The 72089-nt window shown below is 44.2% G+C and overlaps 2 protein-coding genes and 1 long non-coding RNA gene across 5 annotated transcripts; 1 reads left to right on the top strand and 2 right to left on the bottom strand.

Moving 5' to 3' along the window:
• The first annotated feature begins 8833 nt into the window (after nucleotides 1-8833).
• Nucleotides 8834-19638, top strand: LOC140740172 (ADP-ribosylhydrolase ARH1-like). The gene is made up of 3 exons (XM_073069147.1): nucleotides 8834-9294; nucleotides 10237-10597; nucleotides 18279-19638. The coding sequence occupies exons 1-3, from the start codon at nucleotides 8952-8954 to the stop codon at nucleotides 18709-18711; spliced, it is 1137 nt and encodes a 378-aa protein (XP_072925248.1). The 5' UTR covers nucleotides 8834-8951; the 3' UTR covers nucleotides 18712-19638.
• A 20023-nt stretch (nucleotides 19639-39661) lies between these two features.
• Nucleotides 39662-41402, bottom strand: LOC140740171 (uncharacterized). The gene is made up of 2 exons (XR_012101807.1): nucleotides 41208-41402; nucleotides 39662-40330 (listed from the first exon to the last, which is right to left on the bottom strand). It is a non-coding gene; the product is annotated as an uncharacterized lncRNA (long non-coding RNA).
• A 5530-nt stretch (nucleotides 41403-46932) lies between these two features.
• Nucleotides 46933-69279, bottom strand: LOC140740170 (peroxiredoxin-like 2A). 3 transcript variants are annotated; one of them, XM_073069144.1, is made up of 6 exons: nucleotides 69142-69279; nucleotides 68151-68295; nucleotides 65106-65197; nucleotides 50046-50186; nucleotides 49214-49378; nucleotides 46933-48336 (listed from the first exon to the last, which is right to left on the bottom strand). In XM_073069144.1, the coding sequence occupies exons 2-6, from the start codon at nucleotides 68293-68295 to the stop codon at nucleotides 48223-48225; spliced, it is 657 nt and encodes a 218-aa protein (XP_072925245.1). In that variant the 5' UTR covers nucleotides 69142-69279; the 3' UTR covers nucleotides 46933-48222. The 3 variants fall into 3 exon arrangements, with proteins under 3 accessions (XP_072925245.1, XP_072925246.1, XP_072925247.1); XM_073069145.1 differs by having other exon boundaries at nucleotides 68151-68279; XM_073069146.1 differs by having other exon boundaries at nucleotides 68151-68276; nucleotides 69142-69277.
• Between the last annotated feature and the right edge of the window lie 2810 nt (nucleotides 69280-72089).

Raw genomic sequence — 72089 nt, 5'->3', positions numbered from 1 at the left:
TAGCTGAGAACTGGAGAAAATTTAAGCAATGTTTTGAAATGTATTTATCAGCGATCGATGCGGATTGAAAACTGGAAAAAACGAAAGCTGTGCTTCTACTCCATGTAATAGGTGATGATGCAATTGAAGTATATAATCAGTTTATTTTTGAAGATGGAAATAATTTAAATTTAAAACTGATAATGGACAAATTTGAAGCATTTTGTACACCAAAGCGTAATGTGACATATGAGCGGTAAAATTTTTTTTTACATGTATGCAGAGAACTGCTGAAACTAATGATCAATATGTTACTGAGTTGAGACACAGGAGTAAAACATGAGAGTTTGGAGAGCTGACAGACTCTCTCATTAAAGACAGAATTGTTTGTGGCATTCTGGATAATGATCTGAGAGAAAGACTGTTAAGAGAACAAGACTTAGACTTGGAAAAAGCTTTGATGCTCTGCAAAGCTTCGGAAACCGTGATGCCACAAGCTAAAGAACTTTTCATTGAGAGCAACGAAGACGCTGTGAGGAAGTGCGAGTATATTAGAAAAAATAATAAAACTGACAGAGAGCAAGACGTCATCTGAGAGAAAAAAAGCTGTGATTGCTGTGGGCGACAGCATTGGCCAAAACAGTGTCAAGCGTATGGGAAAATGTGCAATGACTGTGGTAAGAGTCATCATTTTTCACGCTGTTACAGAAGCAGAAAGAAAATAAAACAAGTAAATGCAGTGCTTGAAAATGAACGTGAGGAGTTATATATTGATGTGTTTTGTGAAAACAAACAAAGTAAGATTGACTGGACTATTCCACTGCAAGTGAACCAACACATTATTCTGTTTAAACTTGATACTGGAGCACAAGTAAATGTTCTTGCAGAATCTGAGTTCAATGCATTAAAGCCAAGACCAAAGTTACATAAGACAAATACAAAAGTGACTGGGTATTCAGGTGCAGACATTCCAGTTAAAGTAACATGTGTGGCAAAGTATCACACAAAAATAGTGTGCACACGCTTTCATTTGTGGTGGTGCCAAGGAACGTACACTCAATACTGGGTTTACCTGCCTGTGAGAGACCGAATTTGGTGAAAAGAGTCTTAGTCCTGGACAGTGACACAGAGTCAGAATACAGTGATTTGATGAAAGACTATGAGCACTTGTTCAAAGTTGTCTTCCAGGAGAGCATACAATTAAAATTGACAACAGTGCCACGCGTAGTATATCCATGTAGAAAAGTACCTTTTGCATTATGTCATCAACTGAAAACAGAGCTTGACAGAATGGAATGTTTAGGAGTCATAAAAAAAATTGATGAACCGACCGAATGGGTCAATTCGCTTGTCATTGTTGATAAGAAAAATGGAAAACTGAGCATTTGCTTAGATCCAAGAGACTTGAATTGAGCCATTAAAAGACAGCATTTCAAATTGCCTACTCGTGAAGAAATTATGTCCTCTGGATTTTGGAAACTTAAACTAGATGAACTGAGCTCAAAGTTGTGTACCTTTAACACTCCTTTTGCCAGATACTGTTTTCTTCAGCTTCCGTTTGGAATTGCATCAGCTCCTGAAGTGTACCATAAAACCATACACATGCTATATGAGCACATTTGAGGGTGTGGATACTTCCATGGACGATATTATCATTTGGGGATCATCTAAGCAAGAGCATGATGCCAGGCTCAGACAAGTCTTTGAGGCAACACACAAGGCAAGCCTGAAGTTGAATAAAAACAAATGTCAGCTAGGAGTGACTGAACTTACATTTGTGGGTGATATCATCAGCAAAGAGGGTATACGTCCTGATCCATTGAAGGTTTCTGCTATTGAGAACATGCCAAGACCGCAATGTAAAAAGGATGTTCAAAGGTTTATAGGAATGGTCAACTACATGGGAAAATTCATACCCAATCTTTCAGAACAGCTTGCTCCATTGAGGCAGCTAACAGAAAAGAGAAACGAATGGAGCTGGAATCATGAACAGGAGAAGGAATGGCAAAATCTCAAGAAAGTGCTCACTAAAGAACCTGCGTTGAAATTCTATGATGCTGAGAGACCCATCAAAATCTCATCTGATGCATCTCAAGCAGGCTTAGGGACAGTATTATTCCAGAAACATGATAAGGAATGGCTACTGGTGGCATATGCATCTCGTTCCTTACCTGATCCAGAAACAACGTGTGCCCAAATTGAAAAAGAATTGCTCAGTATTATGTTTGCTTGTGAGAGATTTCGTTAGTTTGTGTCAGGGCAATCTATTGATGTTGAAACGGATCATAAGCCTCTGATTGCATTGCTTCACAAACCTTTAAGTGACTGTCCTTTGCGAATTCAGCAAATGATGATCAAATTGCAAAGATATGTATTGATTGTGTCATACACACCTGGAAAATTCATGTACACGGCTGACACACTTTCCAGAGCTGTGGATCCAACAACAAAAGACAGTCATAGGGACGCTGTTGGTATTCAGGCATTTGTTGATATGATCGTAGAGACTGTACCTGTTGCTCCTAAAAAGTTGGAACTGCTGCTTTTGAAACAGAGAAGGACAAAATTCAGGTAATACAAGTGGTGATGGATGAATGGCCAGATAATAGGCATGACTGTACCTCAGAAATACAAGAATATTGGAACCACAGATCGGAACTTCCTGTTGTGGATGGGACATTGTACAAAGGTAGCAGGATTGCGATTCCTAAAAGTCTCTGAAAAGAAATGCTTGAAGGCCACCTAGGTATTGAAAAATGTAAGAGAAGGGCACGGGAAGTGATGTTTTGGCTCAGGATGAATCAAGAAATTGCAGAATTGGTGTCTTCTTGTCAAATATGCCTTAAGAACCAACCTAGCAATGCTAAGGAGCCACTACATCCACATCCTAGTCCTCAGAGACCTTATTAGAAGGTAGGGGTTCATCTTTTTGTAACTGACAACAGAGAATATCTATTAATAACAGGTTACTACTCATTGTATCCTGAAGTGTGTGGTCTGAGCAGAACAACAGCAGAGAATGTAATTACATGCATGAAATCAGTTTTTTCCAGACATGGTGTACCTGTTGAAGTTTTCATGATGGTCTACAATTCAATGGTGAATGTATGAGACATTTTGCTCATGAATGGGGCTTTGTTCATACAACATCTAGTCCATTTTTCCTCAGTCCAATGGATTAGTTGAGAAGTCAGTAGGAATGTAGTAGAAAGGGTGAGAAAATGGCGGTGCGACGGCAGGGTGCAGTGGCCACTCCAGGAATGAATATCTGTTATCTGTAAGTAGGGGTGGTGCACAATCCTGATTTGATGGGGACGGACGTGAGAAGCACGGAGGAACATCTGGTGAAATTTCTGACATGCCTGTTTCACTGCCGCTGCTACTGTGCGATCAAAAAATCTCCGGACAGGAAGGCCCCGAATCCTCGGCTTTGCCTGTTGCGTGGCGGCCAGGGCTGGGGTCGAAGTGCTCGGCAGAGATGGTGCTCGGTGTTGGAGGGCTGGCCGGAGGCACGAAGTTTTTCAGACAGACTCAGAGTTGGCTGTGGTCGGGTGCTTCCAGAGGCTGCATCGGGAAGCTTTGCGGCGCTGGAGATTCATGGCAAGAAGAGCTTTTCTTCCTTCTACCGTCTACGTGAGATGATGGGCTATCGAGGACTTTGAGACTTTTTACCGTGTCCATGGCCTGCTCTTATCAAATTATGGTATTGCTTTGTACTGTTGTAACTATATGCTATAATTATGTGGTTTTTGTCAGTTAGTCTTGGTCTGTCTTGTGTTTTTGTGATATCATACTGGAGGAACATTGTATCATTTCTTAATGCATGCATTACTAAATGACAATAAACGAGGACTGAGTGTCCTCACAATCTAAATCTAAATTATCAAGAAACTGATGCACAAAGCAAAAGATAGTGTTAGTGATTTTTGTAAAGTTTTGTTAGCCTATCGCAGTACTCCACTTGAATGTGGATTTTCACCTGCTCAGCTCTTGATGGGATGCCATTTGAGATCCAATCTGCCAATAGATGAGAGCCTTCTGAGAACAGAGGGAGGTGAACAAGTGAAAAGATGGAAAGATGAACACAAAGCAAGCAGAAACATACTTCGACAGATGTTCTGATCCATTCCCTGAACTGCACTAAGGAGATGAAGTGAGGATACAAGACAAAATGAACACGTGGACACAGAAAGCTACAGTACTTGAAGATGTACAACCCACATCATACATGGTCCAAACAGAAGAAGGAGCAGTGTGAAGAAGAAATCGCAAAGACCTCAAGAAAGAGACAACTTCAGAGTTTCAGTTAACTGATGCAGACCAGACAAAACAAGGAAATAACAACGAAACACAAGAACTGTGTGAACCATTAGAAAGTCTACTCGTGTTTGTGAACCCCCAGAGAGACTGACAGACATGTTAAATTATCCATTTGTTCTGATCAATGTTGATAATTGTTTTTCTTTTTAAGGAAAGGAAGATGTGGTGATATCACGTGATATGATGCGTCAGAACATGATTGGAGAGAGTTCTGAGCATGCGCAGGAATGATAGAAAGATCAAGAAAACATGGCGTTGTAAGACACGTGTGGTTGTTGTTAAATAAAAGTTATTTTCTTGCAGAAGATGTTTCTTTATTAGTAACCCACTGTACGTATAAGTATAAAGAACACAACAGGTACATGGTTAGGAAGGGATTAGAGGGATACAGGCACAACATGTGCAAATGGGACTAACTAAGATGGGAAACTTGCTCGGCATGGAACAGTTGGGCCAAAAAAAAAAACCGATTTCCATTCTGTGTGACCCTCTGACTCTACATCATTCTGGCAAACTGGGGCGTTTGCAGCAAGTCAGACTGTATGCAGAGAAAAGGGGAAAGCGTGGCAGGTTGAAATGGCTCTGAAGCAAACATATGGGCACGCCAGAACACTGGACGTTATATTGAAGGCAGCAATGTGCCTGGGTGGGCGATAAGTTGTTCCCTAGGCTGTACGTAACAGTACAGGTCGGCCCAGAAAGCGAGGTCAGAGTGGGCATGTAATGCTGACGTAAAGTGGGGACAAATGGCAGCTCAGGTCAACTAAGGAACAACACTCCACACTTCACCCGGGCACCTTGCAACATTCCGGACTCAATATTGTATTAACTTTAGGCAACATAATCTTGCCTCCTGCCTGTGTGGGAACCTTTGTCTTTGTCCTCTCACTTTCCGAGAATCGCAAGCCACAGCCAAGGGGTCCGACCTCACCGGCCACCAATTCCCCTTCACTGACACAGGCACTATTTTTCTCTCTCCTTTCTCAGCCTGTCAGGCTCAGCATTAGGCCCATTTCTCTCCGTGTGACATGTCGGGTGTTTCACCCGGCAGCTTTGTTTAACCATGATGACGCTTGTAAGCCCCATTTGCTATGTTACTTCTGTTTAAACGTACTGTGGGTTAACGGTGAAGAATCATATTCTGGAAGAATTAGAGAACTTTTCTTTACAGTAATAAACAAACACATCTTAACCCCTCTTTTATCCTCACTCACAGGGTCTCAGATGTCAATCAGGTTGGGATGTGCTGGAACATTCTAGCAATCCCGCGCATGCTCAGTGCTCTGTCCAATCATGTACTGGCACATCATTGCACGTGATATCACCACATCTTCCTTTCCTTAAAAAGAAAAAACAATTAACAACGTTAATCAAAGCAAATACATAATACAACAAGTCTCTATCAGTCTCTCTGTGTTTATGAATACGAGTAGACCTTCTAAGTGGTACACACAGATCTTGTCTTTCCTTGTTATTATTTACATATTTTGTCTGGTCTGCATCAGTTAACTGAATCTCTGAAGTTGGCTCTTTCTTGAGGTCTTTGCGATTTCTTCTGAACACTGCTCCCTCCTCTGTTTGGACCATGTATGATGTGGGTTGTACATCTTCAAGTACTGTAGCTTTCTGTGTCCATGTGTTCATTTGTCTTGTATCCTCACTTCATCTCCTTGGTGTAGTTCAGGTAATGGACGAGAACGTCTATCAAAGTATGTTTCTGCTTTGCTTTGTGTTCATCTTTCCATATTTTCGCTTGTTCACCTCCCTCTGCTCTCAGAAGGCTCTCATCCACTGCTTGATTAGATCTCAAACGCTGCCCTATCAAGAGCTGAGCAGGTGAAAATCCACATTCAAGTGGGGTACTGTGATAGGCTAACAAGGCTTTATAAAAATCACTTACACTATCTTTTGCTTTGTGCATCAGCTTCTTGACAATTCCTACTGATTTCTCAACTAATCCATTAGACAGAGGGAAAAATGGATGAGATGTTGTATGAACAAAGCCCCATTCACGAGCAACATGTTTCATGCATTCACTACAGAATTGCGGACCATTGTCTGTGAAAACTTCATCAGGTACACCATGTCTTGAAAACGTTGATTTCATGCATGTAACTACTTTTTTGGCAGTCGTTCTGCCCAGACAACACAATTCGGGATACAGTGAGTAGAAATCTGTTATTAATAGATGTATTTGTTGTTAGTTATAAAAAGATTAATGCCTACCTTCTGATAAGGTCTCTGAAGATTCGGATGTGGATGCAGTGGATCCTTAGGGTTTCTAGGTTAGTATTTCAGGCATATTTGATAAGAAGATACCAATTCTGCAATCTCTTGATTTATCCTGGGCCAAAACATCACTTCCCGTGCCCTTCTCTTACATTTTTCAATACCTAGGTGGCCTTCATGAATTTTATCAAGCATTTCTTTACGGAGACTTTTAGGTATGACAATTCTACTACCTTTGTACAATATCCCAACCACAACAGAAAGTGCTGACCTGTGGTTCCAATAATCTTGTACTACTGAGGTACAGTCATGCCTATTATCTGGTCATCCATCCAACACTCCTTGTATTACCTGATTGAGAATTTTGTCTCTGTCTCAAGACGCAACAGTTCCAACTTCTTGGGAGCAACAGGTACAGTTTCTATGATCATATCAATAAATAGCTGAACATTAATAACATTCCTGTGACTGTCTTTTGTTGTTGGATCCACAGCTCTGGAAAGTGTGTCAGCCATGAACATGAATTTTCCAGGTGTGTATGACACATTCAACATATATCTTTGCAATCTGATCATCATTTGCTGAACTTGCAAAGGACAGTCGCTTAAAGATTTGTGAAACAACTCAATCAAAGACTTATGATTGGTTTCAACATCAATAGATTGCTCTGACACAAACTGATGAAATCCCTCACAAGCAAACATAATACTGAGCAATTCCTTTTCCAGTTTCGGCATACCTTGTTTCTGGATCAGATAATGAATGAGATGCATATGCCACTGGTAGCCACTCCTGGTCATGTTTTTGGAGTAATACTGCCCCTATGCCTGCTTGAGACACATCACATGGGATTTTGATGGGTCTCTCAGCATCATAAAATTTCAACGCAGGTTCTTTTGTGAGTACTTTCTTGAGATTTTGCCATGCCTTCTCCTGTTCAGCTCCATTAATTTCTCTTTTCTGTTAGCTGCCTCAATGGAGCAAGCTGTTCCTAGAGATTGGGTATAAATTTTCCCATATAATTAACCATTCCCATAAACCTCTGAACATCCTTTTTACACTGCTGTCTTGTCATGTTCTCAATAGCAGAAACCTTCAATGGACCAGGACGCACACCCTCTTTGCTGATGATATCACCCACAAATGTAAGTCCCGTCACTTCTAGCTGACATTTGTCTTTATTCAATTTCTGGTTAGCCTTGCGTGTTGCCTCAAAGACTTGTCTGAGCCTGCTGTCATGCTCTTGGTTATTCGATCCCCAAATAATAATATCATTCATGGATGTATATATGCCCTCAATGTGCCCATATAACATGTGAATGGTTTTATGGTACACGTCAGGAGCTGATGCAATTCCAAACGGAAGCAGAAGAGAAGAGTATCTGCCAAAAGGAGTGCCACTCAGAAGCTTTGCAAAGCGCCAAAGCTTTTTCAAAATTTAAATCTTGCTCTCTCAACGGCCTTTCTCTCAGAGTATTATCTCGAATGCCACAAACAATTCTATTTTTAATGAGAGTCCGTGAGCAATTCAAACTCGCATGTTCTACTATGCCTTCTTAACTCTGTAACACACTGATCAATTGTTTCAGCAGCTCTCTACGCACATGTGAAGAATTTATATCGCTCATACGTTAAATAACGCTTAGGTATACAAAATACTTCAAATCTGTCCATTATTAACTTTAAATTGAAATTATCTCCATCTTCAAAGACAAAATTATATACCTCTACTGCACCATTCCTGATTACATAGAGCAGAAGCGCAGCTTTGGTATTTTCTGATTTTTCTTCATAATCAATCACCAATAAGTACAGTTCAAACTGTTGCTTGAATATCCTGCAATTCTCAGCTACATTGCCAATCAGCTGAAGTTTTGGTGGGGGTTGTAAACTTTCCATTTTACCGTTTCCAGTTCGAACATTTGTTTAAACGTACTGTGGGTTAACAGTGAAGAATCATATTCTGGAAGAATTAGAAAACTTTTATTTACAGTAATAAACAAACAGGTCTTAATCCAACACGTGCAAACAAGCTGGAGGAACTCAGCAGGTCGGGCAGCATCTGTGGAAACAAGAGTCAACGTCTTGGCCTGAAACGTTGACCGTTCGTTTCACGGATACTGCCCGACCTGCTGAGTTCCTCCAGCTTGTTTGTACATGTTGATTTGACCACAGCACCTGCAGTGTACTTTGTGTTTACTAGGTCTTAATCCAGCCACGTGCCGGAACATGCCAGCAGACTCGCGCATGCTCAGTACTCTGCCCAATCACGTACTGGTACATCATTGCACGTGATACCACCACACTAATGACCTTAAAGTGATGGCGGCCATAGTCAGTCTTGTTGACCTCACTATGATGGTGGTCATGTCTCGGTTTACGTCACCGTGATAACAGCTGGTTCCGCACTTTGAATGGGATAGATGGAGCGGTCGGGCTCGTGTGGGGTCGTGATGTCTCCGCTCTTGCAGCGCTATGTGGCGGCTATGGTGCTGAGCGGAGCGGCCGACGCGCTCGGCTACAAAGGTGGATCCTGGGAGTTCTGCCGCAGTGGCCTGAAGATCCATGACGAACTACGGGAGGCAGGCGGCTGTCGGGGCATCAACGTGACGGGATGGGTGGTCAGCGACGATACGGTGATGCACCTGGCGACGGCCGAGGCCTTGGTGGCCGCTTCGCATCCTAAGGAAGCGCTGGAGAAGCTGTACCCGCGGCTGGCTCGGGGTTATAAGGAGAGCATGAATGACATGAACGGGAGAGGGCCGGGTACGGGCAGGCAACCGGTGTGGGGTGCTGGGGAGGGGTGGGGGTGGAAAGGGGAACAACATGGTGAGGGTGGGGGCAACGGAGCGAGCTGTGGGTGAACCATTCTGAGGGGAGAGCCAGATACTGAGTATGAGGGGAGTGGGGCGGTTGATAGATACTTTATTGATTCCAAAGGAAATTACAGTGTCACAGTAGCATTACAAGTGAATCTTAGAAGAAAAGTAGAAAGAATTAAAAAAGTTACCTCAAATAGTCTAACGCGGGGTCGGGTGGGGAAGGGAGTTCTCATTTCCTCAACTGTGTTGACTCAATATAGAACCTAATGGCGGAGAATAAGGAGAAACAGCTCTCTTTGGAGCAGCGCGGTTGTCTTAGTCTCCTACTAAAAGTGCTTCTCTGTTTCAGCCAAGTTGGCATGCAGGGGGTGAGAAACATTGTCCAGATTAGCCAGGATTTTCCACAGGGTCCCTTGTTCTACCACAGCCTCCAGTGTGTCCAATTTGACTCCTTTAACAGACAGAGCCAGCCTTTTTAATCAGTTTATTGAGCCTGTTGGCATCACCAGCACAGACCGCATAGTGGATTGCACTGGCGACCACAGACGGGTGGAACATGTGAACAGTTGGTAAGGAACCAGGTGTGGAGAGGCGCGTGGGGACCAGGTACAGTGATGGTTGACAAGGGAAGGGACCCCCCCCCCCAATGTGGGTGGTAGTAAACCTCTGGGACCATGAACCTTCAGCGCTCAGGAGAAATGCACAAGCTCTGTAAGTTCCCATCAGTTGGTCACCGAGACTCAACTGTAAACTCCCCCCGACTCAGACACTTGGGTTCAGAGAAACCACTTATTTCAGGCAGAGCTTTTGTTGAGCAACTGATTTTGTTTGGCTGGTGAATCTGGTCATTGAATCACTTTAGTCATAGACTGTTTCCTTTTGTCAGGATTAACGTGTATAAGTGCCACCTCGTTGCTGAAACCAAATGCTCCCGACGGATGGAAGATCCCGTTTAACCCAAAAGGCGGTGGCTGCGGTGCTGCCATGCGGGCAATGTGCATTGGGCTGCGGTATCCCCAACCCCACCAGTTAGAAACGCTGATTGCAGTGTCTGTTGAAAGCGGTCGAATGACCCACCACCACCCTACGGGTTACCTGGGGGCAGTGACGGCCGCGTTGTTCACCGCATATGCTGTCAATGGGAAGCCTGTAGAGAGCTGGGGTAAAGGCCTGATGGAAGTGTTGGAGAAAGCCAAGACGTATGTGCAGAACTCTCAGCAGTATGCTGAAGAAAACCTGGCTGCGTGGTGAGTGTGAAATCATGCACTCTTATTTTCTATTCTGAAGACCATGGTGTGAATGGTTAATTTGTAATTACTAAATCTATGCATCTGATTATAGCACTACCACATAACCTCTAGGGTGACTGAAATTGCCTATCAGATGGAGGGACCTTCAACTGGCCAGTTGTCAGGTTCTCTGTTGGGACAATGAAAGAGGATGTGGGTGAGGTCCTTAATGAGTTCTTTGCATCAGTTTTTACCAAGGGCGCAGAAGATAGGGAGATCATTGCTGAGCATATTGATATGCTAGTGTATTTTGAGGTAAAGAAGATAGTATTGGCTATCTTAAAGAAAATTAAGTTGGATAAGTCTCCAGGCATAATGAGATATAGCCCAGGTTATTGAGAGATTGCTGGGGTCTTGACCAATATCGTCTCCAGCCACAGGTGTGGTCCCAGAGGACTGGCAAGCAGCTAATGTTCTTCCATTAATTCTAGAAGGGAAGCAGGGATAATCTTAGAAACTCTGGACTGGTGAGTCTCATGCCAGTAATAGGGAAATTACTGGAGATAATTCTTGGGGATAGGATTAATGAGCATTTGGAAAGCCATGGCCTAATTAGAGAGAGCAAGCATGGCTTTGTGTGGGGAAGTCATTTCTTACTAATTTGATTGAGTTTTTTGACGAGGTGTTGAGGGTGATTGAAGGTAGAGCTGTGGATGTGGTCTACAGCATGGATTTTAGTAAGGAGTTTGACAATATTCCTCATGGGATGCTCATGATTCTCAGATGATTCAGATTCACGGGATCAGTGGTGAATTGGCCATTTGAATTCAGAACTGGCTTGCCCATAGAAGACAGGGTAGTGGTTGAAGGTACTTGTTCTAGCTGGAGGTCTGTGATTAGTGGTGTTCCGCAGGAATCTGTACTGGGACCTCAGCAGTTTGTGATGTGTATAAATGACCTGGATGAAAGTACAGATGGGTGGGTTAGTAAGTTTGCAGATGATACAAACAGTGGTGGTGGTGTGGATATATTGTGGAAGTCTGGCAAAAAATACATTGGGACAATCACAAACGAGATTGTGGCTGGCCCACTGTATTGTGATGGAGAGCGGCCAGTGAAGGAGTGGAACTTTGAGGTTTTGGCAGTTGGATTGTGCAGTCAAGTCAATCAAGATTTGAATAGCTCAGACTCAGCAGAAAGCAGCTGATTGGGCATTTGAGGTCAGGTGACCAAGCAGTTTGATTGGACAATCGAAAATTGAAAAGCTCAAACAAATAAAAAGAGGGGTAGCTCAAGCAGAGCGGCCAGTGAGTGTGTGGGCCAGTGAAGGACGAGCTTGCTCCCAGTGAGGTAAGGCCAGGTAAGTTTCTTTAATTTAATTAACTTAGGAGTTGGTAATGGAGGCAGTAGATAGGGCAGTCCAGTGCTCCAATTGTAGGATGTGGGAAGTCAGGGACAGCACAGTTGTCTCTGATGAGTACACCTGGAAAAGGTGCATCCAGCTGCAGCTCCTGACAAACTGAGTTAAGGAACTGGAGCTGGATGAACTTCGGATCATTTGGGAGGCAGTAATAGATCGGAGTTTCAGGGAGACAGTCACCCCTAAAAGTCAGGAGACAGTTAACTGGGTGACTGTCAGGAGAGGGAAGGGGAATAGGCAAGAAGAGCAGAGCACCCCTGTGGCTGTTCCCATCAACAATAAGCATACTGTTTTGGATACTGTTGGTGGGGACGACCTACCAGGGACAAGTTGCAGTGGTTGCGTCTCTGGCACCAAGACTGAACCCTCAGACCAGAAAGGAAGGAGGGAAAAGAGGAGAGCAGTAGTGATAGGGGATTCGATAGGGGGACAGATAAGAGGTTCTGTGGGAGAGATCGAGAATCCTGGATGGTCTGTTGCCTCCCTGGTGCCAGGGTCTGCGATATCTTGGATCGAGTTCTCAGTATTCTCAGGAGAGAGGGTGAGCAGCTGGATTTCGTGGTCCACGTGGGGACCAATGACATAGATAGGAGTAGGGATGAGGTCCTGAAGAAGGAATAGAGGCAATTAGGAAAATTTAAATAACAGGACCTCAAGGGTGGTAATCTCGGGATTGTTGCCTGTGCCACAAGACAGAGAGGGTAGGAACAGGAAGTTATGGCAGATGAATGCGTGGCTGAGGAGTTGGTGCAGGGAGCAGGGGTTCAGATTTCTGGATCTTTGGGATCTCTTCTGGGGAAGGTCTGACCTGTACAAAAAGGACGGGCTGCACCTGAACTGGAAAGGGACCAATATCCTAGTGGGCAGGTTTGCTAGAGTTGTTGGGGAGGGTTTAAACTAGTTTGGCAGGGGGGTGGGAATCAGAATGTGAGTGCAGAGATTAGGGTAGAAGGACAAGGGTATGGTGGTATGTGTTCTGAGTTGGTGAAGGACAGGCAGGGGACAAAAGATAAATGTAGCCAGTTAGAAGGGTTGAAATGTGTCTATTTCAACGCTAGGTGTATTAGGAATAAAGGGGGTGAACTTAAGAGCATGGATCAGTATGTGGAACTACGATGTTGTAGCTGTTACTGAAACTTGGCTGGAGGAAGGGCAGGATTGGCTGATGCAGGTACCGGAGTTTAGGTGTTTTAAAAGGAATAGGATGGGAGGTAGAAAAGGTGGGGGAGTAGCATTACTGGTCAGGGATAGTATCACGGCTATAGAAAGGGAGGACGCTGCAAAGGGAGTGTCCACTGAGACGGTGTGGGTGGAAGTCAGAAATAGGAAGGGATCAATCACTGTGCTGTGAGTAGTCTATAGGCTGCCAAATAGCCCTCGAGATACCGAGGAGCAGATAAGCAGGCAGATTTTAGAATGGTGCAGGAAATACAGGGTTGTAGTTATGGGTGACTTCAACTTCCCTCATATTGACTGGCACCTCTTGACTGCAAGGGGGATAGATGGGGTTGAATTTGTCAGGTGTGTTAAGAAGATTCCTGACACAGTATGTGGACCGGCCAATGAGAGGAGAGGCCATTCTGGATCTAGTTCTGGGTAATGAACCTGGTCAGGTGGCAGACCTCTTGGTGGGGGAGCATTTTGGTGAGAGTGACCACAACTCCCTTAGCTTCAGCATAGCTATGGAAAAGGATAAAAACAGACAAAATGGGAAAGTGCTTAACTGGGGAAGGGCTAACTATGAAGGGATGAGGCAGAAACTAGCGAGAGTAAATTGGAAACAAATGTTCAAGGGTGAAAGCACAGAAGTAATGTGGAGGAAGTTTAGGGACCACTTGTGCTGGGTTCAGGATAGATTTGTCCCACTGAGACAAGGAAACAATGGTAGGAAAAGAACCGTGGCTGACGAAGTATGTGAGGCAACTTGTCAAGAAGAAGAAGGAAACACATGTTAGATATAAGAAGTAGGAGGGGCTCATGAGAAATATAGGGTAACCAGGAAGGAGCTTAAGAAAGGACTTAGGAGAGCTCGAAGGAGGTTTGAGAAGGCCTTGGCATGTAGGATTAAGGAGAACCCCAAGGCGTTCTATGTGTATGTGAAGAACAGAGGGATGACAAGAATGAAGGTGGGACCGCTGAGGGATAAAGAAGGCAGCATGTGCCTGGAGGCGGAGGAGGTTGGGGAGGTTCTAAATGAATACTTTGCTTCAGTATTCACAAGTGAAAAGGAACTTGATCAGGGTGAGGTCAAAATAGAACAGGTCTGTGTGCTGAACAATGTGGAAATTAAGGAAGAAGTCAACACAGGGCCAGATGTGATATACCACAGGTTGCCTTGGGAAGTGAGAGAAGAGATCACTGGAGTAGTAGCTATGATCTTTCAATCCTCTTTGGCTGCAGGGAGGTGCTGGAGGATTGGAGAATGGCAAATGTAGTTCCCTTGTTTAGAAAAGGTAATAGGGAGAATCCTGGGAACTATAGACCAGTGAGTCTTACGTCGGTGGTTTGCAAACTATTGGAAAAGATTCTTAAGAATAGGATCTATGAGTATTTGGAGAAGTACAGTCTACTCAAGGATAGTCAACATGGCTTTGTGAAGGGAAGGTCATACCTCACGAGCCTAATTGAGTTTTTTGAAGAGGTAACAAAATAAATTGATGAGGGTAGGACGGTAGATGTGGTCTACATGGAATTTTAGCAAGGCATTTGACAAAGTCCCCCACGAGAGACTCATCCAGAAAATCATGAGGCATGGCATCAGTGGAATCTTGGCTGTTTGGATAAAAAATTGGCTTACAGGAAAAAAGCAGAGGGTAGTAGTAGAAGGAAAGTATTCTGCCTGGAGGTTGGTGACTAGTGGAGTGCTACAAGGATCTGTCCTGGGACCCCTGCTCTTTGTGATTTTTATAAATGACCTGGATGAAGAGGCAGAAGGATGGGTGAGTAAGTTTGCAGATGACATGAAGATTGGAGGAGTTGTGGATGGAGCTGTAGGTTGAAGGCTACAAGAGGATATAGACAGGATGCAGAGTTGGGCAGAAAAGTGACAGATGGAGTTCAATCCGGGTAAATGTGAGGTGGTGCATTTTGGAAGGACAAACCAGAAGGCTGAGTACAGGGTTAATGGTTGGTTACTTAAGAGTGCAGATGAACAGAGGGACCTTGGGGTTCAAACCCATACATCCCTCAAGGTCGCTGCACAGGTTGATAGGGTAGTTAAGAAGGCCTATGGGATGCCAGGCTTCATTAGTAGGGGGTTGAGTTCAAGAATAGAGAGGTCATGTTGCAACTCTACAAATCTCTGGTGAGACCACACTTAGAGTATTGTGTTCAATTCTGGTCACTTCATTATAGGAAGGATGTGGAAGCGATGGTGAGGGTGCAGAGGAGATTTACCAGGATGTTGCCTGGTTTGGAAAACAAGTCTTATGAGGCAAGGTTAGCAGAGCTGGGACTTTTCTCTTTGAAGCGTAGAAGGATGAGAGGGGACTTGATAGAGGTCTACAAGATTATAAGAGGTTTAGATAGGGTGGATAGCCAGTACCTGTTTCCCAGGGCACCAATAGCAAACACCGGAGGGCATATGTACAAAGTTAAGGGAGGGAAGTTTAGGGGTGGGGATATCAGGGGTAAGTTTTTTTACACAGAGGATTGTGGGTGCCTGGAATGACTTGCCAGGGATGGTGGTGGAGGCCAAAACATTAGGGGTATTTAAGAGCCTCTTGAATAGACACATAGATGAAAGAAAAATAGAGGGTTATAGGGTAGTGTGGGCTTAGTACTGTGCTGTAGTATTCTAGTGTCTAGAGAAAATCTGCAGATTCTGGAAATACAAGCAACACACGCAAAGTGCTAGAGGAACTCAGCAGGCCAGGCAGCATCTATGGGAAAGAGTAAGTAGTTGATGTTTCAGGCTGAGACGCTTCATCAGGTCTAGAGAAAAAAGATGAGAAGTAAGAGTAAGAAGGTGGGGGAGATGAGGGGATGATCAAGGTAGTAGATGATAGGTGACGAACACACACACAATGCTGGAGGAACTCAGCAGGCCAGGCAGCATCTATGGGATGAAAGGTAGAGTTGATGTTTCGGGCCAAAACTCTTTGGCGACACTGGAGAAAAAAAGCCGAGGAGTAGATTTAAAAGGTGGGGAGGGGAGAGAGAACCACCAGGTGATAGGTGAAACCTGGAGGGGAAAGATGAAGTAAAGATCTGGGTTCTCTATTCCTCAGCTTTTTTCCCCTCCAGTTCTGCCATAGGCTTTCGGTCCAAAACGTCGACTGTACTTTTTTCCATGGATGCTGCCTGGCCTGCTGAGTTCCAGGATTTTGTGTGTTTTACTCAGATTTCCAGCATCTGCAGATTTTCTCTTGTAGGTGATAGGTGAAACTGGGAGAGGGGGAGGAGTGAAGTAAAGAGGTGGGAAGTAGATTGGTGAAAGAGATAAAGGGCTGGAGAAGGGGGCAGTCTGATAGGAGAATACAACAGGATATAGATCAGTTGCAGATAAGGGTGGAGAAATGGAAGATAGAGTTAACCCCACCAAATGTGAAGTATTGCAGCTTGGTAGGTCAAAGGTAAAGGGACAGTACACTGTTAAGGACAAGATCTTTTTTAACACAGAGTGGTGGTGCCTGGAATTCCTGGGGTGTAGGTAGAGGCAGTAACATTAGAGGCTTTGAAGAGAGGTTTAGATAGGCACATGATTGTGAGGAAAATAGAAGGATCCGGACATTGTGTAGGCAGAGGGTATTCGTTAGGTTGGTCAATTGATTATTCATTTTACTGGTTCAGCACAACAGAATGGGTTGGAAGGCCTGTTCCTGTGCTGTACTGTTCTGAACCTTTGGCTCCACACACATATTGTCCCTCTTGTGTCTAATGGAGCCTATTCTTTCCCTAGTTGTTCTTTCGTCCTTAATGTGCTGCTGGGAAGTCTGTGGATTGACCTCCATATCAAACGGTGATACAACCAATTAGAATGCTCTCTGCGGTACATCTGTAGAAATTGCTGGAGTCTTTGGTGACATACCAAGTCTCCCCAAAGCCTTAGTAAAATATAGACACTGTTGTTTCTTTGTAATAGTATTAATATGTTGGGCCTCGGATAGATCTTCAGAGATGTTGACACGCAGGAAATTGAAACTGCTCACCCTTTCTACTGCTGATCCCTTGATGAGGACTGGTGTGTGTGCCATTGTTGATTGTTAGTGAGGAGGAGAGTTTATCTCTGATCCACACTGACTCTGGTCTCCTGATGAGGAAGTCAAGGATCCCGTTCTAGAAGGAGGTGCAGAGCCCCAGGTTTTTGTTGTTTTTTTAAAATTAGTACTGAGGGTGTTGAATCATCAATAAACTAATTGATAAACAGCAGCCTGATGTAGGTATTGCTATTGTCCAGGTGATCCAAGGCTGAGTGGAGAGGCAGTGGAATGCATTTGCCGGAGATAGGCAGATTGCAGTGTGTACAGGTCTTTGCTGAGGCAGGAGTTGATTCTGGCCATGACTAACCTCTAAGATCACTTCCTCACAGTACACGTGAGTGCAACCGTTCATCCTTCAGCTATGAATCAGAATCAGGTTTACTATCACTGACATGTCATGAAATTTGATGTTTTCTGGCAGCAGTATAGAGCAAGGCATTAAAAATACTGTAAGTTAGATATTTAAAAATAAATAGTGCATAAGAGAGGTAGTAAGGTAGTGTTCATGGACCGTCCAGAAATTTGATGGCGAAAGGAAAGAAGCTGGGTTGTTGAGTGTGGGCTTTCAGGCTCCTGTACTTTCTCTGTTATGGTAGTAATGAGAAGAGGGCATGTCCTGGGTGATGAATGCTGTCTTGAGGCACCACCTCTTGAAGATGTCCTCAATGATGGACAAGATTTTTTTAATGTCATAATCAGACTGTGAGTGTCATGTGCTTCCCATTCTGATTGTGAACTGGGTGAGAATGGTGAATACGCTCTCAATATTTACTAAGTATCTTGCCAATACCTGAATGGGCAAGACAAGGGCTGCAAACTGTGCTGGTGGATGGGCGTGGTTTGAGTTGAAGGTACTGTTTCTGTGCCCTATGACTGAGTGGCTACTCCCTGAGTGAACATAGTTGAACTTCACACAATAACATTGTGAATGTTGAGAAAAGAGACTGAAGTTGCTGAATCAGTAAAATGAGTCAAATTATTTTCGCTGTATTTGGCTAAACAAAGAAAAACACTTGACACGTTCTAGACTGAAGGGCCCTTCTGTAAAATAAATAACTTTGATCTTTTCTTATTTTAGGTCCTATTTTGAAAATCAATGGAATAAGTACCTTCAGGACCGAGGCATTATGGATGGGGTTTCAAAGCCGGTTTTCCCAGAGCCTTATGGTGTGGCTGAGCGTGATAAATTCTATGCCTCTGTCAGCTATAGTGGCTGGGGTGGAGCTAGTGGGCATGATGCCCCCATGATAGCCTACGATGCTATCCTGGGCTCAGGCGATTCATGGGAGGAACTCTGTAACAGAGCAGTTTTCCATGGTGGCGATAGTGATTCTACTGGTGCAATAGCGGCGGCCTGGTGGGGAGCCATGTATGGCTTTCATGGTGTTCCTGCATCCAACTATGAAGGCTTAGAGTATCGTAGCAGACTGGAGTCTGTGGCAGCAAAGTTGTTCCATTTAACTAACTCAACTAAGTCAGAAGACTCACAGAAAACTTGTTCAAGCTCTTAACCTCTGATCTACTAATCACTAGTTAATCAGAAATTGTTAATCCAAAATATAAAAGCCTGTTTGCCTGGGAAATGGTTTATTTTTGTACCTGCCGCCTTTCTCGTTTCTAACCAGCAAAATGTGCCATATGTTACCAAGCGGGTTATGGTGAATAAAGGTCTGAATGAAAGGCCACCTTGGAATGTCTAAATTCCGAATAGTAGAAGGAATACACAATGCACTATTTTCACAGGAGAGATCAAGACTTAGTTCCAGAGAACATAATTTCACTTGCAAAGAATCAAAGTTGAGAATTTATAAATAGAATGGTATAATTTTGATATGGCCAGAGGAACTGGAAATAATAAAATTTAGAAGTCTATTTTTTAAAAATAAAGTTCAAGGCTTTATGCACCTTAATTGTACAACTAAGAAATCTTTGTTGTGTAGTTCTGAGCATTATCATACCTGCTAAATTCACAACTATGTTAATGTGCATGTAATGAGGTGCACGGTTTCACTACTAATGTAATGGTTTTTCTGTAATGTTTACTGCTGAAGTGACAGTTTCTCTGTAGCAACAATGTTTGGGTTATGGCTGGAGATAACGACTGTGGATGCATGTTGGCCAATCAGGATTTTGTTGCCCTGTCTTGTGAATTTGGAAGCAGTTGATTTCACAGGCTTTTGCCAGAAAGAGAGAGAGAGAGAAGAAGAGAGAAGATGCGAATGGACAAACTTGGTAGACCACCGGACGGGGTGGACTCGGAGCGAAGGTCCGAAGGACAGCGATGATCAGAGGAGGTCGGTGGGGACCAATTGGCCTATGAGTGAGCTCCAACTTTGTGCACAGACTGTTTAATAAGATTTGGGCCTTTTTTTAATATTTCATTTCTCTACTAACCATATTGTCAAAGTAAGAGTTATAAAGCTTAATCGTTTAATTGCTTATCGTGTACTGTTAGTTATTTCGGGTTACTGATTTGTAACAGGACACATCGCACAGCATCCACACAAACGAGATTTCTTAAGTTTGGTCGGGCAGGGGGTTATCACTCCCTATATCAAGCCGCGAGGCGAAGCGAGTGTTACATACACAATAAGGATCCCTGTGAAACACTGCTAGGTTGTGGGCTTTTAACCACACTGACAACTCTCTACAACCATCCTGTCTTCTTTACAAAACTAATTTTGGATTTAATTTACCAGCTAATCTCGGATCCCAGTTGCAATGTGCAAGTGCCAGTTCATGCCTCATGTCTTCATGGTTTCCTTTATTTGGATTAAGCATCTCGGTCATGTTCATGCATTTATGGACAATGCCTGCTAGTGTTCCCTGGCCCTTGGAGTTCCTTGACTCTCCCCTTGGGGTACTCAAAAGTTAATGTCCTTCCCTAGTTTTGGATTGGTTTCCTTTTTTTCATTAATAACATCAGTCCACCTTCTTCCCTGGTCATTCCTGAAGATTATGTTCACATCTCTGATCATCCTATACCATGTCTCTAAATGCAGCTGTATCATGTTCACTTGCATCAATTGGGGTAGTTAATTTATTCAGCTCATCGTGAATCGTCATTGCACTGGGACACAATGCATTCACGTATGTTAAACATTCTGAGCTGCTTTGTTCTGTGGTGTATTTTTTTTTCTCTCAGCTCTGATTTCAGGGCCTTCCTCTTTGGAATTTTTGTTTCCTCCTTCATTTTTGTGTTTGTTTCTCCTGCTTGGTTTTCTTGCTCCACTTGTTTAAATCCTTAGCAATGCCACCAGACACAATCTCATCCTCAAGGGCAACACGAGGATCAGCTCCTGATGAAGGGTTTCGACCCAAAACGTTGTCACTACCTCCTCCCATAGATGCTGTCTGGCCTGCTGAGTTCTGCCAGCATTTTGTGTTTTTACAATCTCATCCTCTCCGTTCTCCTCCGTTTCCACCTCTTCTCCCCCCCCCCCAGTGTTTTCTCCCATCACCCCCTGATCCCATGCGTCATCATAGCTCCAATCAATTCCATGTCTTTACCATGCTACCCCTCCCCCCACAACATTGAGTTATCTGCCTACACCAGAGGCTTTGCCTTCGTACTCTGCGCCTACACCTCAGTCAGTTCCAGGCCCAATATGGTGTTGAGCCTGTCTTCCAAAACCTCTAGCTCCAGGCCTATTTCTTTGGCATGGAGTCCTGCCCTTGCTCCCTTCCACTGATGAGCAGTTTTCCCCATCATCAAAGCTCTTCTATCCTCTCCACCTTTTTCATTTCCAATCCAATTGTCAACACATCAATCGCCCACCTTCCTGTGATCAGCTTCATCCACTGGCAGGATAAGTCAAGTCACAGACTCCTCTGGGAGTCTGGTATTTCCTCTGGTTCTGCGGCAAATCGATAGTATGATGCAGACACGAGAACAGAAACTGTCGGAGTGCAGGAACAGTCACCTTTCTCATGGCCCATTCTTGGTGATTCTGCTGCCTTCTCACTCATAATTCTACGTCTTCACCTTAGACCTGAATCACCCCAGAGCATGCCACCATTTGCACCATTGCTGTCTAGTGCTTGTTCACTGTATTCATTGTTGCATTTATTACTCTACACTGATTAACACGAGCAAGGAATTTCATTCCTTCATGATGTATGTGGCAGTAACTTAATATGAATCATTCAGTGCCTTTCTTCCCTTGATCTTATCCACTGCCATAGAGGCCCAACACCTCAATCCACATAGCATCATGCAACATAGAAACAGGCCAGCTCATCCATAGAAACATTTGTCTATTGCTTGGCCCACAGACCTTTAACCATGTACCTGACCAGCTATCTTTTAAATACGAACCTGCCTCTGCCACTTCCTCTAGCAGCTTGTGCCATTTACCAACTCCCTTCTGTGGAAAATGTTGCCCTTCAAATGTCTAAATATTACACCTTTCACCTTAAATATGTGCCCTCCAGTTTTGGATTCCTATGAGAAAAAAGACAGTGATAATCTATCTTACCTACACCCCTCATGATCTTACAAACCTCAGGGAAGTTACTTACATTCCAGGGAAAAATGTCCCAGCCTCTCCATATAACTCAAGCTTTCCCCATAATATCCTTGTAAGTCTTTTCTGCACCTTTTCGTGCTTGATATTATTCTTCGTACAGCTGGACAAGCAGAACTGAACAGAAATGTGGTCTCTGCAACACCCTGTAACATAACATTCCAACTTCTATACTCAGTGTATTCACCACCCTATGTAGCTGAGACGCTGCTTTTATGGCACCATGCACTTGTACTCATAAACCTCTATGTTCTACAACAGCCCTCACTGCCTTTCATACACTGTATTCCTGTTATGGTTTAACTTACTAAAATGCAACACTGAGTTAAATTCCATCTACCGTCCGTGGTCCACTTTTACTGCTGTAATCTTGGATAACATCTCTGCACTAAATTTGGTGTCATTGCAAACTTAGCAATCGTGCAACTACATTCCAATAAAAGTTGTTAATATAGATGGTTAACAATAGAAGGCCCAGTAATAATCACTGCAGCACACCATTGGTCACAGGCCTCCATTTTGAAAAACAACGCTCCCCAATCACCCTCTGCGTACAAAAACCAGGCCTACCTTTCTATCCCTTCTACCATCTGCTCATCATTACTACTTCACCTGGTTCAACCCATCACCTCCCAGCCCCTGCCTCACCACTCCCTCTCCTTCCTATCTGTACCAGTTACCTTTTCATCTGCTCTCAGTCCTGATACAAGGCTGTGAACCTGAAATGTTGACTATCCCTCCTTGTAAACAATTGCTCCCCAACCACTCATTTCCTCCAACAGATTGTTTTTCACTTCAGGTTCCTGCAGCTGCAGTCTCTTGTGTCTCCTGGTACAACCAGTCCTGCTGGTATGTCTCACCCTCCCAAGGACCCAGAAATTTAATTCCATGCCTGTTTTCTTGTCCTGGTACAGGAAAGAATCCTGAGAATGCTAACTTGGTGTTCCTAACCCTTAAATGTCATCACTGTCCCTGCCTTCACCACCTCCTCTCATTCAGAGTCAGACAGCGTAGAAACAGGACCTTCAGCCCAACTATATTCCCCAGGGAGTTAATCCCAGCCACCCACCTCGTATATCCATGTACTTATCTAGATGTCTTTGAAAGGATGCATATGTGCCTGCCTCAACCACTATTTCTGGCAGCGCATTCCATATATGCTCCTCTCCTCCCCTTTGCATGAAGAAGCTGTCATCAGGTCTCTTTTCAATCTTTTGCCTTTGATCTTAAACCTAATCCTCTTTTTAGCAATCACTCCTGGGAAAAATACTATGTCCCTGATGACCTTATATACCTCGGTCAGCTTCCCTTTCAACCTCCTACATTACCAGAAATTAAATCCTAGTATATACAACCTCTCCTTCTTCAGGCTCCTTAGTCCAGACGGTATCCTGCTGGTCTTTTTGGCACTCTTAATAATTAATGTCCCTCATAAAACAGGGTGAAAAAAACTTTGTTGTATATAACCACAACATAACTTACCAACACCTGTACTCATTGCCCAGGCTGATTAATATCAGTGTGGCAAATGCTGCCTTCACCACTCAATCTACCTGAGATGCTGCTTTCAGTGAACTCTGCTCTTGCTCCCTCTGTTTCTTAACAGACCCTGAGCTCCACTATTCACAGTACAGGTAGTACCCTGGTTTAATTTCATAAAATGCAGTACCTGACATTGACCAGGATTGCAAGCCATTCGTCACTAGCCAGCCTATATATCTAGCTGATCAAGATCACCTGTAACTTTTCCATAACGTGGAACACTATCTACACCACCACATATTTCAGTATCATCTGCAGGCTTACTAGCTAAGTCTTGTATATTCACATCCAAATTGTTAATATAAATTACAAATAATGAAGATCCCAGCACCACCACTAGACACAGACCTACAGTCTGAGAAACAACTCTTGACCATCACCCTTTGCTTCCTAGAACTGAGCCAATTATGAATCCAATCTGCTATTTCTGCTGGATCCCATATGATCTAACCTTCCAGACTAGTCTACCATAAGGAACCTTATCAAAGGCCTTGCTAAAATCCATATCTATAACATCCACTCCCCTCCTGAAGCTTAGCCTCTGTTTCCTCCTCAAAGAACAACATGAGATTTGCCAGATATGACTTCCCACACACAAAGCCATGCAACTGTCCTGAATCAGACTCTACCTCTCCAAATGTTAGTAGAGACTGTCCCTCTGAATCCCCTCCAGCAGTTTTCCAACCACTGATGTCAGATTCACCACCCTTGTTTCTCTTGTACCACATCAGCCACTCTCTAAAATCTCACCTGGGGACCGAGATGAAGCAAAACTCTCTCCAAGGGCCTGCACAATTTCTTCTCTGCTTCCTGTGAGGTCTGAGAATGCAGCAGGTCAGGCCCTGGTGATTTATTCACAATGCGCTTCAGGGCATCTGATACCTACACCTTGTTAATTTGTATGTTGTCCAAGACGTCACCGCTCATATTCCCCATACTGCCATCACTTACTCCACAGTAAAAAACTGGAGAAATATTCATTAAAAATACTCAGAATCGGGTTTATTATCACTAACAGATGTCTTAAAACTTGTGGGAGCAGTACAGTGCAGTACATAAAATATAAATCAAATCTTTAAAAAATAAAATCAAAAAGAAAAAGAGAACAAAAATACTGTAAAAACACAGAATGCTGGCAGAACTCAGCAGGCCAGACAGCATCTATGGGAGGAGGTAGTGACGATGTTTCGGGCCGAAACCCTTCATCAGGCCCGAAACATCGTCACTACCTCCTCCCATAGATGCAGTCTGGCCCGCTGAGTTCTGTCCCAGCATTTTGTGTTTTTATTTATTTTCAGCATCTGCAGATTCACTCGTGTTGCCAACAAAAATATTGTAGTGTTCTTGCATTCATTGTCTGTTCAGAAATCTGAACACAGAGGGGAAGAAGCTGTACCTAAGATGCTTATTCAAGGTTGTTTAAAGTAATTTCAAGTACACAAGTGTAAAAAAACAAAATAATTGTTACTCCAGATCCAATTCAGCACAAGAGAACACAATAAATACATATGTTAATTTATATACATTCTATGTATACTAGGCCCAGGGTATCTGTACATAAGGTGAGTCTGACAGGGAATGATAATGTAGTGGTAGTGGGGTTGTGTGGTGTGGGTTAGTGGGTGGAGGTATTGATCAGCCAATGCTTGGAGAAAGCCACTTCTTTTGAGTCTGGTGGTTCTGCTGTGAATGCTATGTCACCTCGTTCCTGATGGGAGTGGAATGAACATGAGCTGGGTGGGTGCGATCCTTTCTGATGCTATTGGCCCTTTTTCGACACCTTTCTGTATATCTATTTTGGTAAAAGAAACAATAGTGTGGACTATTATCTAAATGGGAAGAAGGTTCAAACATCAGAGGTACAGAGGGAATTAGGAGTCCTTGTGCAAGACTCCCAGAAGGTTAATTTGCAGGTTGTCTGTGGTAAAGAAAGCAAATGCAATGTTGGCATTTATTTCAAGCAGAGTAGAATATTAAAGCAAGGAGATAACACCGAGCCTTTTTAAGATACTAGTCTGACCACACTTCGAGTATTGTCTACAGTTTTGGGGCCCGTATCTCAGAAAGGATGTGTGTTGTCATTAGAGAGAGTCCAGAGGAGGTTCACATGGAGGGGTTAATATATGAGGAGTGTTTGGCAGCTTTGGGCCTGTACTCAGTGGAATTTGGCAGAATATGGGGCGGGGGGTCTCATTGAAAGTTACCAAATGTTGAAAGGACTACATAGAATTGACGTGGAGAGGATGTTTCCTGTGGTGGGGGTATCCAGAACTAGAGGGCACAACCTCAAAATTGAGTACAACCCTTTAGTTGGAGAGTAGTAAATCTGGAGAATTCTCTGCCACAGGCTGCATTGGAGGCCAAGTCCTTATGTATATTTAAGGTGGAAATTGATTGTTTCCTGATCAGTCAGGACATCAAAGGATATGGCGAGAAAGTGGGTGTACGAGGTCGAGTGGGATCCAGGATGAGCCATGATGGAATGGCAGAACAGACTAGAAGGGCTGAATGGCCTAATTCTGCTCCTGTGTCTTATGGTTTTATATGTCATTGATGGCAGGTAGGCTAGTGCTGGTGATGCACTGGGCAGTTTTGAATACTAGGCAGTTTCTGGAGTAGGTTACATGGTTGGCGCAACATTATGGACTGAAGAGCCTGTAATGTGCTGTAAATTTCTATGTTCTATGAATACCCATTGGAGAACCTTCATGCTGGCTGCAGCACAGTTTCCATACCATGCAGTGCTGCAGCATGTTAAGATGCTCCCTACTGTGCAACAGTAGAAAATTGTGAGTATTGATGTGCATGATCCAGCTTCCTTCAGTCTCCTCAGGAAGTAGAAGCATTGGTGAACTTTCCTGATTGTGTAGGGTGTATAGTGTGTGTCATCAGGTTCCTGATTTCTCTGGTAGTATTAAGAAGAGGGAATACCCTGAGGAGCAGGGGTCTTTAAAAATGGATGCTACCTTTTTGAGGCATTGCTAATCGACTATGCTCTCAATGGTGGAGAGGCTAATGCCCTTGATGCAGCTGGCTGAGTTTACAACCCTTTGCAGCTTTTTCTGACCCTGTACAGTGGCCCTTCCATACCAAACAGTGATGTAACAAGTTAGAATGCTCTCCATGGTACATCTGTAAAAATTTGCTAGAGTTTTTGATGACATACCAAATCTCTTCACTCCTGATCAAATATAGCCACTGACCTCGTCATAATTGCATCGATATTTTATGGCCAGGATAGATCTTCAAAGATGTTAACTCCCAGGACCTTGAAACTGCTCACCCTTTCCTTCACTCTCCCTTCCAGAAGCCCAGAATCAATTTCTTGGTCTTGCAGATGTTAGGAGCAAGATTGTTGTGATATCACTCAACCAGCCGATCTTTGTTATTCCTGTATGCCTTCTCGTCACCATCTGAGATTCAATGGTTGTTCCATTAGCAAATTTATAACACTATTTGCGCTGTCCCTAGCTACACAGTCATGGGTGTAGAAAGAGTTGAGCAGTGGGCTAAACATACACCCTTGAGGTATGCAGGTGTTGATTGTCAGTAAGGAGAAGATGTTACTTCCAATCTGCACTGACTGTGTTCTCCCGATGAGAAAGCCAAAGATCCAGTTGCAGAGGGAGGTACAGAGGCCCTAGTTTTGAAGCTTATTGGTTAGTACTGAGGTGCTGACGCTGATGATGAGTCAGAGAAAGTTACTACCACCAGTTAGACTTAAACAAAGACATGGTATTCAGTTTAATTACTTTATTATGTGATCATGGAAAGCCGGTTATGACTCTGCTTAAGCATGTTCTCTTATACATTAGGATGCATGCAATGCAGTGGTTTCCAGAGGTCACAAGTTCCTGCTTATCTCTTCTCAGCAAGGTTACAAATACTTCCATACCTTAAACAAAATTAGACAGGCCCTATATACACAATCAATTTCCCCATTAATCAAGAAAACAAGCCATTAGTCATGTAGCCTTGAAGGCCAATGGTTCCTCCTTGAACACAACATCCATTATCAGTTCTTCATTTCTTAATTTTCTTCCACATGGTGTAATCAAACAACAGCATCTTGACATAGGTATGCACTGTTGCCCAAGGTCAAATGGAAAGCCAGTGAGATGGCATCTGCTGTAGACCTATTGTGGCAATAGGCAAATTGTAGTGGGGCCATTTTCTTGGCTAGGCAGGAGTTAATTCTAGCCACAATCACCCCCTCAAAGGACTTCATCACAATAGATGTGAGTGCAACTAGGTGATAGTCGTTGAGGTCGCTGACCCAGCCCTTCTTGGGCACCAGCATAATTGATGTCCTTTTGAAGCAGGTGAGAACCCCTAACTGCAGCAGTGAGAAGTTGAAGATGTCCTTAAGCATGCCAGCTAGTTGTTTGGCACTGATATTCAGTGCCCTGCCAGGTATACCATCGGGCTTGACGCCTTGCAGGGGTTCATACTCTTGAAAGATGTTCTGATGTTGACCTTCTGAGACAGATATCAGAGGGTCACAAGGTTTTATTCTCCCTTTAAAAACACGTATATAAGGTGTTGAGCTCATTGGGACTGAAGTATCACAGCCAATCATGATGTTAGGTTTCACCTTGTATGATGGCCTGCAAACCCTACCAGAGCTGATGTACATCCAGCTCTGCTCCAACTTCACTCGGAATGGCTTTTTTTTGCTCTTAAGATGGCCTTCTATAGATCAAACCTGGACTTCTCGTAGAGTTCTGGATCACCGGTGCCTAACACCACAGATCTAGCCATCAGCAGACTGTGAACCTCACAGTTCATCCATAGCTTCTGGTTAGGGTATGTCTGGTATATCCTTGAAGGCTCTCACTAATCCACGTAGGTCTTGATGAAGTCAGTGACAACTGTGGGATATTCATTCAGATCCAAAGGTGAATTGCTGAATATTGTCCAACCTACTGATTCAAAGCATTACTGTAAGCGCACCTCTACGTCTCTTGACCATACCTTCCGAGTCTTCAGTCTCTGCTTGAACACTGGGAATAGTACAATCAAATGAATGATTTGTCAATATGTGAGCATGAGATAGCATGGTAAGTGTTTTCCCATTTCCTTTGGTTCCACACATAGATAGCCATACTGATCTTTGAGGGGGGCCTATTTACTCTCTAGCTACTGTTAATATACCTATAGAATGTTTTGGGATTTTGCCTCACCTTGCCTGTCAGATCGCTCTCATCACCTTTTGTTTAACTCTTAATTTCTCTCAAGTGCACTCCTACACTTTTTGTAGTCACCAAGAGATTTACTAGTTCCCACTGGCTTATATGCAGTGTATGTCTCCCTACTTTTCATAACCAGAGCCTTAGTATATCTCAGTACAGTATCAACTGCACTTTGTGATCCCCTTTTAACCTTCTTTCTCTCACCTCAAACCAATGCCCTCTGATTTCACACACTGGAAACAGGCTACCCTACTTCCCCAATCTAAGGTTCTCTATGCACTGCCAAAACTAGGGGAAGCAAGTACAATAGTGGCATTTAAGAGGCTTTTACATAGACCCATGGATATGTGGGAAATGAGGAATGTGGGTCATGTGCAGGCAGATGGGAATAGTTTAATTTGGCACCATACTTAGCATAGATATTGTGCAGTGCTGTGCCATTCCAAATTTTGTAATGCTTTCTTGTGGCACTTCAGCTGCAGGGAGAACAGCCCCAGCCTATCCAATCTCTCCTTATAACTCATGCCCTCTGATCCAGGCAACAAACTCGTGAGGCAAAACACAGAAAATGTTGGAAAAACTCAGCAGGTCGGGCAGCATCTATGGAAATTAATGAACAGTCAACGTTTTGGGCCAAGACTCTTCCTCAGGACTGGAAAAAAGACAAGAAGTCAGCACGAGAAGATGGGGGGCAGGGGGGAAGAAGCAAAAGGTGGCAGGTAATGGATGAAACAGAGAGAGGGGAGGGGTGAAGTAAAGAGCTGGGAGGTTGATGGTGAAAGAGATAAAGGGCTGGAGGAGGGGGAATCTGAAAGGAGAGGGTAGAAGATCATGGAAGAAAGGGAAGAGGGAGGAGAACCAGAGGGAAGTCATGGGCAAGTAAGGAGATTGGAGAGAGAGGGAAACAGGAAGGGGAATGGTGAAGGGGCAGTGTGGCAATTAGCAGAAGTTTGAGAAATTGATTTTCATACCATCAGGTTGTAGGCTACCCAGGCAGAATATAAGGTGTAGTTCCTCCAACTTGAGCGTGGCCTTAACATGGCAGTAGAAGAGGCCATGGTCTGAAAATTTGGACTGAAATGGGAAGTGGAACTGAAATATTCTCGTGATCCTTCTCTGCACCCTTTCTTGCTGAATCACATCCTGCAGCTGAGGTAATTTCCCCTACCACGTCCCTTTGTGTTATTTTGTATTTTCAGTCACTAATTTACTTTTGATACCTAGTAATTAAGTACTTCTGCACTAATGGTGTGGTGCCTGTTTCATTCATCTCCTATTTGGGCCTATTGTCCTGGCTGTAACCATGGTATTGGGTCTGGAGTCAAGTGGTTGCCCAGAGAACTATTAGTAAGCAGGTTATTCATGTCAGATTGCCACGCCAACTACTTCAATATCATTCATACTGTCATACTGAAACTAACAGTGGTAATGCTGAAATAGACAGGACAACCAGGCAACAGTCCATGTTGAACACACAGTCACAGTTCTTGCTCATCATGTGACTTTCACAAATAACATCAGGTTGACCAGTAAGGATGTTCTAGAACATGGGATGTAGTGCAGCAAAGATGCCATTTTGCCTACAATGTGCTGGCTAACTAACCCAATCCTTTCTGCCTGCACAATAACAATATACCTTCATTCTATGCACATTAATGTGCTTATCTGTTACGTACCCCGTAACTGGGTGTCTTACCAGCAAAGATAGAAGTATCCGTTGGAGTCTGGTACTATTTCCAAAACAGTGTTTATTAGTAAAATATACAAATCAATATCAACAATGCAAATATACAGATAATACACGTTAGCAATACTAAACCTATAAGTGTGAGTATAATAATAATCAATAATAAACAAGCTCTATCATTGTCTAGGGGATAATGAATTATCATGGGAAAGTATAAAGTTCAGTTCAGTTCATGTAGGCTGAGGTAGTTGTTGATTCTTTTGTTGTAACCATTGGAGGGAGGGAGAGAGAGAGAGAGAGAGAGAAAGCGATCAAACAGTGGCAGCTATTGTCTTACAAACCTTCCTTTACGATCTTGATCCGTTGATGTGTTGTTGTGGCCATTCAGGTATGACCCCTTTGTCCTTTAGCTAGACCGTTCTTCTATGGTGGACTCATCACCCAGGCAAGGGTGGACACACACACAAGCCCCCAATGGCCTCACTACAAACACTGTGAGTTCAAATTGACCGATCCTTCGTTTGGTCTCCGATGCCCCCCACTTTTCTCGTGGGTTCCAGCACTTAAACAGTGCTCACTAGTGTGTCTCTTGGTGCGTCTCCTGGTTTGTCTGAGGGATGTCTCCCCAGACCTCACTTTTATCCCTACTCACGGGGTCTCAGGTGTCAATCAGTTTTGAATGGCTTAGCCCATCAAACCAGCCCACTCCGGCTGTCCACTGAGGAATTTTAATGAACAGAATAGTACCAAGTAAACAGCCCTCTCTGGAGCTGTGAGTCTTACAGGAGTCATAATATGGTCTCTCTCCCTCGGTGTTATCAGCAGCAGATGTTCCAGTCCCAGTATGTTTTTGTGCCATCTCTTTCTCTCTCATTAGCATCGTGGTAACAGTAACGGTTTGTAATTCTCCCAGGGGAGGGGGACATGGGCAACTCTGTACCCTTCTGCCCATCAGAGTTGTTCATCCTTCGTAACATATCCAAGAGTGCTGATCGCATCAGCCTCCACCATAGTCCCAGTGGTGAATTGCAGGCACCCAGCCCTCACTGTGTAAAATAAACTGCACAGTACAGTTCCTTTCGACTTGCCCTCTTTCTCATTAAATTTGTACCCTCTGGTATTACACATTTCACCCTGGGGAAAGAAAGATGCTGACTCTATGTCCTTCAACATCTATCAGGTCTCCTGTCAACCTCTACTGCTCCAGAGAAAACAATCTAATTTTGCCCAACCTCTCCTTATAGTTTATACCCTCTAATCTGACAGCATCTTGGTAAGTCTGCTCTAAACCCTCTCCAAAGCCTCCGCATCCTTCCTATAGTGAAGCAACCAGCACTTCAAATCCAGCCTAACTAGACTTTTAAAAAGCTACAAGATAATTTTCTGATCTTGGAACCCAGTGGTTCAACTAATAAAGGCAAGCATGCCATATGCCTTCTTAAGTGCATCTCCTCACTCTTGTCCAGATTAAATTCCTTCTGCAATTTCTCCACCCTTATCTGCGACTGATCTATATCCTGTTGTATTTCTCGTGGCAACCTTCTACACTACCTTTGTGACATCTTGCCTGGTGGGAGCCACTTGAAAACAGCAAGTCTCATGGGGACTGAGCCAATGAAAAGGTGTGCACTGTAAGTGGAGCAGCCATTGTTGGAGTGGGCCACTGTTAGAGTGCTCAACCTCAACAGCCTTCAGCAAGAACAGGCGAGGTGTGTGGAACTCAAAGCTTTCACAAAGAAGGCACTGGTAAGATTTTTTAAATTGTCTGTAAATCGTTAGTTGCTCTTACAGTGTAGGCAGGATGGTTAAGGCAGTGGAATGTTCTTCCTACGACACGTGGGATTTCTGGTTACATGACCATCTCCCTGATGACTACAGCTGTGGGAAGTGTCCCCAGTTTCAGCTTCTGACTGACAAGATCAATGAACTGGAGCTGGAGCTGGGTGTACTCATGTCCAGCTGGGAGGCTGAAAGCCTGATAGATGGAACTTTTACTGAGGTGGTCACACCCAGCGTGCAGGCTTCAGATAAAACCAGAAGAAGTAAGGGGAATAAACATTTAGTGCAGATTTTCCCTCTGACCATCTCCTCAGCAACATGTATACCCCTTTGGATACTGCTGGGGGTTGACCTATCAGGGCACAGCTGCAGCAGCCAGGCTAATGGCACTGTGGCTGGCTCTGAGCCTCAGCAGAACACGGTACAATCAGGAAGAGCGATAGTGACTCTATAGCAGGGGTTTCCAACTTATTTATGCCATTAACCATTAACCCCTGCTCTTTAGATAGGGGAAAGGACAGGAGATTTTGTGGCCTCAAAAGAGATGCCAGGATGGTGTATTGCCTTCCAGTTGCTAGGATCCAAGATATCTCAGAGCGTCTGCAGAATATTCTCAAGGGGAAAGATGAACAGCCAGAGGTCATGGTGCACATTGGCACCAATGACATAAATAGAAAGGGGGAAGAGGTCCTTTAGGGAGTATAGGTACAGGGAGTTAAGAAAGACGGGACCTCCAAAGTAGTACTCTCTGGATTACTCCCGGTGCCATGTGCTAGTCCTGGCAAGTCCATATTTGACATGCGGAGGGTGTTTAAAAACCAACTGCACAGAGTACAGGACGGGTATCACGAACATGAGAAATTCTGCCGATGCTGGAAATCCAAAGCGACACACACAAACTGCTGGAGAAACTCAGCAGGTCAGGAAGTATCCATGGAAATGAATAAGCAGTCAACGTTTCAAGCCGTGACCCTTCTTCAGGACTGGAATGGAAGGGGAAACTGCCAGATTAAAAAGTGGGGGGAAGGGGACTGTGAATTCATCACAGCACAAGAGAAGGCCACGAACCACCATGTCACAATGGGAATGGGAATCACAATTAAAATATTTGACCACTGGAAGTTCTGCTTTTGGTGGGTGGAGCGGAGGTGTTCAAAGAAGCGGTACCCCCCATTTCTCACCAATGTAGAGGGAGCCACATCAGGAGCACAGGACTCAATAGGCGACCCCAACAGATTCACCAGTGAAGCGTTGCCTCACCTGGAAGGATTGTTTGGGGCTCTGAATGGAGATGAATGAGGTGGTGAATGGGCAGGTGTAGGACTTTGGCTTCTTGCAGGGATAAGTGCTGGGTGGGATAAATGGAAGAGGGAATCACAGAAGGAGCTATCCCTGCAGAAATAAGAGAAAGGTGAGGGATGGGGAAAGGTATAGATATACTTGCTGGTAGGATCCCTTTGGAAGTGAAACTTGTTGCAGAGAATAATGTGTTGGATGCAAAGGCTTCCACAGTAGATAAGAGCAAAAAGAACGTTATCACTGTTAAGTGAGAATATGGGTGTGCACAGATGTCTGGGTGATCTGGGTGAGGGCTTCATCAATGGCGGAGGAAGGGAAACCCTTCACTCTTAAGAAGGAGGACATTTCTGATGTATTGGAAAGGAGAACTATCCTGGGAACAGATGTGGCAGAGGCAAAGGAACTGAGAAAAGGGAATAGCATTTTCACAGGAGATGGGGTGGGAAGAGGTATAGTCAAGATAACCGTGAGAATTGGTAGGTTTATAAAAGATGTTGGTTGATAGTTTGTCTCCAGAGATGGAGAAAGAGACATCAAGAAAGGAAAGGGAGGTATCAGAAATGGACCAAATGAATTTAAGGGCAGGGTGGAAGTTGGAGGCAAAGTTGATGAAATTGATGAGCTCAGCATGGGTGCATGGAGCAGCACCGATGTAGTCATCAATGTATCGGAGGAAGAGTTGGGGAGCTTTACTGAGGAAGGCTTGGAACATGGACTGTTCCATGCAGCCAATGAAAAGGCCGGCATAACTGGGGTCATGGTCAGGGAATTGAAAGTTAGTGAAGAGATCGAGAGCATGAGAATTGTCACAGATGTAGGTACAAGGGACTGAACGAAGGAGGATAGAACGGAGTCGAGATATGAGGACACGATTTCAGTGGGTCAGGAGCAGGCAGAGACAATGGGCCTACCTGGACAGGTATGTTCCATTTGGAAGGAAGGACAAGGATGGAAAAGTAAGAGAACGTTGGCTTTTGGTAGAGCTGATGAATTTAATTAAGAAGTAAAAGGGAAAGTATGTAAAGCTTAGGAAGCTAGAATCAAAGTCAGTCCTTGAGGATTGTAAAGAAGCCGACAAATAATCACAAGAAAGAATTAGAAAGGCCAGAAGGGGCCATGAGAAGTTCTTGGTAAGTAGGATTAAAGAGAATCTCAAGGCATTCCATACATACATCAGGAGCAAAGGGATAACTAGGGAGAAGGTAGGACCACTCAACAGTACAGGGGGGAACATTTGCTTGGATGCAAAGGATGCGGGTGAGGTATTTAATGAGTACTTCACACCAGTGTTGGAGAAGGACATGGAGGATAGGAAGATCAATGCCAAAAGTACTTGTATGCGAGGGCACTTGGACGAAAAGGCCTAACCTGCTGAGTTTCTTCAACATTTTGTGTGTGTTGCTTTGGATTCCCAGCATGAGAAGAATTTCTCATGTCTAGGAGAAGATAGTGTTGGGTGTCTTGAAGAGCATTGAAGTGGATAAATCCCCAGGGTCTGATGGGATATCCCACAGGTTATTGAGAAAGGCAAGCGAAGAAATTACTGGGGCTTTGACCAATATCTTTGTGTCCTCTCTCACCACAGGCAAGGTCCCAAAGGACTGGTGATTAGCTGATATTGTTCTATTATTCAAGAAGGGAGCCAGGAATAATCCAGGAAACTACTGATGGTTGAAACTAAAGTCAGTAGAAGGGAAGTTACTGGAGAGAATTCTCAGGGATAGGATTTATGAGTAGTGTCACGAAATGTAACATCTTAGGAAACAAAACAGCAGCAATAGACTACGCATGGAGTCTGGTTTTGATGTTAAAACCATTATCTTTATTACTAACTACTTATAATATAGTAACTTAAACCAAGATAAACAAAAGTTAACAGTGATATGTGTAAATATAACTCCCAAACTAGATTGAGCTTGGGGGGAGGAACAAGACTTAAAGTCTTGAGATGGTAAAGTGGGAAAGTTCAGGAATCCATGCGATATTGTTTATTATTTATTGTCATGCCCGCACTGTTTGTGCACTTTATGCAGTCCTGGGTAGGTCTGTAGTCTAGTGTAGTTTTTTTTCTGTGCTGTTTTCACATAGTTCAGTGTAGTTTTTGTACTGTTTCATGTAGCAACGTGGTCCTGAAAAATGTTGTCTCATTTTTACTATGCACTGTACCAGCAGTTATGGTCGAAATGACAATAAAAGTGACTTGACTTGACTTGAAATAAATGATGAGAGGGAGACATTTGTAATCCAGGTTGTAACTAAGAGAAAAGATAAGTACGAGATATTCCACAGGTTTCACCCTGGAAACGAGATCACAATTGCTGTAGATCTTGTCAGTTGTCGTTCCAAATCCACATACGAATTATCACCGAAAGTGGCCTGTCACAGGGATATCGTCTTCAAGGGATTACCACACAAAAGACCCAGGCAGAGGTTAACACATAAGTGGTCTCCATAGGATATCCCAAAATAAATCCACTCCTATGGATTATATGAGATGACAGCCACACATTTAAAAAGGGAAATGTGCACTGGATTGACAATCATTCTCCCACCCTTTGGGCATAGGAGAGTTCCAGACCCCAGCTGCGACAAGCTGAAGCTCCCGACTTTTCAGTTTCACTCTGTCTCTCTCTTCCTGCTACTACTAAAGGTCACTCTCTCTCCCTCTGTATAAAAAAATGAAGCAAACCATTTCAGTGCGTGGCTGACATCGTAGTCCCGCCTCACTTAGCCACTGTCTTAAAGTGACAGTCCACAGCAAATGAAACCTATGGGCTCGTAACAGTAGAATATTGATCTGTTGCAGGTATGGGCAGAGAAATGGCAGATGGAGTTTAGCCCTGCCAACTGCAAAGTGTTGCACCATGGGAGGTCAAATTTAAGGAGATAGTACAGTACACTGTTAAGGGCAGGAGCATAGGTAGACTAGACAGACAGTATCTTTATCTCAGGGTTGACATGTCTAATATCAGAGGGCATGCATTTAAGACAGACAGACAGACAGACTTTATTGATCCCGAGGGAAATTGGGTTTTGTTTCAGTTGCACCAACGAAGAATAGTGTAGAAATATAGCAATATAAAACTATAAATAATTAAATAATAATAGGTAAATTATGCCAAGTGGAAGTAAGTCCAGGACCAGCCTATTGGCTCAGGGTGTCTGACACTCCGAGGGAGCAGTTGTAAAGTTTGATGGCCGCAGGCAGGAATGATTTCCTACGACACTCAGTGTTGCATCTCAGTGGAATGAGTCTCTGGCTGAATGTATTCATGTGCCTAACCAGTACATTATGGAGTGGATGGGAGACATTGTCCAAGATGGCATGCAACTTGGACAGCATCCTCTTTTCAGACACCACCGTCATAGAGTCCAGTTCCACCCCCACATCATCACTGGCCTTACGAATCAGTTTGCTGATGCTGTTGGTGTCTGCTACCCTCAGCCTGCTGTCCCAGCACACAACAGCAAACATGATAGCACTGGCCAGCACAGACTCGTAGAACATCCTCAGCATCATCTGGCAGATGTTAAAGGACCTTAGTCTCCTCAGGAAATAGAGACAGCTCTGACCCTTCTTGTAGACAGCCTCAGTGTTCTTTGACCAGTCCAGTTTATTGTCAATTCGTATCCCCAGGTGCCTGAGGTGGTGGTAGAGGCGGATACATTAGAGATGTTTGGATAGGTACATAAATGTGAGAAAAATGGAAGAGTACGCCCATTGTGTAGGCAGTTTATTTCCTCATTTGATTACTAATTTATTTGGTTTGGCTCAACACTGTGGTTTGAATAGCATATTCCTGTGCTCTATTGTTCCCTGTTCTATACACAACAGCACCAACCTTTGTATTATCTGCAAATTTCATAACCCACCCATCTCAATTTTCAATCGTCATATATATCACAAACAGCAGAGGTTCCAGTATAGTGTGGAACACTCTTACTCAAGGGCCTCCAGCCAGAATAATTCCCATTGACCACTAACCACTGTCTTCTCTGGGGAAGCCAATTCTGAATCCAAAGGGCCAAGTCACCGGAAACCTCCTGCATCTTAACCTTCTGGTTGAGCCTAACATGAGGCAGATTGTGAAATGCCTTACTAAAATCCATGTAGACAACATCCACCACTCTACTTTCATCAAGTACTATTGATTCAGTAGCACTTACGTCCATAGAGATAACGTGCTTTGAGATGCTGATGATGAAATATATCAACTCCCGAATGAGAAGTAATTTGGATCTGCTCCAAGTAGCCTACTGGTACACAGCATTTCACTGGCTCTTCACTCAACCCTGGAACAGTGAAGGCACATGCATCAGGATGCTCTCCATTGACTACAGCTCTGCATTCATCCCCTCAGAACTAATCAATACACTGCAAGACCTAGGCTTGTGCAACTGGGTCCTCGGTATCCTCATGCATAAACTCAGTTTGGATTTCAAACATCTCCTCCTCAATCGCAGGTGCATTGCAAGGTTGTGTGCTTCGTCTCCACCCCACTCCCCATTCATCCCTGCTCTACTCACTTTATACTTATGACTGTAATGGTTAAATACAACTCCAATGCCATACTTATGTTTGCTGACAACACCACTGTTGTTTTGAGAATCAAAGGTGATGACGGGTCAGCATATAGGAGGGAGATTGTTGTTGTAGCACCATCAGCCAATTCTCAATCTCTCAGCAAAACCAAAGAGCTGATTATTGTCTTCAGGAAGAGGAAAACCAGAGGTCCATGAGCTAGTCCTCGTCAGGGGATCAGAGATGGAGAGCGTCAGCAACTTTAAATTCCCCTACATTAAAATTTCGGAGGACCCTTCCAGCACGTAACTATCATTACAAAGAAGGCACTGCAGCACCTCTACTTTCTGAGAAGTTTGCGAAGATTCGGCATGTTATCTAAAACTTCTACAGATGCGCAGTGAAGAGTATATTGACTGGTTGCATCACAGCCTGGTGTGAAAACACCAATGCCCTTGAATGGGAAAGCTTACAAAAAAAATCGTGGCTACAGCCCAGTCCATCACACATAAAGCCCTTCCCAGCATGGAATCATCATGTCTGTGCACCATGATGAGTTAATGATGAAAGCGGCTTTGCTCTTACTTAACACCACAGTCTGATCCAAGCGATGGAAGGTAAAGCCCTTGTCCAGGGTGCTGGGATTGAATCAGAGTATCCCCCAGTACTGTAGTCTTGTTCTGAGGCCTTCAATTTTATTTTTTGGGCAGCGTACGTTAGCGAGGAGGACGGGTGGGAGGTAGAGGAATGAGTCCAGGGTAGTTGTCTTTATGGTGTGATGAATGTGCAGCAGCCCTGAAATGTCAGCGTGGGGATTTCAGGATGCTCTGCTTGAATGTGGGAGTGAATCTCTTCTTATGTTGTCATCTGCAGAACCCTGTCATAGTTCTGGAAAGTGTAGAGCCACCCCACTTTTGTCCATTGACAATATCCCCATTTGCCCAGAATAGGGCCACGACCTTCTATGCCTTTGCTATCTACACGTCAGTTGAAGGCCTCTAAAACAGCCATTTTATCTGACACCACCATCTCCTCCGCTGCACGTTCCAGATATCAACTGCCTTACATAAAAAAAACTCAAGATCCTCTTTAAAGCTCCTTCCTCTCACCTTAAACCTATGGCCTTTTGTTTTTTCATAGTCCTTGATGCACCATCAATAACTCACTCTGAGACGTAAGAAGCAAGATATCGGCTTTTATTGACTGGAAGAATGAACAACACTACATCCTGGAGCATGAGGCCGGGCTCAGGCCTCAATCGCCTTTATACAGGGGTCTGTGGGAGGAGCAGTCCAGACAGGTATATGTAGTTCACCACAGTCCTGCTGTGGAAAAAATAGTTTAGCTATTTCATCTGTGACTCCCATAATCACAGAAGCATAGTGATTAGCGTAACACCTTACAGTGCTAGTGATCGTAGTTGAATTCCTGCCAGTGTTTGTAAGGAGCTTGTATCTTCTCCCCGTGGTTGTCTGGGTTTCCTCCCGTACTAGGGTTAGGGTTAGTAATTTGTGGGAATGCTACGTTGGCGCAGAAAGCAAGGCGACACTTGCAGGCTGCCTCAGGCACATCTCGAACTGCGCTGATCATTGACGTAAACACCGTATTTCACTGTATGTTTTGATGTAGAGGTAAGAAATGAAGCTAGCTTCTTTGCCTTTAATCTTATGTAATTCTTTCAGGTCAGCCCTTCAGCCTCCATAGCCCCAGGGAAAACAAACCCAACCTATCCAAGCTCTCTGCCCAACTAAAAACCTACAATCCTGGCCCATCTCCTGCAGAGAGCAACACAGAGTTTACAGTAGAACTGGTGCTGGACTGAAGAGCGAGGACTTCATCCAGCTTTATGAAAACACACCGAGATTATGTTAATGATCGAGCTTGAAAATTGGAAAATGAGACTTCAATTACAAATTTTCACTTGACAATGTTTCCTTTATTGTTCCGGTTGATTTACCAACAACATTTAGCATCAGACTCTCCTGACTGGCTTGGTCGGCATCAGATCTGATAGAAACTTTTACCATCAGATCGTCATGAATACAGCACAAGCCAGGAGTTCTTGCAAATCAGAGGGGCAAACGATGTTTGGGGGTAGATAACTGATCAAGGGTCTGTCAGCTCACCAGTGGAAATGATAGCTTCTAGATTGCTGGGCACCAGATAGTTCAGAACAGTGTTGCACTTACATCATTGGGTACTGAGTGAATTGTTTAGTGTTTGTTTAGTTTGTTGAGGGTTGTGTTTCAATTTTTGGTTACTGTGTGATGGGTTTCAATTGCTGGGTACTTTGTGCTGAATTTAGATTGTTGATATCGTGATAATATTGCTGGGTGATATGCACTTTAGATTGTTAGGTACTCAGTTTAGACCGCAGGGCACTGTGTTTACTCTGTTAGGTACTGTCAGTTCAGATTTGAACACCGTTTAGTGCTGACCATTCCCTCATCAGTCGACCTTTCCCATCGTCTAGGACTCTGACTTCGTTTCATTCTGAGGTTTAATCTTTCCAACAGCGTCAAGCAGAGACTGAATGTCAACACGATCACCAAACTCCTTCTCTCGGTGCTCCAACAGGACCCCCTGCGTGGACAAAATACCAACACTTCAGCACCAGCACAGGGCAGCATTTTGTCAAAATAATTTCCTGCTTCCTCTGTCCTACACACCCTCAAAGTTTTAGATGTCCGGCTGAATCTACACAAACTCCTGTGGAAGTAGAGGTGCTGCTGCACTTTCTTCATAATTGCACTGGCGTGCCAGGCCTGGCAAAGATGGATACATCATGATGCTCTTCATCAGCTACTGCTCGGCACTTGATACCATCATCCTCTCAAAACAAATCAATAAGCTTCAAGACCATGGCCTCAATACCTCCTTGTGCAATTGGATCCTCGATTTCCTCAGCTGCGCTCCCCAGTCAGTTTGGATTTCCAACTTCTTCTCCACGATCTGCATCAGCGTAGATGCACCACAAGGCTGTGAGCTTAGACCCCTGGTCTACTCACTTTAGACTTATAACTGTGAGGCTAAGCACAGCTCCATATCCATATTCAGGTTTGCCGATGACACCACCGTCATACACCAAATTCAAGGTGGTGACGAATCAGCATATAGGGGGACAATGAATGAAAATCTGGCTGAGTGGTGCCATAACAACACCATCCAGTCAAAGTCAGCAAGACCAAAGAATTGATTATTGAGTTCAGGAGAGAGACACCAGGGGTCCATGAGCCAGTCCTCGTCCGAGAATCAGAGGTGGAGACGGTCAGCAACTTTAAATTCAGAGGACCTGTCCTGGGCACAGCACAGAAGTGCAATCATGAAGAAAGCACCTCTACATCCTGAGGAGTTTGTGTAGATTCAGCCTAACATCGAAAACTTTGACCAACTTCAATAGATGTGTACGGCTCTGTCCCACTCCTCTGCCTGCTCCTCCCTCTCTGTGCCACTCCCCTACCTGCTCCCCAGGTCCGATGACGAACACTCCTCCCAGGATGAATCCTTCTCCGTTGGTGTTCCCGGTGAATCCCTTTCACCAGGCTCAGAAAAGGCTCCTCCAGACGCTCAGGTGTACGAGTCCCATCAGTCCCAGCACCCTCTGCCTCGGACCATAGAAGTGTTTCTGCAAATGGAGCATTGTCTATAGTGAGGGTACAGGGTGTGGGGGGTGGGTAGGGGGGAGTGTGAAGGTGGGAGCCCCAGCAGTGTGGTAGCACTTATCACTGTTAAGTGGGAATATGGGTGTGCACAGATGTCTGGGTGATCTGGGTGAGGGCTTCATCAATGGCGGAGGAAGGGAAACCCTTTACTTTTAAGAAGGAGGACATTTCTGATGTATTGGAAAGGAGAACTGTATCCTGGGAACAGATGTGGCAGAGGCAAAGGAACTGAGAAAAAGGAATAGCATTTTCACAGGAGATGGGGTAGGAAGAGGTATAGTCAAGATTATCGTGAGAATTGGTAGGTTTATAAAAGATGTCGGTCGATAATTTGTCTCCAGAGATGGAGAAAGAGACATCAAGAAAGGGAAGGGAGGTGTCAGAAATGGACCAAATGAATTTAAGGGCAGGGTGGAAGTTGGAGGCAAAGTTGATGAAATTGATGAGCTCAGCATGGGTGCATGGAGCAGCACCGATGTAGTCATCAATGTATCGGAGGAAGAGTTGGGGAGCTTTACTGAGGAAGGCTTGGAACATGGACTGTTCCATGCAGCCAATGAAAAGGCCGGCATAACTGGGGTCATGGTCAGGGAATTGAAAGTTAGTGAAGAGATCGAGAGCATGAGAATTGTCACAGATGTAGGTACAAGGGACTGAACGAAGGAGGATAGAATGGAGTCGAGATATGAGGACACGATTTCAGTGGGTCAGGAGCAGGCAGAGATAATGGGCCTACCTGGACAGGTACGTTCCATTTGGAAGGAAGGACAAGGATGGAAAAGTAAGAGAACGTTGGCTTTTGGTAGAGCTGATGAATTTAATTAAGAAGTAAAAGTAAAGCTTAGGAAGCTAGAATCAAAGTCAGTCCTTGAGGATTGTAAAGAAGCCGACAAATAATCACAAGAATTAGAAAGGCCAGAAGGGGCCATGAGAAGTTCTTGGTAAGTAGAATTAAAGAGAATCTCAAGGCATTCCATACATACATCAGGAGCAAAGGGATAACTAGGGAGAAGGTAGGACCACTCAACAGTACAGGGGGGAACATTTGCTTGGATGCAAAGGATGCGGGTGAGGTATTTAATGAGTACTTCACACCAGTGTTGGAGAAGGACATGGAGGATAGGAAGATCAATGCCAAAAGTACTTGTATGCGAGGGCACTTGGGAGAAAAGGCCTAACATGCTGAGTTTCTCCAACATTTTGTGTGTGTTGCTTTGGATTCCCAGAATGAGAAGAATTTCTCATTACTAGGAGAAGATAGTGTTGGGTGTCTTGAAGAGCATTAAAGTGGATAAATCCCCAGGGTCTGATGGGATATCCCGCAGGTTATTGAGAAAGGCAAGTGAAGAAAATACTGGGGCTTTGACCAATATCTTTGTGTCCTCTCACCACAGGCAAGGTCCCAAAGGACTGGTGAGTAGCTGATATTGTTCTATTATTCAAGAAGGGAGCCAGGGATAATCCAGGAAACTATTGATGGTTGAATCTAAAGTCAGTAGTAGGGAAGTTACTGGAGGGAATTCTCAGGGATAGGATTTATGAGTAGTGTTACGAAATGTAACATTTTAGGAAATGAACCAGCAGCAGTAGACTACACATGGAGTCTGGTTTTGATGTTAAAACCATTATCTTTATTACTAACTACTTATAATATAGTAACTTAAACCAAGATAAACAAAAGTTAACAGTGATATGTGTAAATATAACTCCCAAACTAGATTGAGCTTGGGGGGAGGAACAAGACTTAAAGTCTTGAGATGGTAAAGTGGGAAAGTTCAGTAATCCATGAGATATTGTTTATTATTTATTGTCATGCCCGCACTGTTTGTGCACTTTATGCAGTCCTGGGTAGGTCTGTAGTCTAGTGTAGTTTTTTTTCTGTGCTGTTTTCACGTAGTTCAGTGTAGTTTTTGTACTGTTTCATGTAGCACCATGGTCCTGAAAAATGTTGTCTCATTTTTACTATGCACTGTACCAGCAGTTATGGTCGAAATGACAATAAAAGTGACTTGACTTGACTTGAAATAAATGATGAGAGGGAGACATTTGTAATCCAGGTTGTAACTAAGAGAAAAGGTAAGTACAAGATTTTCCGCAGGTTTCACCCTGGAAATGAGATCACAATCGCCGTAGATCTTGTCAGTTGTCGTTCCGAATCCACATACGAATTATCACCGAAAGTGGCCTGTCACAGGGATATCGTCTTCAAGGGATTACCACACAACAGACCCGGGCAGGGGTAAACACATAAGTGGTCTCCATAGGATATCCCAAAATAAATCCACTCCTATGGATTATATGAGATGACAGCCACACATTTAAAAAGGGAAATGTGCACTGGATTGACAATCATTCTCCCACCCTTTGGGCATAGGAGAGTTCCAGACCCCAGCTGCGGCAAGCTGAAGCTCCCGACTTTTCAGTTTCGCTCTGTCTCTCTCTTTCTGTTACTACTAAAGGTCACTCTCTCTCCCTCTGTATAAAAACCTGAAGCAAACCATTTCAGTGTGTGGCTGACATCGTAGTCCTGCCTCACTTAGCCACTGTCTTAAAGTGACAGTCCACAGCAAATGAAACCTATGGGCTCTTAACAGTAGAATATTGATCTGTTGCAGGTATGGGCAGAGAAATGGCAGATGGAGTTTAGCCCTGCCAACTGCAAAGCGTTGCACCTTGGGAGGTCAAATTTAAGGAGATAGTACAGTGCACAGTTAAGGGCAGGAGCAGAGGTAGACTAGACAGGCAGTATCTTTATCTCAGGGTTGACATGTCTAATATCAGAGGGCATGCATTTAAGACAGACAGACAGACAGACAGACTTTATTGATCCCGAGGGAAATTGGGTTTTGTTTCAGTTACACCAACGAAGAATAGTGTAGAAATATAGCAATATAAAACCATAACTAATTAAATAATAATAGGTAAATTATGCCAAGTGGAAGTAAGTCCAGGACCAGCCTATTGGCTCAGGGTGTCTGACACTCCGAGGGAGCAGTTGTAAAGTTTGATGGCCACAGGCAGGAATGATTTCCTATGACACTCAGTGTTGCATCTCAGTGGAATGAGTCTCTGGCTGAATGTATTCATGTGCCTAACCAGTACATTATAGAGTGGATGGTAGACGTTGTCCAAGATGGCATGCAAATTGGACAGCAAACTCTTTTCAGACACCACCGTCATAGAGTCCAGTTCCACCCCCACATCATCACTGGCCTTACGAATGAGTTTGCTGATGCTGTTGGTGTCTGCTACCCTCAGCCTGCTGTCCCAGGACACAACAGCAAACATGATAGCACTGGCCAGCACAGACTCGTAGAACATCCTCAGCATCATCTGGCAGATGTTAAAGGACCTTAGTCTCCTCAGGAAATAGAGACAGCTCTGACCCTTCTTGTAGACAGCCTCAGTGTTCTTTGACCAGTCCAGTTTATTGTCAATTCGTATCCCTCGGTGCTTGAGGTGGTGGTAGAGGCGGATACATTAGAGATGTTTGGATAGGTACATAAATGCCAGAAAAATGGAAGAGTACGCCCATTGTGTAGGCAGTTTATTTCCTCATTTGATTACTAATTTATTTGGTTTGGCTCAACACTGTGGTTTGAATAGCATATTCCTGTGCTCTATTGTTCCCTGTTCTATACACAACAGCACCAACCTTTGTATTATCTGCAAATTTCATAACCCACCCATCTCAATTTTCAATCGTCATATATATCACAAACAGCAGAGGTTCCAGTATAGTGTGGAACACTCTTATTCAAGGGCCTCCAGCTAGAATAATTCCCATTGACCACTAACCACTGTCTTCTCTGGGGAAGCCAATTCTGAATCCAAAGGGCCAAGTCACCGGAAATCTCCTGCATCTTAACCTTCTGGTTGAGCCTAACATGAGGCAGATTGTGAAATGCCTTACTAAAATCCATGTAGACAACATCCACCACTCTACTTTCATCAAGTACTATCGATTCAGTAGCACTTACGTCCATGGTGATAACGTGCTTTGAGATGCTGGTGATGAAATATATCAACTCCCGTCTGAGAAGTAATTTGGATCTGCTCCAAATAGCCTAATGGTACACAGCGTTTCACTGGCTCTTCACTCAACCCTGGAACAGTGAAGGCACATGCATCAGGATGCTCTCCATTGACTACAGCTCTGCATTCATCCCCTCAGAACTAATCAATACACTGCAAGACCTAGGCTTGTGCAACTGGGTCCTCGGTATCCTCATGCATAAACTCAGTTTGGATTTCAAACATCTCCTCCTCAATCGCAGGTGCATTGCAAGGTTGTGTTCTTCGTCTCCACCCCACTCCCCATTCGTCCCTGTCCGACTCACTTTATACTTATGACTGTAATGGTTAAATACAACTCCAATGCCATACTTATGTTTGCTGACAACACCACTGTTGTTTTGAGAATCAAAGGTGATGACGGGTCAGCATATAGGAGGGAGATTGTTGTTGTAGCACCATCAGCCAATTCTCAATCTCTCAGCAAAACCAAAGAGCTGATTATTGTCTTCAGGAAGAGGAAAACCAGAGGTCCACGAGCTAGTCCTCGTCAGGGGATCAGAGATGGAGAGCGTCAGCAACTTTAAATTCCCCTACATTAAAATTTCAGAGGACCCTTCCAGCACGTAACTATCATTACAAAGAAGGCACTGCAGCACCTCTACTTTCTGAGAAGTTTGCGAAGATTCGGCATGTTATCTAAAACTTCTACAGATGCGCAGTGAAGAGTATATTGACTGGTTGCATCACAGCCTGGTGTGAAAACACCAATGCCCTTGAATGGGAAAGCTTACAAAAAAAATCGTGGCTACAGCCCAGTCCATCACACATAAAGCCCTTCCCAGCATGGAATCATCAGGTCTGTGCACCATGATGAGTTAATGATGAAAGCGGCTTTGCTCTTACTTAACACCACAGTCTGATCCAAGCGATGGAAGGTAAAGCCCTTGTCCAGGGTGCTGGGATTGAATCAGAGTATCCCCCAGTACTGTAGTCTTGCTCTGAGGCCTTCAATTTTATTTTATGGGCAGTGTATGTTAGCGAGGAGGACGGGTGGGGGGTGTGGGGTGGAGGAATGAGTCCAGGGTAGTTGTCTTTATGGCTGTGATGAATGTGCAGCAGCCCTGATATGTCAGCGTGGGGATTTCAGGATGCTCTGCTTGAATGTGGGAGTGAATCTCTTCTTATGTAGTCATCTGCAGAACCCTGTCATAGTTCTGGAAAGTGTAGAGCCACCCCACTTTTGTCCATTGACAATATCCCCATTTGCCCAGAATAGGGCCACGACCTTCTATGCCTTTGCTATCTACACGTCAGTTGAAGGCCTCTTAAACAGCCATTTGATCTGACACCACCATCTCCTCTGGTGCACGTTCCAGATATCAACTGCCTTACATAAAAAAAACCTCAAGATCCTCTTTAAAGCTCCTTCCTCTCACCTTAAACCTATGGCCTTTTGTTATTTCATAGTCCTTGATGCACCATCAATAACTCACTCTGAGACGTAAGAAGCGAGATATCAGCTTTTATTGACTGGAAGAATGAACAACACTACATCCTGGATAATGAGGCCGGGCTCAGGCCTCAATCGCCTTTATACAGGGGTCTGTGGGAGGAGCAGTCCAGACAGGTATATGTAGTTCACCACAGTCCTGCTGTGGAAAAAATAGTTTAGTTATTTCATCTGTGACTCCCATAATCACAGAAGCATAGTGATTAGCGTAACGCCTTACAGTGCTAGTGATCGTAGTTGAATTCCTGCCAGTGTTTGTAAGGAGCTTGTATCTTCTCCCCGTGGTTGTGTGGGTTTCCTCCCATACTAGGGTTAGGGTTAGTAATTTGTGGGAATGCTACGTTGGCGCAGAAAGCAAGGCGACACTTGCAGGCTGCCTCAGGCACATCTCGAACTGTGCTGATCATTGACGTAAACACCGTATTTCACTGTATGTTTTGATGTAGAGGTAAAAAATGAAGCTAGCTTCTTTGCCTTTAATCTTATGTAATTCTTTCAGGTCAGCCCTTCAGCCTCCATAGCCCCAGGGAAAACAAACCCAACCTATCCAAGCTCTCTGCCCAACTAAAAACCTACAATCCTGGCCCATCTCCTGCAGAGAGCAACACAGAGTTTACAGTAGAACTGGTGCTGGACTGAAGAGCGAGGACTTCATCCAGCTTTATGAAAACACACCGAGATTATGTTAATGATCGAGCTTGAAAATTGGAAAATGAGACTTCAATTACAAATTTCCACTTGACAATGTTTCCTTTATTGTTCCGGTTGATTTACCAACAACATTTAGCATCAGACTCTCCTGACTTGGCTTGGTGAGCATCAGATCTGATAGAAACTTTTACCATCAGACCGTCATGAATACAGCAAAAGCCAGGAGTCCTTGCAAATCAGAGGGGCAAACGATGTTTGGGGGTAGATAACTGATCAAGGGTCTGTCAGCTCACCAGTGGAAATGATAGCTTCTAGATTGCTGGGCACCAGATAGTTCAGAACAGTGTTGCACTTACATCATTGGGTACTGAGTGAATTGTTTAGCGTTTGTTTAGTTTGTTGAGGGTTGTATTTCAATTTTTGGTTACTGTGTGATGGGTTTCAATTGCTGGGTACTTTGTGCTGAATTTAGATTGTTGATATCATGATAATATTGCTGGGTGATATGCACTTTAGATTGTTAGATACTCGTTTAGACCGCAGGGCACTGTGTTTACTCTGTTGGGTACTGTCAGTTCAGATTTGAACACCGTTTAGTGCTGACCATTCCCTCATCAGTCGACCTTTCCCATCGTCTAGGACTCTGACTTCGTTTCATTCTGAGGTTTAATCTTTCCAACAGCGTCAAGCAGAGACTGAATGTCAACACGATCACCAAACTCCTTCTCTCGGTGCTCCAACAGGACCCCCTGCGTGGGCAAAATACCAACACTTCAGCACCAGCACAGGGCAGCATTTTGTCAAAATAATTTCCTGCTTCCTCTGTCCTACACACCCTCAAAGTTTTAGATGTCCGGCTGAATCTACACAAACTCCTGTGGAAGTAGAGGTGCTGCTGCACTTTCTTCATAATTGCACTGGCGTGCCAGGCCTGGCAAAGATGGAGACATCATGATGCTCTTCATCAGCTACTGCTCGGCACTTGATACCATCATCCTCTCAAAACAAATCAATAAGCTTCAAGAGCATGGCCTCAATACCTCCTCGTGCAATTGGATCCTCGATTTCTTCAGCTGCGCTCCCCAGTCAGTTTGGATTTCCAACTTCTCCTCCACGATCTGCATCAGCGTAGATGCACCACAAGGCTGTGAGCTTAGACCCCTGCTCTACTCACTTTAGACTTATAACTGTGAGGCTAAGCACAGCTCCATATCCATATTCAGGTTTGCCGATGACACCACCGCCATACACCAAATCAAAGGTGGTGACGTATCAGCATATAGGGGGACAATGAATGAAAATCTGGCTGAGTGGTGCCATAACAACACCATCCAGTCAAAGTCAGCAAGACCAAAGAATTGATTATTGACTTCAGGAGAGGGAAAACAGAGGTCCATGGGCCAGTCCTCGTCCGAGAATCAGAGGTGGAGACGGTCAGCAACTTTAAATTCAGAGGACCTGTCCTGGGCACAGCACAGAAGGGCAATTATGAAGAAAGCACCTCTACATCCTGAGGAGTTTGTGTAGATTCAGCCTAACATCGAAAACTTTGACCAACTTCAATAGATGTGTACGGCTCTGTCCCACTCCTCTGCCTGCTCCTCCCTCTCTGTGCCACTCCCCTACCTGCTCCCCAGGTCCGATGACGAACACTCCTCCCAGGATGAATCCTTCTCCATCGGTGTTCCCGGTGAATCCCTTTCGCCAGGCTCGGAAAAGGCTCCTCCAGACGCTCAGGCGTACGAGTCCCATCAGTCCCAGCACCCTCTGCCTCGGACCATAGAAGTGTTTCTGCAAATGGAGCATTGTCTATAGTGAGGGTACAGGGTGTGGGGGGTGGGTAGGGGGGAGTGTGAGGGTGGGAGCCCCAGCAGTGTGGTAGATGGGAACACGTGGGAATGGGAGGATAGGGATGGGGGCAGTGCGACATTCAGGACAGATAAATGTGAAAGTGGGGAGGAAGGATATGGTGGTTGGTTCACTGCCATGTAGTTATGGTCATGTGGGTGGGGGTGCCATTGGAAACACATTCACCTCACCAGCTCTCTGCTGGCCTGGTAGTCCATGTTCTCAATCAAGAGTAGGGAAGAAACTTTGGGAAGAACCAATGCCTTCTCTGCCCTGCTGCATCTGAGCAGCCAGTGGTCACCCCACTGACTCAGGCTAGGACTTCCTTGCAGCCCACTATCACTGACTCCAGCTGCATGCAGTCTGCATCTGTGAAGCCAGGCTTCGCCAAGGCCCAAACTCAGGGACACGAAGCAATTCTGAGCTCAGTTAATGAGGGAGCTGAGCTGCGTCCCAGGGAAATGCAAGAAAGACCACTAACACTCAACATGAAACTCCAATTTGTGCTCCCATTGTCCAACTCTCCACTCCCCATTCCTCTCGTGGGGAGTGACTGTTAACCTGATAACTGTTCCCCTTACTCCCCGACAATCGGACACCCAGTACATACATTGACATCCAGAAAGATCTCTCCTTTGAAATAGGGTTGGAAGTCCTCCAATTCAGTTTTGAGGTTTTCTTTGACGACGGCATAAAGAGTGACACCCAACTCATCGAGCTGGGGCCTCAGGGAGGAGATCTCAGCAGCCTCCTGCAGGAAGATACAACAAAAGTCAAACCAGCACGAGGTATCAAGGAAACTGAAAGGAGACTGGGAACGTGCATCCCAGAGGGCATTGTACCAGTTATCTACTGAGAAATAGAGACAAAATAAAACTAGAAAATGCTGGAAATACTGAGCAGCTCAGGTTGCATCTGTGGGAAAAGAAAAAAAAACATTAACTCTTGCCACAGATATTAGCATCGGTTCATTGGTATTTAGTTTATTATTGTCTCATGTATCAAGACACAGTGAAGAGCTTTCCTTGCCAGCAGATTAATCATTATACATGACATTAAGGTAGAACAAGGGAAGAGTAATAATGCAGAATAAAGTGTAAAAGCTGCAGATAAAGTTCACTCCAGATAATCAATAGAATGCAAGATAACGTGGTAGATTGTGAGGTCAAAGTCCATATTCTAACAAAGAGGTCCACTCAACAGTCTGACAACAGTGGGGTAGAAGCTGTCCTTGAGCCCGGTGCTACGAGCTTTCAGGGTTTTGTAACATCTATACAAGAGATTCTGCCAATGCTGGAAATCCAATACACACACACACACACACAAAATGTGGAGGAGCTCAGCGGGCTTGGCAGCACCTATGGAAATGAGTACATCAGTCGACATTTCAGGCTGAGACCCTTCTTCAGGACAACAGTAGACGTTTCAGGCCGAGACACATCTTCAATCCTTTATTTGTATCATCGACCTGACAGGAGAGGGAAGGAGAGAGAATGTTTGGGGTGGGTAAGTGGGGTTGCTGATTATGGAGGTTGCTTTAGTGAGCAGAGAGAAGTATAGAAGTATAGTCCATAGAGGGGAGCTTGGTTCCTGTGATGTGTCCACAGCTCTGCAGTTTCTTGTAGTCACGGGCAGAGTAGTTGCCACACCAAGCTGGTATGCATCCAGATACGGTGTCTTCTATCGTGCATAGATAAAAATTGGTAAGGGTCGATGGAGACTTGCCACATGCAGCCTCACCTACTGGGTATTACCAGCACTTTGTCTCTGTGTGGAAAACAGCCAGAATTAGCAGACTCCATCAGCTGCTGCCACCTCCCTAAAGAAAGGGAGTTCACTGATTCAGGTCTGGAACGTGGGAGGGGAGTCTGAATGGAATGCTCTGGGGTGGAAAGGGAGGAGCCAGAATACATTGCTGAGATTTGAAATTACAGCCCAGAAGTCGGCCTTTCAGCCCATCTCGCCCACGCAGAACCACTTGAAGTGTCTACTGTTGACTTGCACCCCGACCATAGCCCTCCATGCCCCTACCACCTGCGTGCCTATCCAAGCATCTCTGAAAGATTGAAATCAAGCTTGTATGCACCACTTGTGCTGCAAGCTCGCCCCACACTCTTACGGCCCTCTGAGTGAAGAGGTTTTCCCTCGTGTTTCCTTCAAACTTTTCACTTTTCACCCTTAATCCATGACATCTTGTTGCAGCCCAACCCAACCCCAGTGGAAAAAGCCTGCTTATATATACCCTATCTATATCCCTCATAATTCTGTATACCTCTATCAAGTCTCCCATCAATCCTCTACATTCCAAGGAATAAAGTCCCAACCCACTCCCTCTTTCCTCATTATTCAGGTCCTCCAGATCCGGCAATATGCTTATAACATTTCTCTGTACTCTTTCAGCCTTATTTATATCTTCAACATAACGTTCCATCTCCAGTAATCAATACATGGACTAGAAGTGACAGAATCTTTCTTTACGACTCTATCTACACTTTCAATCAATTATGGATCTGTATTCCCACGTCCCTTTGTTCTACCACTAGCTTTCACTGGTAGGACCAAGAAGGGTAGGCCATACACAAAGTGAAACACCTCGCATCTGTCTATATTAAATTCCATCTGCCATTTTGTAGTCCATTTTTCCAGTTGGTCCAGATCCTGCTGTGAGCTTTGATAGTCTTCCTCATTGTCCACTGCACCCCCAGTCTTGGTATCATCCACAAATTCGCAGATCCAGTTCACCACATTGTCATCCATGATAAATGATCCGGATGATAAACACAAATGAACTCAGCCCCGATCCCTGCTGCACTCCATTAGTCACGTCACAGGCCTCCAGTCAGAGAGGCAACCAACTACTACCACTCTCTGGCTTCTCTCACAAAGCCAATGTCCAATGTAATTTATAAAAGTTACTACCTTTTTTGAATGTCAAGTGACTGACCTTCATAACGATTCTCCCATGCAGGACCTTGCCAAACACCTGGCTAAAGTCCATATAGATAACATCCACTACCTTGCCTTCAACTTTCCTGGTATTGTCCTCAAAACACATTATAAGACTTAGATACAACCTACCATGCACAGAGCCATGCTGACAATCCCTAATCAGTCCATGTCTATACAAATACTTGCATGTCAGTCCCTTAGAATACCTTCCAATAACTTTCCCACTACTGACGGCAGGCTCACCAGTTATAACTCCTGGTTTATTTTTAGAACGCTCCTTAAACAGCGGAACAAAATTAGATATCCTCCAGTACCTCACCTGTCGCTAAGGATGGTTTAAATATCTCAGCTAGAACCCCTGCAATCTCTGCACTTGCCTCCCACAGGGCAAGAGGGAACACCTTGTCAGACCTTGCGGATTTCTCCATCCAAAATTGCCTGAAGACAGCACACACCTCCACCTCTGTAATCTGTATAGGGTCCATAACCTCACTGTTGCTTTGCCTCACTTCTATGGACTGTGTTCGTCTCCTGAATAATACAGATGCAAAAAAAAATCCTTTTAAGATCCTCCCCTACTCTTTTGGCTCCAGGCATAGATTGCCATTCTGATCTTCCAGGATACCAACTTTGTACCTTGCAATCCCTTTGGACTTAACATATCTGTAGAATCCCTTGGGATTCTCCTTCACCCGGTCTGCTGGAGCAACCTCACCTTCCTTTAGCGCTCCTGATTTCCTTCTTAAGTGTTCTTTTGCATTTCTTGTAGTCCATAAGCACCTCATTTGTTCCCACTTGTCAACACGTCTCTCTTTCCTCTTACTTTGGGCCTCAGTATGTCTTGAAAGCAAATGTTCCATAACTTGTTATCTTTATATTTTGTTCTGACATGCACATACAAGCTTTGTACTCTAAATTTAACTTGTGAAGGCCTCCCACTTAGCAAGTGATGCTTTGCCAGAAAACAGCCTGCCCAAATCCACACTTGCCAGATGCTCTTTGATACAATAAATATTGGCCTTTCTCCAATTTAGAATATCAACCTGCAGACCAAGCTTTTCTTTTTGTGTACTTACTTTGAAGCTAATGGCCCAGACAGAATTCTGCAACTTGCCCTGTTCGTTGGAGTGGTGGGGGGGGGGGGGGGGAACAGACACCCTCTAAGGGGGCATTAGAGGCAATGTGAGATGAACAGTGGGGGAAAGGGGGTGGTGTGTGAGCGGATGGCACAGGCAATGGATGTGGAGTTGTAGGGAGAAGACAGGTGGAGTAGAAAAGATAATGAGGGAGAGGGAGAGAGAAAGTGAGAGACGGGTTGGTGAGGTGATTATAATTTTATTGCATTTATTATACTTTCCTGTTGTTATGTCTTCAAACGTCACGTTGATTTAAAGATGGCTGTTTAAATGCCGGTAGGCATTGGTGCCCTGGGAGCTGCAGTTGATGGTATATTGCTGACTAACACTAACATCCTGATGCCCAAGCCAAAGTCTGCATCACTGTCCTATTTGTCAGCGGCTGACCTGAGGATACTGGATCAAGGCATTGTAGTCCTTCTCAATTCCATTCCCATTGTGGTTCAGCCTCACATGGTCTCCCAGCGATTGCATTGTACCTCACCTTTGAATCATTGTTGGCTTTCAGCTAAATATTAAGATTCTAGAGAGGAATGGCTTCAGTGATGAGAAGATTTCAGCTAGAGAAGCTGGTGTTGTTCCCTTAGGGGCAAAGAAAACAAATTGCCCCCATTTCTGATCGGTTCGGGGGGGGGGGGGCCTAGGAGACAGCTATAAATTTTGAAAACAGGAGGATGTGAGGAAGTATTCTTTTGGTATTACCTGGTAGAATAACTTTGAGGTAAAGTACTTACAGGTTGGAAGTGCTCCATTTTTATTATAAAGTCACTTTATTGCAAATTGTGCTAAGCATAGATTAATAAGTACTTTTTTGATCCTGAGTGGGATCACTGTACAATATTGTACAGGTCTTACAGCCCACAATATCATATCAAACGAAGCCTGACTCCTAATTAACTGAATCTCATTTGCCCACTCACTGGACACATCCCTCCCTTCTCCTCACATTCATATTCTATCTGAAGGTCTCCTTCGCTCTCTTTCACTCTCAATGTAAACAAAAGCTTGCCTGACACAGCTCCTTTGTGCAAACCCCATTTCCAGAAAAGTTGGGATATTTTCCAAAATGCAATAAAAACAAAAATCTGTGATATGTTAATTCATGTGAACCTTTATTTAACTGACAAAAGTACAAAGAAAAGATTTTCAATAGTTTGACTGACCAACTTAATTGTATTTTGTAAATATACACAAATTTAGAATTTGATGGCTGCAACACACTCAAAAATTGGGACAGAGGCATGTTTACTATTGTGTTACATCGCCTTTCCTTTTAATAACACTTTTTAATCGTTTTGGAACTGAGGATACTAATTGTAGTAGATTTGCAATTGGAAATTTTGTCCATTCTTGCTTGATACAAGACTTCAGCTGCTCAACAGTCCGTGGTCTCCGTTGTCTGATTCTCCTCTTCATGATGTGCCATACATTTTCAATAGGAGATAGATCTGGACTGGCAGCAGGCCAGTCAAGCACACGCACTGTGTGTCTACAAAGCCACGCTATTGTAGCCCGTACAGAATGTGGTCTGGCATTGTCCTGCTGAAATAAGCATTGACGTCCCGGGAAGAGATGTCGCCTTGATGGCAACATATGTCTCTCTAAGATCCTAATATACGCCTCAGAGTCAATGGTACCGTCACATACATGCAACTCACCCATGCCGTGGGCACTGATGCACCCCCATACCATCACAGATGCTGGCTTTTGCACCTTTCGCTGATAACAATCAGAATGATCATTTTCATCTTTGGCACGGAGAACTCGACGCCCGTTTTTTTCTGAAAACTAGCTGAAAGGTGGACTCATCTGACCACAGCACAAGGTTCCACAGTCTATCGGTCCATCTGAGATGAGCTCGGGCCCAGAGAACTCGCCGGCGTTTCTGCATAGAGTTGATGTATGGCTTCCTCCTTGCGTAATACAGTTTCAAGTTGCATTTCTGGATGCAGCGATGGACTGTGTTAAGTGGCAATGGTTTTCCGAAGTACTCCCGAGCCCAGCTGGCTATAATTGTCACAGCAGCATGACGGTTTCTTAGGCAGTGCCGCCTGAGGGCTCGAAGATCACGCGCATTCAACAGTGGTTTCTGACCTTGCCCTTTACGCACTGAGATGTCTCTGAATTCTCCGAATCTTTTCACAATATTATGTACTGTAGATGTTGAAAGACCTAAATTCTCTGCAATCTTGTGTTGGGAAATGTTCCTTTTGAACTGACTAACAATTCTCTCACAAATTTTGGCACAAAGGGGTGAGGCACGACCCATCCTTGCTTGCAAAGACTGAGCCTTTGATGGATGCTACTTTTATACCCAGTCATGATACCTCACCTGCTACCAATTAGCCTGCTTAATGTGGAGTCTTCCAAGCCAGTGTTACTTGAATATTCTGTGCACTTTTCAATCTTATTTTAACTCTGTCCCAACTTTTGTTGAGTGTGTTGCAGCCATCAAATTCTAAATTTGTGTATATTTACAAAATACAATTAAGTTGGTCAGTAAAACTATTGAAAATCTTTTCTTTGTACTTTTGTCAGTTAAATAAAGGTTCACATGAATTAACATATCACAGATTTTTGTTTTTATTGCATTTTGGAAAATATCCCAACTTTTCTGGAAATGGGGTTTGTACTTCCCCCGCCCTTCAGCTTACACACATGCCTACTAATATTCAACATTTCAATCCTGGGACAAGGATGCTAAACATCTACTCTATTCCTCACACAATTTTACAAACTTCTATCAGATTTCCCCCTCCATCTTCAACGCTCAAGAAAAAACCACTCAAGTTTGTCCAACCTCTCCTCATAAGCGTATGCCCCTCTAATCTAGACAGCATCTTGTTAAAACTCCTCTCCACCCTCTCCAAGATCTTCACACTGTATGACATCACCAGAATTCAGTGCAATATTGTACAGTATATGTGGCCTTACCAGAGTTTTATGAAAGTCTTTCCTGACTCTTGAACTCTGCCTCCGCTAATATAGGCAAACATGCCATACACCCTCTTTACCACCCTATCAAGGCGCAGCCACTATCAGGGAACTGTGAACTTGGACCCCAAGATCATTCCGCTCATCAACACTGTTAAGGGTTTAGCCATTAACACTGTACTCTTGCAAATTTCAATGCCTCTCATTTGGCTGGATTAAATTCGTATCTCCAACTGATCTATATTCCGCTCTATTCTTTAGCAATCATCTATGCTCTTTGCAACACCACCAACCACTGTATTGGTTGCAAACTTATTTAACCCACCCATCTCCCACTTCACCCAAGTTGCTTTTTATATCTCAAAAGGCAGAGGTCCCAGTACGGATTGCTGCCAAATGCCCCATCAAACCCTGTACGTTCCAGAGGCACAAGAACTCTGAATCTAAGCGGCCAAGTGACTGTGGATCCCATTCATCTTAGTATTCTGGATTTGCCTCTTATTTGGGAACTTGTCAAATGCTTTACTAAAATCTGTGGACATCATCCACAAATCTCCCTTCATCAATTACTAATCATGATGCAGATGTACCAATCTTTGGTTGTAACGTAGGGTACTGTACACAGTTCTGATTGCCAGACCACAGAGATGATGAGGTAGCAAGAGAAAGTACAGAAGTAATTCACCAGAACATCACATGGAAAGGAAGATTATAGTTATAAGGAGAGAGTTCATTTTCAGTGGAACCCAGCAGGCTGATGGGGTAACCATATAGAAGTTTATAAAATTATCAGAGGCATGGGTCGTCAGAATCTTCTTCCAAGGCCAGGTTTCTGAGAGTGGAGAAATTTAATAGGAGATGCACAGGGTAAATGTTTTCACACAGAGGGCGGTGAACATCCTGCTCACAAGCTGCCAAAGCAGGTTACGACATTTGGATGAGTACTTAGAGGAAAGATGTACGGGGATATTGGCTCTAATGTGGGGAAATGGAGGAAGTGTAGATGAGTGGACTGCCAGCAAGGCCTGAAGTTATTGTGCTTCATGTTTCAGTGACTTTAGAGCATAAGATCAAGACAAAGGAGCAGAATCAGGCCATTCAGCCCCTCCCCCCCATGCCTGCTCTGTCAGTCCATCTTGGCAATTTATTATCCCTCTCAATCCCATTTTCCTGCCTTTTCCCTGTAACCTTTGATGCCTGACTATTCAATAAGCAGGAACCACTGCTTTAAATGCACATCCCTCAATTCTGAGGCTGTGGCAACGGACCTAGACTCCACCACTATAGGAAACACGCTCTCCACATCCACTCTATCTGGCCCTATCAATATTTCAATGAGATCCCCTCCCTGATTCTTTTCAGCTCCAGTGAGTACAGCCCCAGAGTTATCAAATGCTTCACGTACGTCAACAATTTCAGTCCTGTAAACATTCTCATATCTCCTTTGGACCCTCACCAATACCAGCATTTTTTTTCTTAGATAAGGGGCCCAAACGCACTCAAGTGCACTTTAACCAATGCTTTATAAAGCCTCAGCACTACATCCTTGCTTTTGTATTCTAGTCCTCTTGAAATGAGTACTAACATTGCATTTACCTTCCTTACCACTAATTGAAACTGCAAATTATCCTTTAGAGAATTCTGCACGAGGACTCTCAGGTCCCTTTGCACCTCAGTTTTATACTTTCTCATTTAGAAAATAGTCCTTGCCTTTATTCCTTTTGCCAAAGTGCATGACCATGCATTTCCTTACATGATATTCCATTCCCTACTTCTTTACCCATTCCCCCAATCTGTCCAAGAACTTTTACAGACACCCTGCTTCAACACTATCTGCCTTTCCACCCAAATTCGTAAAATCCACAAACTTGTGCACAAAGCCATGAATTCCTTCATCCAAATCATTGACAGGAAAAGAAGCAGTCCCAACACTGACCCGTGCAGCACACCACTAGTCAACAGTCGCCAACCAGAAAAGACCCCCTTTATTCCCACTTTCTGCCTCCTGCCAGTCAGGCAATCTTCTATCTGTGCTAGTACCTTTCCTGTAATATCATGGGCTCTTATGTTAAGCAGCCTCATGTGCAACACAATGTCAAAGGCCTTCTGAAAATCCAAATAAACGGCATCTGTTGATTCTCCTTTGTCTGTCTTGCCCATTTCCTAGAATTCCAACAGATTTGTCAGGCAATATTATCTCTTAAGGAAGATATGCTGACTACAGCCTATTTTTTTCATGTGCCTCCAGGTCCTCTAAAATCACATTCTTAATAATGAACTTCAAAATCTTGCCCACCTCTGAAGTTAGGCTAATTGGTCTATAATTTCCTGTCTTCTGCCTCACTCCCTTAAACAGTGGAGTGACATTTGCAATTTTCCAGTTCTCCAGAACCATTCCAAAATGTACTGATTCTTGAAAGATCATTACTAATGCCTCCACAACCACTTCAGCCACCTTTTTCAGAAGCCCGGGGTGTAGTCCAGGTGACGTACCTATTTTTTCAGCTGCCCAGGCACCTTCACTTAGTAAAGGCAACGACACTCACTTTTGACCCCTGACACAGTTACATTTCTGGCATTCTGCTCATGTCTTCACAGTGAAGACTGATGAAAAATACTTAAGCTCATCTGCCATTTCTCTGCCCCCCATTACAATCTCTCCAGCACCATTTTCTAGTAGTCTGATAGCTACACATCTTGTTTTTACTCTTTAAATATCTGAAAAACTTTTTAACAAATTCTATATTATTGGCTAGCTTACCTTCATATTTCATCTATTCTCTCTAAGGTTTTTTTATTTGCCTTCTGTTGGTTTTTGAAGGTTTCGTGATACTCTAGCTTCCCATTACTTTTGGTAATATTATACACCCTAGCTTTTGCTTTCATGCTGTCCTTGTCTTCCCTTGTCAGCCACAGTTGTCTCATCCTCCCTTTAGAATATTCTTCATTTTTGTGATGCATCTTTTCTGCATTTGAATTTCCCCTCTAATCACCAGCCATTGCTATTCTGTCATTTCTGCTCGCATCCCCTTCCAATCAACCACGGCCAACTCTCGTCTCATGCCTCTATAATTCTTACAATGAAGTAAAAGGATCAATACATCTGCTTTTTGCTTCTCCTCAAGCTGCAGGGTGAATTCTATGACAAATCTCCTAGGGGTTCCTTTACCGCAAGCTCCGTAATCAAATCTGTATCATTACATAACAGTCAATCGAGAATTGCCAACCCACTAGGTGGACCCAGCACCAAGCTGATTTTCCCAATCTACCTGCATATTGAAATCCCCAGTGATTATTGCAACATTGCCCTTTTGACATGCATTTTCTATCTCCCTTTGTAATTTGTAACCCACATCTGGTTACTTTTCAGATGGTGGTGTGCAACTCCCATCAGGGTCTTTTTACCTTTGCAGTTTCTTAACTCTACCACAAGTATTTACATTTTCCAGCACTCTTTTTAAGGATTTGATTACATTTTTTTTTATGAACAATGCCACCCCACCTCCCCTGCCTACCTGCTTGTCCTTTCCATACAGTGTGTATCCTTGAATTTTAAGCTCCCAACTATGATCTTCTTTCAGCCATGACACCGAAATTCCCATATCATACCTGCCAATCTTGAACTGCACTACAAGATCATCTACTTTATTCTGTATACTGTGTGCACTCGAATACAACACCTTCTGTCCCGTATTCATCAACCTTTTTAATTTTGGAACCTTGTCACTCTTTAACTCATCACACCGACTATAATTTTGCCCTATCATCTGCCTTCCCCACAGTATCACAACACACTCCCCCATCCTCAGCTCTATCACTCCAGATCCCATCCCCCTGCCAAATTAGTTTAAACCCTTTCCACAGCTCTAGCAAACCTGTCCACAAGCATATTGGTCCCCCTTAGGTTCAGGTGTAACCCGCCCTTTTTGTACTTCTTCCCAGAAGAAATTCCACATATCCAGAAATCTGAAACCCTGCCCCCCTGCACCAATTCTTCAGCCACGTACGCATTTGCCAAATCATACTATTCTTATCCTCACCGTCATGTGCCACAGGCAGCAATCCAAAAATGACTACCTTGGAGGTCCTGCTTTTCTGTTTTCTGCCCAACTCCCCTTTGGACCTTCTGCCTTTTCCTACCCATGTTGCTGGTACTGGTCTTCCTGTTGTTCACCCTCCTCCTTTAGAAGACCATGGATCCGATCCAAAACATCTCTGACCCTGGCACCTGGAAGGCAACATACCATCCAGGTGTCTCTTATGTCCACAGAATCTGCTTTCTGCTCCTCTAATTTTGGAATCCCCTATCTCTACTATGCTCCTCTTCTCCTCCCTAAGAATTCTCTCTGAAAGCTTCCTTACCACTGATGTAAGGCTCTCTATATTATCCCCATTTCCTTTCTTGAAAAAAGGAGCAAAATTGACCACCTTCCAGTCCTCTAGGGCCCAAAGCGAGGATAATTCTGATATTTGGTCTGAGCCTAACAAAGTGGCCACTGTGAGATGCTTCATTTGCAATAATAACCAATACACCTGAGGATGATGCCACATATTCTGGTGCCAAAATAGCATACCCATGATACTCAGAATACAAAAACAACGAAACAAGCCATACCTCCCACCCACCCACAAACACACTCATGCACGTACAAGTCCTTCAACCAGGTTTCGGCCTCTTTGGCCTCCAGTAGACTCAAACTCCCAGACGTTGGGTTTTGATTTCACCAGAGAACTCACAGACTCGGGACTCTGAGTCACAATGGGTTTCAACTTTTGAACTTCTGATTGACCCATAGACTTTGATTTTCAGTGCTGACCCCAGGATTCACCTATCGCAAAACACTAGACCCGACCCTCTGATCTCACCGATGACAGGTCCCGAACTTTACATCTTGAACTCCATTCTCACCGATTTGCCGATTTGTTCCATCTGCCCACACATGAAACACGATCGTAGAAAAGCAGCATCTATCAAAGGTCCTTACCACCCAGGGCGTACGTTTTTCCTTGATGCTGCCTTCAGGCAGAAGGTACAAGAGCCTCAGGACGCATACCACCAGGTTCAAGAACAGTTACTAACCCTCAACCATCAAGTTCTTGATCAAAAGAGGATAACTACACTCATCTATTGAGATGCTCCCACAAGCAAACCCACTTTAAGGATTCTTTATCTTGTTATTTCATGCTTTTGTTATTTATTGCTATTTATTTATATTTGTATTTTAGATTAGACTCAACTTTATTGTCATTGTGCCAAGTACAGATACAAAGCCAATGAAATGCAAAGAACAATGTTATTTACAAAATAACTGCGAATAAAAAGTAAGTGCTACAGCAGACAAATATAAAAGTACTGAGACAGTACAATATGGGTGCAATACTGCTTAGCGCTGTGATGTGAGGTTTAGCAGGGTCACAGCCTCAGGGAAGAAGCTCTTCCTGTGCCTACTGGTGCAGGAGCGGAGGCTCCTGTAGCGCCGATCGGATGGGAGGAGAGTAGAAAGTCCATGGTTAGGGTGAGATGCATCCTTAATCATGCTTTTGCCCTGCCCAGGCAGCATTTATGGTAGATGTTCTCAATGGTGGGCAATTGGGTGCTGATAGTTCACTGGGCACTTTTCACCACCCGCTGGAGTGCTTTGCAGTCCGATATGGGACAATTGCCATACCACACTGAGATGCAGTTGGTGAGTATGCTCAGTTTGTTGTCTTATGTATTCTTTCATTGATCCTGTCTATAGTTACTAATCTATAGGTTTACTGAGTATTCCCGCAGGAAAATGAATCTTAGGGTTGCACATGGAGACATGCACGGACTCTGATCATAAACTTTACTTTGAACTTCGAAATGAGTTCAGTCCCTCCCTTCTGCATACAGAAATTTGTCAAGGTGATTGGTGAAGTGCTGAGCCCACAGACTTCTCAGGAAGTAAAGCATTTCTATACGTAATTAGTCATAATAGGTTTGTCGGGCTATTTGTAAACAGGACATATTTTGGAATTTTGCACAATGTTGGACATATCTCAAGGTTGTTGCTCTACCAGAACTGTTTCCTGAGGGGCATAGATAATTGTGGAACACAGACCTTCAGCACTACTGCTGGGAAGTGGTGTTTATTGTATCCAGCATGCTCAGTCATTTTTTAGAATCATGTGAACTGAATTAAGTCGGCTGAACACTGGCTTCTTTGATGGAGGGGAAGTTCTCAAGACAGTTTGTTTGTTGATCTGGCTGCTAGCGCACATAATAAAAGGAAATCTCTTATTACCCTTTTTCTACAACAGATGAAAGCTAAACCCATTCTGTGCTACCTTTCCTGAAGAATTAACTCCTCTAGACCCGTGGGTGCCGCAGCAGTGTAGAGGTTAGCGCAATGCTGTCACAGCTCGAAGTGATCTGGAGTTCGAAGTTCAATTCTGGCACCATTCTGGAAGGAATCTCTGTATGTCCTCCCGTGGAATGCCTGGGTCCTTGGGCAGTATGGCTCAAAGGGCTGGAAGGGCCTACTCCTTGCTGTACTGCCAAAATTAAAAAATAAAATCATTTCCAAAGCTGGTTTATATCTCTACTTGGTGTACACGGGTGGAAGTTCAAAGTTCAAACTTAACTTATTATCAAAGTACAATGTCACCATAGACAAGCCAGAGATCCATTTTCTTGCAGGCATTCTCAATAAATACAAAGAAACCAATACATCACTTTAGTCCTGAAGAAGGATCTCAGCCTGAAACGACGACTGTTCACTCTTTTCCACGCTGCCTGACCTGCTGAGTCACTCCAGCATTTTGTGTGTGTTACAATGGAATCAGCGTGGGTAAACAACCAATGTGCTAAAGACAATAAACTACAAATACAAAAAGAAAAAAAGCAACATAATAATGAATAAAAAAAAGCATAAATATCATGAACAAGAGATGACGACTACTTGAAAATGAGACAATAGAGTGTGGGAACGTTTCTCATTGGGGCAAGTGAAGTTTTCCCCTCTGGAAATCCTCTTGCATTTGTACAGAGCCCTGGTGAGACCACACCTGGAGTATTGTGTACAGTTTTGGTCTCCAGGGTTAAGGATGGACATCCTGGCTATAGAGGAAGTGCAGCGTAGATTCACGAGGTTAATTCTTGGGATGTCTGGACTGTCTTATGCAGAGAGGTTAGAGAGACTGGGCTTGAACACGCTGGAATTAAGGAGATTGAGAGGGGATCTGATTGAAACATATAAGATTATTAAGGGATTGGACAAGATAGAGGCAGGAAATATGTTCCAGATGCTGGGAGAGTCCAGTACCAGAGGGCATGGTTTGAGAATAAGGGGTAGGTCATTTAGGACAGAGTTAAGGAAAAACTTCTTCTCCCAGAGAGTTGTGGGGGTCTGGAATGCACTGCCTCGGAAGGCAGTGGAGGCCAATTCTCTGGATGCTTTCAAGAAGGAGCTAGATAGGTAACTTATGGATAGGGGAATCAAGGGATATGGGGACAAGGCAGGAACCAGGTATTGATAGTAGATGATCAGCCATGATCTCAAAATGATGGTGCAGGATCAAAGGGCCGAATGGTCTACTTCTGCACCTATTGTCTATTGGTTCAAGAGCCTGATGGTGGAGGGATAATAACTGTTCTTGGAGCTAGTGCTGTAGTTTCATTTAAACAGAGCTCAACAAAGGGAAAGAGAGGCGTCATCTTAATGAACTCGCTGCCAGGAAGTTGGTGTTGTGATGGGCCTTGGGCCACCCACACCAATTAGAGGTTGTCCAACCACACCTCCAGCAAAAGCAAAGTGGTTCAGCTCTTTAGAAATGAATTAGTTAATAGCTGCTTGCCCCATTTTCATGTGAAATCTGAGCTGAGAGACCACTGTTGAACAGCAATTGTTGCATAGAGGCAAGGTTTATAAAAGCAGTAGGTAGAAATAACCGGGTCAGAACTTGTATAGAGCCTGAAAAAAAAATATTGCAGTGGTAGAGGCTGGAAAAGCCCAGGAGGTAGGCAGAAGAGTGACTTCCAATATCTACCACATTCCTACTGAGCATAAACTGCAAAATCCACAAGACCCTTTCCAGCGCCAGATCCACCATTGTTCTGTGAGACTGCAAACTGCAGGAGTTCAGGTGCAGAAGGGTGGCTCTGGAAAAGGCAGTTTGTAGAGTGTGTAGTCCTCACAACGGTTTTTCCAGCCTCCCTCTTTGTCCTGGAGGCAGAAACATTAGAGACTTTTAAGAAATGTTTAGATAGGCACAGAAATATCAGGGAAATGGAAGGATATGGACACTGTAGAGGGGATTAGTTTAGTTGGACAGTTGATTACTAATTGAACCGGTTTCATTGCACAACATTGTGGGCTGAAGGGCCTGTTCCTGTACTGTATTGCTCTATGTTCTATACCACTGCATAGCTTAAAATAGTGATTGAACAAGTCTGTGAAGATTGGTGACAACAGTTTAGTTCAGTGCTTAAGGATGGCAGGACAGACAGTCAGGGCCAATTGGCCGTGAAGGAGGGTCTTGTCCCGAAACATCCACTCCTCATTCATATCCACAGATGCTCTGACCCGCTGAGTACCTCCAGCATTTCGACATAAATCTTGATCAGCAAGGACCAGTTGGGTCCTTAATTAAACAGAGTTCACTTATAAAAAGAAATCGCTTCATACCTCCCGGCACAAAGATCATCCTGGTCTTCGAACTGCCATGATTACTGCTCCATTGTGCTGCCACAGATCACTTGCTTTAAATGTACGCCCCTCTGTAAACAATATAAACGGCGATTAAATTATTGAATGAGAGGCAGAGATCTTTAAAGGAAGTTGATGAATAACACAATGCAGGGAATTCCTGGGTTGGGACAAGTTTCATCCCCGAGGGCTGCTCGTGACCTGAATAGAAAACAGCCTACTCAACAAACAACCTGCTGGAGGAACTCAGCAGGTCGAGCAGCATCTGCGGGAGGAAAGAAATAGATGATGGTTGGGGTCAAAAACCTACTCCCGTTCTGTAGGGTTTTGACAAGAAATGACAATGTCTTTCCTCTCACCGATGTGACTCCACCCACTGAATTCTCCCATCACATTCTTTGTTGCTCCAGATTCTAGCATCTGCAGTATCTTGTGCCTTCAGTGTATCCAATCTCCCTCCTTATAACTCAAGCCCACTAATCCAGGCAACCTCTTTTCTGAATCTTTTCTGTGTCCTCTTTAGCTTCATCACATTTTTCTTGTAGTGTTGACCAGACCTCTAGCTGCAGCCTGACCAAGGTTTCGCCCATTTGTAACAAGTTGTCCCAATCCTTCTATGCAGTGCCTCAGTTGTTGAAGACAAGCATGCCACGTGCCTCCCACACTACCATGTCTTCCTGTGTTGACACTTTCAGGGATCTATGTACTCGTACCCCGAGGTCTCTCTGTTCCACAACACTCTTGAGAGCTCTGCTACTGTGTACACCTGCCCTGCTCTAGCTTCCCGAAGCACGCGTTCACATTTGTTGGAATTAAATTCCATTTCCAATTACTTCACCGATTTTTCAGTCGATCCAGCTCCTTTTGTAATCTTAAACAGCCTTCACAGTCCACTCCGCCATCAATATTGTGTAACACGCAGCAGGAAGCATCAAATTCTCTTAACAGAGGGGTTACAACCAAGGAGGCCTAGATTTAACATATAAAGCATTGTGGGGAGACGAGGAAAAGTCTTCCCCACAGAGAAAGAGGGAGTGAAAACTACACTGTTTCCTCTTTGTAAAATTCTGTTGGGAGTTTCAGGCTTGAAACCTTTCGCTTTTGATGCACGATGCCCAACTGCAGGGGTACCTCCAGCACCAACGCGTGCTCCCTGAATATGGGGTTCCTCCAGCATTGATGCACGCTCCTGACTACAGAGAGTCTCCAGCACTGAAACAAAACCCCTTGACTAGAGAGTGTCTCAAATATTTAGTTTATATTGCTGACCTCCAGTGAACATAGGGAATCATGAAAGAGATTAAAGAGTAGAATCTCTGGATTGCTACCAGTGCCACATGCTAGTGAGGGCAGAAATAGAAAGAACAGATGAGAAACAGGTGGGCTAGGGGTAGGGTTTCAGGTTTCTAGATCACAGAACCTTTCAGGGCAGGGCTGATCTGTAATAGGTGGATGGATTATACCTTAAAACTCCAACAGAATTACTATCCTGATAGGGAGGTTTGCTGCTGCTGCCTGAGAAAGTTTAAAGGTCGGAGATGGGAACCAGGGCACCAGGTTACAGATGGATTGAAGCTAAGTCATATGTCATGAGCAGTGATATTATAAAGTCAGACAGACAAGACTAGGGGATATAAACAACATGACAGAGACTGAGGTGTTTATTTCAATACAAGTATAAAGAACAAATTGCCCACTTCTACTGCTATGTCTATGTTCATGAACAGAGCATGGATCAGTACATGGAATTATGACATTTTAGCAGTTATAGAGAACTAGTTGAGGGGGGAGCAGGACTGGCTGCTGAGATATTCAATGTTTTAGAAGAGACAGTGAGGGGTTGCATTATTACTGAGGGACAGTACCACAGCTGAACTTGGAGGGGGAAAAACTCAGGGCTAATCAACTGAGTCAATGTAGGTAGAACTCAAAGTAAAAAAAGCACCATCTCTCTTGATGGGTTTATATTATAGATCGGCAAATAGCCACAGGACACCGAGGAGCAAGATTCAAAATACATTTATTATCGAAGAATATATAAATTATACAACCTTGAGATTTGCCTCAAGGAACAAAATCAACAGTTATTGTGGCTTTGACTTCCTCAATGTAGACCGGTTAATGCAAAAGGTTTGGATGGGGCAGTATTTGTTAGCTGTGTCCAAGAAGTTCCTAGAAGCTGTATATGGATAGTTCAACTAGTGAGGAAAGCAGCCTGGCCAGGTGACCGGTCTTTCAGTGGGTGAACACTTAGGAAACAATGATCAGGACTCCTTAAGCTTTAAGACAGCCATGAATAAGAGTAAATCTTGTAGAAAGTAGGACATGTGGAGGCGGTTTATAGTCCAGCTGCAAAGTGTTCAGGACCAGTTTACTCCAATGAGGAAGGAGGACAATGATAGCAAGGTTTGAAAACCTTGAATGATGAAAGGCGGAGTTAATTTAGTTAAGGAGGAAGCATCTGCAAAGCTTTGGAAACTGGGATTGAATAGGGTGCACAAGGTAGGTGAAGGAACCAGAGGGGAATGCAGGATGAGACAAAAAGGGCCCATGAAACATCCTTGGCAAGGATTAAAGTGAATCCCAAGACATCCTACACATCTGTAAAGACCAAACTTGTAACTAAGGATAGGGTAGGACTGCTCAAGGATAAATTGGTAATTTTAAAAATCGGTTTTGTGTTTCATATTCTGAGGTACAGTGACAAATTTTGCATTGTATGCTGTCCACTACATCATTCATCACATCAGTATATTGAGATGGTACAAGGGAAAGTCAATGAGGAACAGTATTACAGTTACAGGGAAAGAACAGTACAACAAACACAGGTGCAAGGTCACAATGAGGTAGATTGTGAGGTCAAGAGTCCATCAAACAAGGGAACCTTTCAATAGTCGTATAACAGACAGAGAAGCTGCCTTTAAATTTGGAGGTACAATCCAATCGCTGGGAGACCATGTGTGGAGAACCACAATGGGAATGGAAATGAGAAAGACTACAGTGTGTGGTGAATATTACACTTGCCTTGATCCAGAGTCCTCAGGTCAGCCGCTGACAAATAGGACAGTGATGCAGACTCTGGCTTGGACATCAGGACGTTAGTGTTCGCCAACAAAATACCACCGATTGCAGCTCCCAGGGCACCAATGCCTACTGTCCACAGAGCCATCTTTAAATCAATGTTATTTGAGGATATAAACAGTAAAGTATAATACAAAATTATAACCTTCTCACCAACCCCCTCACCATTAATTCTATACCACCTGTCTTCTCCCAACAATGCAACATTCATTGCACCTGACTCCCTCCTGATTGCCTGTCATTCAAACTGCCTTCCACAAACGCCCCCATGTCCTCTTACCCTCCATCCCCCCGCCCCTTCTCCCCCTCACGCCTTACCTCCTGTGCCTCACACCCCAATCCCCTCGATCTGAACTCACTCCACTCACTATCGTCTTCCTTCTGCCTTCCACGTTATACCACATCCCCCTCCTCCACCCGCTCGCCCTCTCCTCCCTCCCGTCCCTCCTCCTCCCTGCACCCGCTCGCCCATCCTCCTCCCTCCTCCACCCTGCACCTCCTCCTCCCCCCCGCTCGTCCCCACCTCACTCTCCCAACTTCTTCTCTTTTCCGACTCTAGCACTTGGCTCAATTTCTGTTATAGATAATGTTTTAATAAATTCCCATGATTTGCTGATCTAACGCGGTATGGTCTTGCATGTTATTCTCTACCGCACTTTCTGTGTAGATATTGCATCTCATTCTGCCCTCTCTTACTCGTTTACCTTCTACTACCACATTACACAGTTTTGATGTCCTTGAAAAAACGCCAGACCTTTTTTTCTGGTACATGCGACAAATAAAAAACAATTCTAATTACCATACCAATCTTCTCTCTCCCCCCCCCCCTTCTGTTTTTAATCTCTCTCTCTCTCTCTCTCTAATACACACACAGTATTCCCTCCTCTCTCCCGTCTCCTTGCTCACAACCCAACCCAGCTCCTTTCCTTCGAACCTGATGGTTGTCAACCCGCTGGTAACTGGGCTGAAGACCACAACTCAGCTCATAGCGAACTGACGGAGAAGCAAAACATGGTTCGAAGCCAGCAGCCAAATGCCGGGTGGGCAGTCACGGGGTGGGGGGTCAGACTGAGAGGTGAGCTCCAGCCAATCAAGGTGGCGGGCGTATAGGGGGAACCATCTAACGTAACCAATCGTGGCCGAGGTTTGCAGAGGCGGAACTATTTTCCGGACCGGTAGCCAATCGCAGCAGTCGGACGGGGAGGCGAGGCTGTACTCTGTTAGGTAATCAATTGCTGCCGCCAGGCGGAGAAGCTGGACTACGACCCATAGATAATATAACCGGCGAGGACCGGCAGCTTATCTCCCTATCCGAGGCAGGAGCTTCGTGTCCATTAGCCAATGGCGGCCGGCATGTTGACCAGGCCGTTAGCCGATTGCGGCTGAAGGTCGGAGTGGCGAATCAGTCCACGCCGAACTCGCAGGTCAGGCTGCTGTTGATTTGAACATCGTGTTGACTCGGTATCCAACATCGTCGTCTCCTCAAAACATGTCAGCAAGATGCATGTGCACGTCCGTCCCATTGTTCACTACAATCTGTCTTCTGTGATTAAACCAGTTCTGAACCCAAGTAGCCCAATCACCACGGAATGAGCGTCCCATAAGGGTCTTTGTCCAAAGGCAAAATAAATTGCTGCAGGAATATTTGCGGCACACTCCTCCCGCAGGATGTTGTAAGTACCCACAGTAGCACTGACATCTACAGAATACCCAGCTCCAGCTCCTGATGGACTGGGTCGGGGAACTGATGCTGGACTTACTGAAGACCACCCAGATGTCAGGAGCAGCAGAGATGAGGGCTTTAGGGATGTGGTTCATAGTGGGTGACCTCCAGGAAGAGCGAGGGTAGACCGAGAGGTCAGGAGTCATCTGTGGCCATTCCACTCAATGATAGGTAGTCTGTTCACGATACTGCTGGGTTAATGTCATATGAGGAAAGAGCAGCAGCAGCAGCACTGCCACTGGCTGTGAGGCACAGTGTGGAAGGATGAATCCAGACAGGTCTTTAATGACAGGGGACTCAAAAGTCACAGAGACAAGCAGGAGGTTCTGTGGTCTCACATGGGAACCCAAGCCTGTCTGGTTCCAGGATCCAAGATGCCTCAGAGCTCAGAATATTCTCAAGGGGAGGGTGAGCAGCAAGAAGTCATTGTACATGTTGGTTCTAATTACATAGAGTATTTGAATGAGAACAGCTTCTTTGCCTCCACCATCAGATTTCTGAATGGACATCCCTAATCTTATAGAATCATAGAAATCATAGGCCCTTCGGCCCAAATTGTTGTCCAGGCTGGACTGGACTAGAAACTGCCTTGAATTACCCTACCGCATAGCCCTCTATTTTTTTAAGCTCCATATATCTAAGAGTCTCTTAAAAGACCCTATTGTATCCAACTCGACCACCGTCGCTGGCAGTGCATTCCACACACCCACCTCTCTGTGTGAAAACCTTACCTCTGACAACCCCCCTTGCACCTACTTCCAAGCACCTTAAAATGATGTCCCCTTGTGTTAACCATTTCAGCCCTGGGAAAAAGTCTCTGGCTATTCACGCGATCAATGCCCTTCGTCATTTCCTGTTCGCATGTCTTTTTCTTTCCCTTTTTCAAGGTAGCAGGGTTGCTGCCGGAGTCCATGATCTACAGTTGTACTCAAACTACGTTCTTCATGGACAGTGGGTTCTCGTTCTTACAACTCGCCGAGTGGCCCGTGTTTTAGGGTCTCCACGAAGACGTGTGTCTTCGGGGTGATGACCTGATTTCTTGCTGATGTCAACTGAAGCGTCACGGGAGTTTGAAACATCGAGACAGTGGGCCCTCTTAAGCGATCTCTCTCTCTCTCTCTCTCTCTCTCTCTCTCTCTCTCTCTCTCTCTCTCTCTCTCTCTCTATGGTTGGGTGACAGTCTTGTGGTTTTCGGGTCTGGGAACTCAAAAAAGTGACGCTGCAGATGGTAACATTGAGACAGTGAGCTGTTAGCCTCCCCTCTCGCTGTGTCAGGTGTGATATCTCTCCTGCCTGTCTGAGAAGTTAACGTTTTGGGATGGAGAGCTGTTTTTGATTAACTCTAGATCATGGTCTCTGTGGACTTGCTATTGGTGCGGGGTTTTGATGCTTTTGCTCCTGCTTGTGTGTTGGCGGACGGCGGGCTCTGGGGTTCTAACGTTTTTCTGTCATTCATTCTTTTTCTCTGTTTCATGGATGTCAGGATTTCAGTTTGTATACTGTATACATTGAATTGAACCATTGAGATCCTGCCAGATGAATATAGGAAGTGCAGAGCCACAATCATGTGTGTTATCACTGGCATGTCATGAAATTTGCTGTTTTGCTGCAGCAGTACAGTGCAAGACATAAAAATCAGTTTAGGTTGCAAATACTAAATGTCTTTGAATGGAAAAACCTATAAAAAGTAGTGGATCCAGTCCATCCCTTCCATTGACCTAGCAAGCAGAATCCACCTTCAAAAGGTGATGACTCAGAAAGGTAGCATCCACCATTAAGGTCCCCCATCATCCAGGACATGCCCTCTTCTCATTGCTATCATCAGGAAGGAGGTACAGGAGTGTGAATACACACACTCAGCATTTTAGGAACAACTTCTTCCCCTCTGCCATCAAATTTCTGAATGGACGTTGATCCTATGTACTATATTCTCCTTTTTGCATTAATTTAATTAATTTTTTAATATACTTGTCATGGTCCCGATTGGCAATTCCCCATCTTGCCACTGTCTCATTGATTGTGCCTTAATTCCTGTCGGCTGATTCCCTATGACCCGTTAATTACCGCACACCTGGTTCCCATTAGCGAACATAGGATAAAACTCGGGCGTCACAGCCATGCTGTGCCAGTTCGTTGGTCATCTCTAGTGTGAGTAAATC

The sequence above is a fragment of the Hemitrygon akajei genome, chromosome 16, assembly GCF_048418815.1.
Source record: "Hemitrygon akajei chromosome 16, sHemAka1.3, whole genome shotgun sequence".
Classification (NCBI taxonomy): Eukaryota; Metazoa; Chordata; class Chondrichthyes; order Myliobatiformes; family Dasyatidae; genus Hemitrygon; species Hemitrygon akajei.
The sequence above is the reverse complement of the archived record's forward strand: the minus strand, read 5'-3'. Positions and strand labels throughout refer to the sequence as shown.

Bases quoted from the DNA above. Each gene is read 5' to 3' on its own strand.
- LOC140740172 (XM_073069147.1), top strand. From the start codon at position 8,952: ATGGAGCGGTCGGGCTCGTGTGGGGTCGTGATGTCTCCGCTCTTGCAG. The intron at 9,295-10,236 runs GTACGGGCAGGC...TCCTTTTGTCAG, and splicing joins CATGAACGGGAGAGGGCCGG to GATTAACGTGTATAAGTGCC. The intron at 10,598-18,278 runs GTGAGTGTGAAA...TTCTTATTTTAG, and splicing joins GAAGAAAACCTGGCTGCGTG to GTCCTATTTTGAAAATCAAT.